We start from the raw sequence: 72,089 nt of genomic DNA on the forward strand, positions 1-72,089 counted from the left end.
GATATAAAATAGGATGTAATAGGGGAAAGTGCACAAGCAGAGACGTAGCAGAACACACACACTCCCACAAGCACTTCTTTCGCTAGAGAGTTGTTGACTCAAGCTGGGCATAGCTGGACAGGGTGCACTATAACCAATGATCCAGTGGAGAAGACTTTGCCCCTGTAATGCTCTCCATATTTATAGGAATTATAAATTTATTTTTATAGGAACTATATATTCATATTTACAGGTACTATATATTTGTAGGAACTTGTTAGACCAGGATTGGCAAAATTTTTTCTGTAAGGGACCAAAGAGTAAGTATTTTCAGCTCTGTGGTACATAGGTTCTGTCACAGCTACTCAACTCTCTACTGTATTGCGAAAGCAGACATAGCCAGTATGTATATTAATGGGCATGGCTGTGTCTCAATAAAACTTTATTTACAAAGGAGGTGGTGGGTCAGATTTGACTCATGGAGCCAGTTTGCTAACCATTTATCTAGATAACAGTGTAAGAGTGAGCACTTTGTATTCAGAAGTGGTCTTGATAGAAAGGGAGAACTTTTGGAACTTAACACCTGGTGTGTCAGCCTGTTCTTCTATTGACCTAACTCTGACTGGCTGAGTCAGCTTTCTGCCAAGCTACCAAAAGGGATCTGGAATGAACCTCCAGAACTAGACGCCAGGAGCACTATTATTCATTTCACATGAGTCTACAGGAGAAGATAGGACTCACAGCAACATTTGTAGAAAGACCTGTCTGAAGTTACAGTCTCCAATTCGTTACCTTCTCAATCAACTCCAGTAGAGCATCTATCCCCACCATGTTTTTGAAAAGGTCATTCATTATCAGTCTCCATGTTATAATCCAAAGATGGCTCTCTGTACTCTCCTTACTCAGTCACTCTGCAGTGTACATGTAGCTGATTGCTTTGTCTTTCTTAATGCACCATCTTCTCTTGGCTTCTATGGCACTGCATTTTCTGCATTTTCCTTCTGCTTCATTAGCTACTCTTTTCCTGTTTGTCTGTATTGGCTCCATCAGCACATCATCTAAATGTCAGAGTGCCACACAGTTAGGTTTTGGGCACACGCTCTTCTCTATTTGTTCTTCCTCCATAACTAATTTCATTTAGTCCTTCGGTTTAAATGACATTTATATTCAATTATTCCAAAATTTACAACTCCACCTCTGGCATTTCCTTTCAGCTTTAGAGCCATATATGCAATTATATTTTTGATGTTTATGTTTGGCTGTTTAATAACCATCTCAAGTTTAATATTTCCAAGGCAGAAGTAAACCTTTTCCCCAGCTTTCAGTATCTCAGTGTATAGCACTATCCTTACAGCTAACCAAGTAAAAGCCCACCTCGTTCTTTATTTCTCTCTCTCACAAGCTCCTCTTCGGAACCATAAGCAGAACAGAGCCCAAACCAAACAGCTTCTCTCCATGTCTACTAATCCAAGTCACCCCCTGCTGGACGACTGTAACAATCCACTGATTCTTCGAAATTCTCCTTTCTGGTTACAACCTCTTCTCCAAGGAACAGCCAGAGTGCTATGTTTAAACGGTAAATCGGATTGTGTCTCTTTCTGCAGAGAACCTCTAATGACTTCTTGGCACATGCAAAGAAAACCTAAAGCTCTTATGTTATTCGGTCCCTCTGAGACTCTCCAATCTCCTCTTCTGTCAGTCTCCCCCTCACTCCCTTTGTTCCAGCTATGTTGGCTTGTTCCCATTGTAGAATTTTTTGTACCAGCTCTTTCTTCTGTCTGAAATGTTCTTCTCCCCAAGATCTTTGCATGACCAGTTCCGTTTCTGAGCCTCAGCTCAAAAGTCATCCTCTCAGGCCTTTCCTTATTAACTATTTATCACTTCACTCACCACCCATGGACATTGTCTATTACATTGTCTATTGTAATAGACAATGTTCTTATTTTCCTCATAGCTCTTACCTTGATTATAAGGGCCTATGTTTATGTGTTTCTTGTGTGTCTCCCACTAGAAAGTAAGCTCCTGAGAGCAGGGACCTTGTCTTCTAGTTACACTCTGTATCACCTACAGCATTGCTTAGTAGAGAGTTGCCTCGCAGTAAATACTTGCTGAAATTAAACAGATAATGTACCTCAGAAAGCTTCTTTGCTTTCTTAAATATCCGAGTCAGGAATATTGTTTACCATCTGCTCAGCTTTGATTTGTAAACAGTCACATCTCTCAGCAGTGAGTCATCAACCCCCACAATGCATCTCTTCTTCCTGTGGCAGTTGATTGGTTTCTGGATCTTTCTAGGCTCTTTACTCCTGGATACAGAAAATACGGGGCTGCCTCTTCCCGAGAGGCTCACTCTGCACTGTCTTTTCTTTTCTTGCTAAGTCACAGTTTCTATCAGTTTCTTGATCTCCTTATACTTTTTAAGAGATTTAAAATTTTAAATCCTTTTGGATTTTCTTTGATTATGATACATACTTATATACGATAAAGAGTCTGTGGACTCCTGAGTTCAGCTGGGGCAGTTCCAACTCACTCCACCCCTGTGGTCTCAGTGTAATTATTATTATTTTTTAAAATAAATTTATTTATTTTATTTATTTATTTTTGGCTGCATTGGGTCTTCGTTGCTGCATGTGGGCTTTCTCTAGTTGTGGCGAGTGGGGGCTACTTTGTTGCAGTACGCGGGCTTCTCATTGTGGTGGCTTCTCTTGTTGCAGAACACAGGCTCTAGGTGCATGGGCTTCAGTAGTTGTGGCACGTGGGCTCAGTAATTGTGGCTCGTGGGCTCTAGGGTGCAGGCTCAGTAGTTGTGGCACACAGGCTTAGTTGCTCTGGGGCATGTGGGATCTTCCTGGACCAGGGCTCGAACCCGTGTCCCCTGCATTGGCAGGCGGATTCTTAACCACTGCACCACCAGGGAAGCCTCAGCGTAATTATTAATGGCACCTCCTTATGTTCCCCAAATTGTCTCAGTTTGGACAATATACTATATGGTCACCCTTACTGGTAAGCCTTCCTGCGGTCATTCCTGCTCATTTGTTATCCAACCTCTGTTCCCCAGTTTTTAATCCCTTCTGGTAAGGGGTCTCAGGTGGCATTATGCTCTTAGTGGATCCCCAGGGAGCTCTCATTACACACTGTCACATCTGGCCATGGAACTCCAACGTGGGCTTTGCAGCCACTGTCTTCTCGTACCACGACAGGCAGACTCATTTATCTCAGTGAGATGAATTAGCAATGAACAATTCGCCTCCTTAGAGCTGCTGAGCTGGGCTTTGCACAGGGAACTGCCTGCCTCAGAAAGCTGAGTCATCAGCCAAAACCCACAGCCTTCAATATTTGAAAACTCCGTCTCTTCCTCTTCTGCCAGATGAATTGCTTGCTGTTTGTTAACGGGACTGCTAGTCTAGGCTGAAACGAAATTTCTTTCTTTCTCTTTTTCTTTCATTCTTTTCCTTTTTTTGTCTTATATTTATTTAGCCTGCTTGTGCCTCATTGGCCTACACTTCAGGAATCAATAGTAAATCATTTTACTTATTGATTATATCTGGTTTGGCCAAGTCTTTTCATAGCCATTGATGCTATGGCTTAAAATGCTATGGTATTCTCCTCCTAAATAGTCTATAATTAGATTTCTACCACTGCACTATATTAGTCTTCACCCAAATTAGTTTTACTTTACCTCATTTCACAAGGGAATCCTACAACATGGGGTGATGTTCCACTGTAGCAGCTGTGATTTGATTCTATCTGCCTTAATGTTGTCTTTTGAGTTATTCTGACATCATTTTGACAACATTCTCTGCCTGTGCCATATGCTAATAGATTTTTGCCATCGTGTAGCTGATTTACTATGGTATCACTTGACTTGGGGAGGCTATTTTAGTCTCTGAAGACAACTGTTTTTGGTGCTTTAACATGCAAATATTAATTCTATTCATTTGTGTTAAAATAAGTTCTAAGGTTCTGAGGTTTTCATTGTATTACTTAGTTTCTGCTGTGTAACAAACTCCCTCAAAACTTAATTGCTTAAAACAATAACCATTACTTTAGTTCATGATTCAGTGGGTTGGTAGTTTGGGCAGAGGTCGGCTGGGAGGTTTGTTGTGCTGATCTGGGCTGGGCTCACTCAGGTAAATGCAGTCATTTCAGCTGGTTCTGCTTCTGTGGTTTGGTGTGCAATTGGCTGGAGTGATGGGGGCCAATGAGCCATATGTTTCTCATCATCCAGCAGGCTCTTCTGGGCTTGTTCACGTGGGGTTTCAAGAACATCAAAAGACATGTCCCAAGGCACAAGTGATTTTCGAGCCTCTGCTTATGTCACATTTACTAATGTTTAATTGGCCAAAGTGGGACATATGGCTAAGAGTAGTTTGAGAGGATACTGCAGAATCACATGGCCTTTTTTTTGCAAACAATTTATCAAAAGATCATAAACAGAAACATTGCCATAATTAGACCTTCTATGTAGAATTCAGTGAAATTCTACACATAAAACACTTTATCAACATGTGAAAAGAACTTTATTGTCAAGTTTCACCTAGTTATTCCATGACATAATCCTAGAGAAAAATATTATAGTGAGAGTCTAGTATATTTTAGTACATTTTATGGACCGAATTGTGTCCCCACCCCCCAAATTCATGTTGAAGTTCTGATTCCTAGTACTTCAAAACAAATTCCCATGACCTGTATTTGGAGATAGGGTCTTTAAAGAGGTAATTAAGGTAAAATGGGTCCTTAACCCAATATGACTGGTGTCCTTACACAGAAGGGGGATCAGGACCCAGATACGTGTGCGCAGAGGAAAGGCCATGTGAGGACACAGAGTGACCACCTACAACCTAGGGGAGAGGCCTCAGAAGAGACCAACATTGCTGACTCCTTAACCTTGGACTTCCCAGCTGCCATCACTCTAAGAAAATAAATCTTTGTTGTTTAAGCCACCTAGTCTGTGGTATTTTGTTATGGTGGCCCTAGCAAACTAATATAGTAAATATATTTAAATTATAAACCAATTAAATTATACATCATTACTGAAGTCATTATTTAAAGAAATGATTATTTTCTACCCAGTATTGTACTAAAATATTAACAATTATGCCAAAGAAAATGGCATTTCATCCACTCTTTCAAAAGTCATTATTGAGTTCTGATTCTGTTCAAGAAAACCATTTTAGCATTTTTGTGATTCCTGCACAAAAATAGATTATAATGCAGTTGAGAAGATAGGGCTGAATCTTTTGGGGGAAAAACATGCTTATATAACGGCATATGTTCTTTGAATTATTCTTATTTTCTTGTATGTTTGAATTCTCGCAATTCTGTGTGTTCCTTTAAGGTGAACACTATCTCCTGTGTCTTTGCCCTTTAGTACCTAAAAATTGATGAATATTTTTGATTAAAAGTTGCACTTGGTGTGAGCTACAACAGAGCGAGAAAGGTGGCAGGTGTAGTCTGTGAAAGGGAGATAACATCAAGGGTGACTGATGGAGTAATAACAGCTGATGTTCAGGGGTAGTGGACCTATTCTGTAGGGCTCTGGAACCAAGAAGTCCAGGTATGAATTCTGTTCAGACATCCCAGGAGGCAGCTGGTTATGTCAGATAGAAGTAGGTTTTATCTCAGGGTCATTTGTTCCCTGTTTCTCAGGTCCAATTTGTTTTGGGGGGCTAACTTTGAGAGCTCTGGTTTTCGAAATCCCCTATCATCCTAAGTGTTATGGATTCCTTAAAAATGCTGAATATAAGCATGGAATGTTGTGGTTCACATAGTATCCAGAAAAGCAAAGGAAATTCCTAGGCAGAGAATAGTCTCTTTAGAACAGATTTATTCAAAGACATTATGGGAAACATGAGCTATAATTGTTATGGCTATAAACATTAAGAGTTTGATTCTTTGTCCAGAAAGGGGGAACTCAGCTCAGCTTTGCAGTTAGAAACAGTTCTCATTCAATATTTGTGAAAGGAAAGGAGACTGCCTGTACATTTTCACAGGAGCAGAAGGCATTTTGTTTATGCTATCCTACTTCTTAGGGGGACTACTCTTAAAAAACCTATCAGTAGTTTCAACATGTCAACTTCTGTCAACATGTCCAGCAATTTTTCAGTAGGAATTAAAGCTGGGTGGAATTCTGGGGAGTCAAGAGCTAGGGAAATGACCTCTTCTAAAGCTGACAGAAGCTCAGGTGCTCAGAGAATGTGAAATGAAAAGTGTGAATAGAAACTAAATAGAAGAATTAAGCAAACAGACTTAAAACTCAAACTATAGGAAACATTGTTTTTTCTGAGTTGCAGTATCACTGAATTTTTTTTTCCTATCTTTGGGTAGATTCCATTTTTTGCCAACTTAAAAGGGTTATACATACCTACCAAGTAATTTCACATAGACGTAGATTGTTAATGTAGTACTTTCATAGGCATTAAATAATTAGCATACCGTCTTGGAAATACGTGAATTTAAGCAATACTATACAAAACTTTAATTTAGAAAATATTTGAGGGGCTTCACTGGTGGTGCAGTGGTTAAGAATCCGCCTGCCAATGCAGGGGACACGGGTTCAAGCCCTGGGCCAGGAAGATCCCACATGCTGTGGAGCAACTAAGCCCATGCGCCACAACTACTGAGCCTGTGCTCTAGAGCCCACGAGCCACAACTACTGAAGCCCAAGTGCCTAGAACCCGTGCTCTACAACCAGAAAAGCCACTGCAATGAGAAGCCTGTGCACTGCAGCAAAGAGTAGCCCCCACTCACGGCAGCTAGAGAAAGCCCATGCACAGCAACAAAGACCCGAAGCAGCCAAAATATAAATAAATAAATAAATAAAATTGATTCTTTAACAAAAAAAAAATGGAAAGCTTCAGAAGGGAAAGATGTCAATAATGATAAGAAAAAGTCAGCGCTTCTGAAAACTATGTTATACCCGTTTCCTTGAAGAACACTCTTGTGTAGGTAGACAATATTGATTTTTTTTTACATCTTTATTGGAGTATAATTGCCTTACACTGGTGTGTTAGTTTCTGCTTTATAACAGAGTGAATCAGTTATACATATGTTCCCATATCTCCTCCCTCTTGTGTCTCCCTCCCTCCCACCCTCCCTATCCCACCCCTCCAGGAGGTCACAAAGCACAGAGCTGATCTCCCTGTGCTATGCGGCTGCTTCCCACTAGCTGTCTGTTTTACGTTTGGTAGTGTATATATGTCCATGCCACTCTCTCGCTTTGTCACAGCTTACCCTTCCCCCTCCCCATATCCTCAAGTCCATTCTCTAGTAGGTCTGTGTCTTTATTCCCGTCTTACCCCTAGATTCTTCATGACATTTTTTTTTCTTATATTCCATATATATGTGTTAGCATATGGTATTTGTCTTTCTCTTTCTGACTTACTTCACTCTGTGTGACAGACTCTAGGTCCATCCACCTCATTACAAATAACTCAATTTCGTATCTTTTTATGGCTGAGTAATATTCCATTGTATATATGTGCCACATCTTCTTTATCCATTCATCCGATGATGGGACACTCAGGTTGTTTCCATCTCCGGGCTATTGTAAATAGAGCTGCAATGAACATTTTGGTACATGACTCTTTTTGAATTATGGTTTCCTGTTTCTTAAGGTAGGATTGTATTGCTATAAACTTCCTTCTTAGAACTGCTTTTGCTGCATCCCATAGGTTTTGGGTCGTCGTGTCTCCATTGTCATTTGTTTCTAGGTATTTTTTGATTTCCTCTTTGATTTCTTCAGTGATCACTTCGTTATTAAGTAGTGTGTTGTTTAGCCTCCATGTGTTTGTATTTCTTACAGATCTTTTCCTGTAATTGATATCTAGTCTCATAGCATTGTGGTTGGAAAAGATACTTGATACGATTTCAATTTTCTTAGATTTACCAAGGCTTGATTTTTGACCCAAGATATGATCTATCCTGGAGAATGTTCCATGAGCACTTGAGAAAAATGTGTATTCTGTTGTTTTTGGATGGAATGTCCTATAAAAACCAATTAAGTCCATCTTGTTTAATGTATCAATTAAAGCTTGTGTTTCCTTATTTATTTTCATTTTGGATGATCTGTCCATGGGTGAAAGTGGGGTGTTAAAGTCCCCTACTATGAATGTGTTACTATTGATTTCCCCTTTTATGGATGTTAGTATTTGCCTTATGTATTGAGGTGCTCTTATATTGGGTGCATAAATATTTACAATTGTTATATCTTCTTCTTGGATAGATCCCTTGATCATTATGTAGTGTCCTTCTTTGTCTCTTCTAATAGTCTTTATTTTAAAGTCTATTTTGTCTGATATGAGAATTGCTACTCCAGCTTTCCTTTGGTTTCCATTTGCATGGAATATGTTTTTCCATCCCCTTACTTTCAGTCTGTATGTGTCTCTAGGTCTGAAGTGGGTCACTTGTAGACAGCATATATATGGGTCTTGTTTTTGTATCCATTCAGCCAGTCTGTGTCTTTTGGTGGGAGCATTTAATCCATTTACATTTAAGCTAATTATCGATATGTATGTTCCTATTCCCATTTTCTTAATTGTTTTGGATTTATTATTGTAGGTCTTTTACTTCTCGTGTTTCTTGCCTAGAGAAGTTCCTTTAGCATTTGTTGTAAAGCGGGTTAGGGGGTGCTGAACTCTCTCAGCTTTTGCTTGTCTGTAAAGGTTTTAATTTCTCCATCAAATCTGAATGAGATCCTTGCTGGGTAGAGTAATCTTGGTTGTAGGTTTTTCTCCTTCATCACTTTAAATATATCCTGCCAGTCTCTTCTGGCTTGCAGAGTTTCTGCTGAAAGATTAGCTGTTAACCTTATGGGGATTCCCTTGTGTGTTATTTGTTGTTTTTCCCTTGCTGCTTTTAATATGTTTTCTTTATATTTAATTTTTGACAGTTTGATTAATATGTGTCTTGGCATGTTTCTCCTTGGATTTATCCTGTATGGGACTCTCTGTGCTTCCTGGACTTGATTAACTATTTTCTTTCCCATATTAGGGAAGTTTTCAACTATAATCTCTTCAAGTATTTTCTCAGTCCCTTTCTTTTTCTCTTCTTCTGGGAACCTACAATTCGCATGTTGGTGCGTTTCACGTTGTCCCAGAGTTCTCTGAGACTGTCCTCAGTTCTTTTCATTCCTTTTTCTTTATTCTGCTCTGCAGTAGTTATTTCCACTATTTTATCTTCCAGGTCACTTATCTGTTTTTCTGCCTCAGTTATTCTGCTATTGATCCCATCTAGAGTATTTTTAATTTTATTTATTGTGTTGTTCATTGTTGCTTGTTTCATCTTTAGTTCTTCTAGGTCCTTGTTAAATGTTTCTTGCATTTTGTCTATTCTATTTCCAAGATTTTGTATCATCTTTACTCTTATTATTCTGAATTCTTTTTCAGGTAGACTGCCTATTTCCTCTTCATGTGTTAGGTCTGGTGGGTTTTTATCTTGCTCCTTCATCTGCTGTGTGTTTTTCTGTCTTCTCATTTTGCTTATCTTACTGTGTTTGGGGTCTCCTTTTTGCAGGCTGCATGTTTGTAGTTCCCTTTGTTTTTGGTGTTTGTCCCCAGTGGCTAAAGTTGGTTCAGTGGGTTGTGTAGGCTTCCTGGTGGAGGGGACTAGTGCCTGTGTTCTGGTGGATGAGGCTGGATCTTGTCTTTCTGGTGGGCAGGTCCACGTCTGGTGTTGTCTTTTGGGGTGTCTGTGGCCTTATTATGATTTTAGGCAGCCTCTCTGCTAATGGGTGGGGTTGTGTTCCTGTCTTGCTAGTTGTTTGGCATAGGGTGTCCAGGACTGTAGCTTGCTGGTCGTTGAGTGAAGCTGGGTGCTGGTGTTGAGATGGAGATCTCTGGGAGATTTTCGCCGTTTGATATTATGTGGAGCTGGGAGGTCTCTTGTGGACCAGTGTCGTGAAGTTGGCTTTCCTACCTCAGAGGCACAGCACTGAGTCCTGGCTGCAGCACCAAGAGCCTTTCATCCACACATCTCAGAATAAAAGGGAGAAAAAGTAGAAAGAAAGAAAGAGGATAAAATAAAATAAAATAAGGTAAAATAAAATAATTAAAATAAAAAATAATTATTAAGAAAAAAATTTTAAAAAAGGAAAGAAAAAAAAACGGATGGATAGAACCCTAGGACAAATGGTGAAAGAAGCGCTATACAGACAAAAATCTCACACAGAAGCATACACATACACACTCACAAAAAGAGGAAAAGGGGAAAAAATAATAAATCTTGCTCTCAAAGTCCACCTCCTCAATTTGGGATGATTCGTTGTCTATTCGTGTATTTTCAGATGCAGGGTACATCAAGGTGATTGTGGATCTTTAATCTGCTGCTTCTGAGGCTGCTAGGAGAGATTTCCCTTTCTCTTCTTTGTTCTCACAGCTCCAGGGGCTCAGCTTTGGATTGGGCCCCGCCTCTGCGTGTAGGTCGCCGGAGGGCGTCTGTTCTTCGCTCAGACAGGACGGGGTTAAAGGAGCAGCTGCTTCAGGGGCTCTGGCTCAGTCATGCCAGGGGGAGGGAGTGGTGCGGATGCGGGGCGAGCCTGCGGCGGCAGAGGGCAGCATGACGTTGTACCAGCCCGAGGCGCACCGTGCGTTCTCCTGGGGAAATTGTCCCTGGATCATGGGACCCTGGCAGTGGTGGGCTGCACAGGCTCCCCGGAAGCGGGGTGTGGATAGTGACCTGTGCTCGCACCCAGGCCTCTTGGTGGCGGCAGCAGCACCCTTAGTGTCTCATGCCCGTCTCTGGGGTCTGTGCTTTTAGCCGCGGCTCGCGCCCATATCTGGAACTCCTTTAAGCAGTGCTCTTAAATCCCCTCTCCTTGCGCACCAGGAAACGAAGAGGGAAGAAAAAGTCTCTTGCCTCTTTGGCAGGTCTAGACTTTTCCCCGGATTCCCTCCCGGCTAGCCGTGGTGCACTAACCCCTTCAGGCTGTGTTCACGCTGGCAACCCCAATCGTCTCGAAAATATTGATTTTAATTGGAAAGAATATGGGTGGAAATCAAAGGAAAAAGAGAGACTAGAAATTGCAAACATAGAAGCTTACATAATCAGGACATTACTTCCAGATGGGAAAGTGAGATTATGAGAGAAAACGGTGTCGAGGCCAACTCTATGGCCTGGAGGACCGTCCTACTTTGTGGGGAGTGTAGTAAAGGGACAGAAGGGCTCATTTTTGAGGCCGAGTGGGATGAAAGGAGCTGGAAGTGGAGAGCTGAAGACCAGGAAGAAACTTTCCACTTTTGAAGAGAATAAAAACTGAGCTACTAGGTGAAGCTATTTCCCTGACAACTTTTATTTTAAATTTATTTGAATAAATAATGCATTCTCATGAAAAAAAAAACATACAAAGTGAAAAGAGAAAAAAAAAGTGTAAAGTGTGAAGTCATTCTCCATTCCCCATTTCTGACTTTTAATTCTCCACTCCCCTTATCCATTTCTTGTTTCATTTAGAGGTTATCTAGGAATTAACATGTAATTTCACCCAGAAAAATAAAAGAAACAAATGGTTACAGACCACATTAGTGATTCATAACCTTCTTCATTTAACATCCTTTGGGACATGTGCCATATCAGTACATATAGAGGATATCTCATTAAACAAAATGCTCCAGAACATTCTATTATATGGACATGTCTTAGATTGCTCTGTAGGTTTAACTGCTGTATTTCAATATTTGAGGGTTTGTTTTATTCTCCAATCTTTTGGAGCTAAATGCTTATCTCTATTAATTTTTAGTTTTTCTTCTTCAACAATAAAGGCATTTATGAGTATGAATTTGCCTCTGATTTCTTTCACAAAAATGTTTCCATATTGTAGCCTCATTGTCAGTAATTTCTAAAATATTCTGAAATTTCAGTTTTGATTATTTCTTCTTTGATTCAAAAAACGGTTTTTCTCCATCAAGGAGATAATGTCTTTTTATGAAGCTTTGGCTATTAAAATATAGTGTGACTTTTTATTTATAGGCTAATTCAAGTTATTATTTTAATAATGGAAGTTTTTTAGGAAAAAAAAGGCACATTTCATGTGGAAGTAGTGCTCTATGCTGAGTCTCAGCTGATGGTGCCTGAAGAAATCTTGCACTACGATACCCTAAACCTGGCCCCGTGATTACCAACTATCAGAATTATACAACCTCACAAGGAAATTACTGAGATCTAGGAAATGTGTACAGCAATGTAAACAATAACAGTAAGGACATCACACAGCTAAATGACAGAGTTTCAAGCTGTCGGCACTGAAGGTAATTCTATTATCACAAACTAGTAATCGGTGTTTCCTGCCATATTTGACAGATTCATAAACCCAATTTTTATCTTAGATAACTCAAAGGAAATTTTTTTCTCCTTGACTTTGGAGGGCAAGTAGAGCTTTCTCTGTACCCTTTCTTAATTGAATATGTACTTTGTTCATGATTTAAGGTGATTTTTCTCCCCCTGTAACTCAAGAATTCTACTTCCTTCCTCCCAAGAATGCCAAGTGCAGTTGTTTTTGTTTAAGGCAAACTACAAAAGCGGCCAGGATGATTTGGCCAAGAGAATAAGCCCGACTTCTCAGAAGGCCATCAGTTCAGTTGTGGTTGCAAGGATCCCCTCCTCCCACACCAAAACTGTTCATTTGCTACATTAACCTCAGATGGAGGTACTACATACATGGATGCAAAACATCCGGTTGTGAGGAAAGTGTTTGGTCCATATTCAGGCACTGGGTGGACCCTGCTCAGAGAAATGGGACTCTGCATTTCTTAAGCATTTATTTATTATTGGTTATACCTAAGAGATGGAAGAAAAACACAAGTACTCTTTCTCTTTATAAAAGGCATAGTAATTTGTGGATCCATAGCGGAAAACAGCACTCTTACGATGCTGAACGACTTTTAATAAATTGGTAATTTTAAAATGATCAAGAAATAGGTCAGTAAGAGAACAACAGGTACAAAAAAATGAAAAACAGTTAGGGTGATGCTCACCTCTTTTATTTTTCACTTTTTTTTCCTCTCCAATGTTGCAATTGATCTTCGGGCAAAACCAGTTTACAGGTTATAAATCATATAGTTTTCTGGTTTTAGGAATAATATTAGCTTATATGGTGCAATAATTCTATTAAAATATCTATTTAAGTGATTAATTCTATTTATGAGTGTCTTCTGAGCACAGCATTACAACTGTGCCTTACCGTCATTTACAGACTGATAGACGAATTGGAATGAGTAATACCCTAATACAATTAATTTGAAATGTTGTAACCTGTGTCCTCTTTCTGGAACAAGAAATTTCTTTCACCAAAGGGACTTTTATTAATGTAAGTCGTACATGAGACTCCTACACAGATTTTCTGAATTATTCATGAGGAAAACTCTGCTTTGGAAGAGCATTACCTGGTAGAGGGGTACTGAGCAGGCCTGGGAAGACCCGGGTTCCTGTTCCACCTCTTGCCCCAGCTCATGGGTGATTCTGTGTGCATCATTCAGCCTCTTTGGTCCTTGGTTTCTTCATCTTCAATGTGAGGAAATTAGAATAGAGATGTAAGTTCCCTGTAGCTCTAACATTTAGAGACTAGGATGAATATGATCTACATGTCCAGAAGCTTGCAGACCAAAGGTATAATTATCTGGATTTTATGATAAACATATGCTATGTCTTTCCTTTTATGTAGCAAAAGTCTTCACAAACAATTGTTTCCAAAGGAAGTTTTTCTCTGATAAAAATATATCTGAATAAATATTGAGCTGTGTTGATCATTGGGAACTGCTGGAGATTCCAGTATAATGAATTGATTATTTTCTTATCCACAGGCAGTAAAAAAGAATGTGCCTCTGAAAATGACAAAAAAAAAAAAAACCCAAAAAACCCCAAACCACACACAGTGAGATGTAGTTTTTTTGTATACAAAATGACCAAAGCTTTTTTTCTTTCATTTTTTTTATTGTGGTAAAATAACATAAATACCATCTTAAACATTTTTAAGTGTACAGCTGAGTGACATTAAGTACATAGATAAGGTTATGCAATCATTGTCACCATCCATCTTCAGAGCTCTTCATCTTGCAAACCTGAAACTCTATGCTCATTGAACAGCTCCACCATTCCCTGCACCTTACAGACACTCTTAACCACTGACCAAAACTTTTAATTCTCAAGTTCAGCTGGCTTCATTCTGTTCTCATTGTCCTTTACCTCTCTGTAGCATTGGACACCATGGACCAACTGAGGCTTTTTGAAAAGTTTTGTGGTTTTTTTGTTTTTGTTCTTGTTTCTTAACCTCTCTGTTCTCTCCAACTGCTCCTTTGCCGCCTGAGGAGAGGAAGCTTGTCTTTTCCCTTTCTTCCTAATTGGATACATGGAAAACTTCAGTCATGAGCCTTAGCTTACCTCTCTCACTGTCACTTTTCCCTAAAACATCAGTTTTTTGTGTGTGTGACTTTAACTATCATGTCTGTTTAGACAATTCAGAAATTTGTGTCTCTGTTCCTATTCTGGCACTCTAACCTCTGGTGTATCCATTGCCACTCAAGAGTGTTGCCATCATCTCATAATTAATGTTTTCAAGGATTTTATCCTGTTATCATCTCTTCCAGGATTGTTCCTCTATTTTCTCTCCCTTTTTTGCCGCTTTCTTAATGATCTCTCACATTCTCCCAGAAACTCAAATGCTTCTTGATCTCCTGCTCCCACTAAGTACAGTAGGTTCCATCTTTGAAAATATTGTATGTCTGTCTTTTACTTTCTCTTTTCAGTGGTGCCATCCAGGTATAACTCTTGGTGGGCTGCCTGGTGTCAGACTGTTTCCTTCTGAGACATTATGCTCACTTCTGCCCCATTTATACCTTCCCCGTGTCTATCACTTCACCGAACCTATTTCCCATGGTTTTCTGCCTGAACTCCTCTGCTTGGTTTCAAGTCTCTCAAACCACATTTCATCTCAGATATGCGTTCTCTACTCTAGTCACACTAGTCTCTCCTGCTACTTGCATATTCTTATTTCTATGCCTTTATCCACATGGTTCCTGTTTTCCGAGCACCCTTTATCTTCCTCTAGCTACAACCTGATATGCGAAGGCGACTCCATTTCTCACTGATCTACTCATCTCCCCTTTCTCTAAACTTCTGTAGTCACAGCTGGTACCACAGGAATCTTAGCATCATGTACAGTCCTAGATTGCTTGCTTTTTTATGTGTATTTATTTTGTGATCTCCCTACTTAATTGCAAATTCCTTGAGGGCATAAGTCTACATAGCTGCTGAATGACTAGAGATTTTTCATCAAACAGAAATGCCCTGGGTTTGGAAGAGCAGTAAAAAGGACAAGTTTAGAAACACATCAAGGGAAATTGGAAAGCTCCTTCTAAATTGTTTTTCAGGTGACTTTATTGCAGTGCAGTTGTTGAGATCATGTTTTGGGAAGCAAAGCTATAGATTTTGGAAGGAGGCCAGAGAGAAAGCTCCAGTGTAGATGCCAACTAGAATTAAGATGTGGCTTATCCACAGATTACTCTTCATATGCATGTGATTAACTTGTGATTCAGCTCTTTGTCTTAAAAAGAAGTGTTACTGAAGACCTTTGTTGCTCATGTGTCATAAGCAGCCATAAAGCTATACTGAAATTTGAACTTTTTGGGGGTGAAATTTCCCCTTTTAAAAGAAGGTTTCTTCATTGTCTATGCTCTGACATTAGATGGAAGTAGAGTTATAAAGTCCAAAGATCTAAAGTCACAAAGTCTAAAGATGTAATGATCCTTCCCACAGTCAGAAAATTGGATGAATTTACATTTGTGTGATTAGCTGGATTAGAGATTTATTGGGTTTATTGATTGATCTGTTCAAATAAACTGTTTTTGGTTTCATTGGTTCATTGTTTTCAGTTTCATTTATTTCCGTTCTTATCTTTAAACTTCTTTTATTCTGGTTGCTTTGGTTTTGTTTTTTCTTATTTTTCTAGTTTCTTAGTGTAGAAGATTCTTTTATTGATTTCAGAAATTTCTTCTTTACTAATATATACATTTAATATTATGAATGCTCTTCCAAACATTGTTTTAGTTACTTGGACAAATTTTGATATGTTATATTTATATTTTCATTCAGTTTTAAATATTTTCTACCTTCCTCTTATGGACTGAATATAGCTCTTCCAAATTCATATATTGAAGGCCTAACCCTTCCAGGGTGATGTTATTTGGAGGTGGGGCCCTAGGGAGGTAATTAGGTTTATTTTTTATTTTTAGAATTTTAAGTATTTATTTATATTTATCTTTGGCTGCATCGGACCTTAGTTGCGGCATGCAGGATCTTTCATTGCAGTGTGTGGGCTTCTTTCTAGTTGCGGCACGCGGACTTCTCTCTAGCTGTGGCATGCGGGTTTTCTCTCTCTAGTTGTGGCATGCAGGCTCCAGAGTGTGTGGGCTCTGTAGTTGTGGCGCTTGGGCTCCAGAGCACCTGGGCTCTGTAGTTTGTGGCACACGGGCTCTCCAGTTGAGGAGCATGGGCTCAGTAGTTGTGGCTCATGGGCTTAGTTGCCCCACGGTATGTGGGATCTTAGTTCCCCAACCAGGGATTGAACCCACGTCCCCTGCATTGGAATGTGGATTCTTTACCATTGGACCACTGGGAAAGTCCCAGTAATTAGGTTTAAATAAGGTCATGAGAATGGGGCCTCCAAGATGGAATTAGTGTTCTTCTAAGGAGAGGAAGAGAGATCAGGACTCTCTCTCTCTCTCTACCATGTGAGGACACAGTGAAAAGGCAGACACCTGCAGGCCAGGAAGAGGGCTCTCACCAGGAACCAAATCTTCAGGCACCTTAATCTTGGGCTTCTCAGCCTCCTGAACTATGAGAATAAGTGTCTGTTGTCTACCCAGTCTATGGTATTTTGTTCTAGCAGTCTGAATAGATTAATACACTTCTTGAGAAATCCTATTTGACCCATAGATTATTTAAAGTGTAATGTTTCATTTCCGGGTATTTGAAGACTTTCCTGATATCTTTTTGTGATTAATTTCTAGTTTAATTCCGTTGTGATCAGAGAATGTACTTTGTACAATTTCAATTCTTTTAAATTTGTTAAAGTTTGTTTTATGACCCGGGACATGGTCTATTTTGGTGAGTACTTTACATGCACTTGAGAAAAATGTGTATTCTCTCTTTGGGAGGAAAGAATTTTCTATACATGTTAATTAGGTCAAGTTTGTGGTTTCTTCATTCTTGATGATTTTATCTCTTACTAGTTGTTGATTACTGAGAGAGGAGTATTGAAGTCTTCATCTATAATCTTGGGTTTATCATTTTTTTCTTTCAGTTCTATCAGTTTTGCTTCATGTATTTGAATGCTCTGTCATTAGGGTCATTCACATTTTAAGTTGTTTTGTACTCTTGGTGAATTGATCCTTTGATAATTTTGTAGTATCCATTTTTGATCCTGGTAATTTTCATGGTTTTTAAGTCTAGTTTTTCTAATATCACTCTAGATACTCCAGCTTTCTTTTGCTTTGTATTTACATGGAATATCTTTTTAAGTCATCTTATTTTTAAACTATCTATATTATTACATTCAAAGTGTATTTCTCCTAGACATGATATATAGGGTCTTGTTTTGTTCCATACAATCTGACAATCTTTGCCTTTTAACTGATGTGATTAGACCAGGGATTGGTAAACTATGGCCTGTGGTCTGTTTTCATACTTCCTGTTAGCTAAGAATGATTGTTATATTTTAAAAGAGTTATACACAGACAAAACAAACTTAAAAAAATAAGCAAAGGAGAAAATATGTGTCCTGAAAAGCCTAAACTACTTATTATCTGACCATTTACAGAAAATATTTGGTGACCTGGTTCCCTCTTGTTTCTACCACATTACATTTTATCCGTATGGTGATGCACTGTCTGACCCAGTGATATATTGTAAAGGAGACTGCAGGTGGAGTGGGGTTTGTCCTATTTGCTTTACAGCATTGCCAAATAGGTGAGAGGACTACAGGCCTTTCAATGATGCATGAAGTCAACGATCTGCTCCAGTTTTTCCAGGCTTCTCAGCTATAATTTGAAGCTAAAAGAGGGTGTCTGGATCAAAGCAAGCTCTCCCACTGCTGAAAGGTTTGGGCTCTGTTCCAATGCCATGACTCAGGATTTCAATCTGTTATTGAATGGGTTCTCAGATGCCCTCTCTGACTCAGAGCATTCCAGTTCTCTATACCTACAGAAACTCTGGGTTAGGGTCTCAGACTTATTCCTCTTTCCCTCCTTGTTAGAATCATTTCAGCACAGGGTTTTTGAACTTGTCCAGGCTACCACCTAATCACTCAAGTGCAGGTGGTACTCCAGAAGTGGGTGATAAGTAGCCCCAGTCATCCTGGTCACTAAGGTAGTATTTCAGAAAAAGGAAGTGATGAGTAAAATGAAGAACAGTTGTCATCTCAAGGAATACTCTGTCTCAAGCAAGGTAGAGATGAAATAAATTCGAAGGTACCTGAGCAGGAGAAATAGGCTTCAATGGGATGCTTAGTGATAGAATTCAGCCAAGAGAGGCAATCGGACACTACTGTACTTAGGTCTAGTTCAGACTTCTTTTTTCTTTTCAGAGTAGGAATTTTTAATATAGCCAGAAAAACTGAACCTAAAAATTGCTGACATGGTTATAGTTAGTGGACAGGGAAGGCTTTTGGCCATTTTATAAGTATGATGAAGTCAGGAGAAGTAATGATGTTTTGATCACCAGGTAGAAGTCTAAGCTAGACTAGTAAACTTTTAGCCTGCCAGTTCCTCCACCAAATAATGTATTCTTCTCTATTTGATGTGTATCTTCTCTATTTTATTTATTTACTCATTAAATTTTCATTTATTTATTCATTAAATTTTGTTATAATTATTTATTATTTTTATTAAAGAATTACATGTCTAAAAAATTGAAGCATACACAGGCTTTAAAATAAAAACCAAAAGCCTTCCACCAACTCCTATTCGACAACATTACTCCCTGTCCCATTTCTGGTTTTGCTTCTTCTGTTTGCTTTTTCTCTTAATTGCATTTATAAATACTTTTATTATTTTTATATACATAATTATAAAATCTTAGTGGTCTAATACAGGCTTCTTCAACAGCAACAAAATTTCAGCTAGAAATCATCCAGCCTAATCTTTTTTTTTTTTCTTTTTTTTTTTTCAGCCTAATCTTAAACAACTTCCTGGATGAGTGATTTAGCATTTTTTAAGTTTGGTAACTTCTTTAGGCTTTTTTGTAAATGATAATGTCTAGTCTTTCTAGGTGTGACTTCAAATGCAAAAATTCATAAAATTAAAAAGGAAAGAAAGAGAGGGGAAGAGGGAGAGGAGAAAGTTTTGTGGTTAAAAAAATGAACAAACAAAATCTTTAAGTGAAAGCATTGCATGTAAAATTAACAAAAAAGATAAATGGTAGAAATTATACATATATTCTTTTTTTAAAAAATCAATTAATTTATTTACTTTTGGTTGTGTTGGGTCTTCATTCCTGCACGCAGGCTTTCTGTAGTTGTGGCGAGCGGGGGCTACTCTTCGTCACAGTGCACAGGCGTCTCATTGCAGTGGCTTCTTTTGTTGCGGAGCATGGGCTCTAGGCTTGTGGGCTTCAGTAGTTGTGATACACAGGCTCAGTAGTTGCAGCTCGTGGACTCTAGAGCGCAGGCTCAGTAGTTGTGGTACATGGGCTTAGTTGCTCTGCAGCATGTGGGATCTTCCTGGACCAGGGCTCTAACCCGTGTCCCCTGCATTGGCAGGCAGATTCTTAACCACTGTTCCACCAGGGAAGCCCCCATACATACATTCTTGTTGATTGATACTCAAAGAGCCACACTTAAAAACAACGAGGTACTATTTTTTTATCTGTCATATTGACAAAGAATAAAGAACGTCAATACCTAGTTTTAATAATGAGGTGGAAAAATGATCACTCCCGTGGTAGAAATATAAGTGATATAATATTTCTGGTTGGCAATTTAGCAATGTGACAAAGTTAAATAACATGCATAAACTGTGATCTAACAGAAATGGAATTGTTAGAAGTTCATCTTACTGATAGATGTAGATAGAAGAACAAAAATATATGTATAAAAGTTTTACAATTGCATACTTGTTTTTAACAGTATAAAATTTGAAAAAATTAAGATTCCAAAAATATTGGAAAGTAAACAGTGGTGGTTGCCTACAAAGAAATACTGTGTATCCATTATGTAAGATGTAATGGATATACCAATATACTTATTTACAAGTAAAGATGTTTCACTATGGTTTTAAGTAAAAACTCTGGTTCCAAAGCAATATGTGCTGTGGGATTCCCGAAAGGAGATGAATCAGGGTTAACAGTGGTTTATCTCTTAGTAGTGGGATTATAGGTGACTTCTAAAAAATTTTGACTAATTCAATATTTCTTTTTTAAATACAGAAAAATACTTTAAATAATTTGTCTCCTTCATAGTAAATGACAGTCGTTTTTAACTTTTCATAGGGCTTAGTTTAACCCCTTCTAATGATCTAAACAATTGTAACATTTCATCCATATGTTGGTTCTTTAGATATTTGAAACTGTCATTATATACTCAAAGACACTAATGTTTGCTATCCCAAATTCCCCTCCTTTTTCATTCTAACAGTGTCTTGTTTGTTTAGCTGTCCAGTTCTCAGGGGAGCTTTTTAGATCATCACATTGATGTCAATAAAACCCTCTAACTCATTTTTAAAATGTGGAATTTAAAATTTTCTCTTCATTCTTTGTTTATTTAGTCTCTTTGGAAAGTGGTAAGTAGCACCCAAACTACAAATATACTTATACATCATTTACTTCTTGGAAAGATAATTTACCTATAGGTCTTTTTCAACTTTGTGATTAGATTAGTTTTAAGGCATTTACAATTTAAGCCATAGGGTTTGTTTGTTTAATGCTAAACTCTCTTTATTCCCAGGAATATCTTCAAATTGGATTTTGTATAATCACTCTGGAAGAGATTTGAAGGTGCAGTTGATTTGAAAAGTAAGATAAATACAGGAATACAGGAAGCTTCCTATTTTTCGTTCTTAAGTTCTAGACCAACTGAGTGTCATAAGGAAAGATCTATATACTATGACAAACTATGACCTTAACATATTCTTGTAATATGTCCTTGCTTCTTCTGCTCCATTTTTTGGTATAATAAATGCAAAATGTTTTTTCAGTCCTTTCTTTTAAATTAATACCATTTAAATAATGGAGAATGCTTAAATCTTATATGTAATCTAACTTACACTAAATAAGTAGGAAATAAATACTGGTCAAATTATTTATTTTTATTTTTTTATAGATGTTGGGGGTAGGAGTTTATTTATTTATTTATTTTTTTGGCTGTGTTGGGTCTTCGTTTCTGTGCAACAGCTTTCTCTAGTTGTGGCAAGCGGGGGCCACTCTTCATCGTGGTGCGCGGGCCTCTCACTATCGCGGCCTCTCTTGTTGCGGAGCACAGGCTCCAGACACGCAGGCTCAGTAGTTGTGGCTCATGGGCCTAGTTGCTCCGTGGCATGTGGGATCCTCCCAGACCAGGGCTCGAACCCGTGTCCCCTGCATTAGCAGGCAGATTCTCAACCACTGCGCCACCAAGGAAGCCCGGGTCAAATTATTAAAACCACAGTTAAACTTCTGCTAGAAACTAAAATAATTTACTAAATTGAAGTCCTCTTAGTTGTTACAACTTTTATTTCTTTCAGTTAGTAATAGATATAAGTACTTGAATTTCATGAGAACCTTTCAAATGTGATATATTTCAGAGAATGAATATTTTTGAAGTAAGGCTTGGAGAGTTACTTACTTTCGTATACATATCACTACGTTTGACAAACAAGACTGTTCTGGAATTGGGTAATAACTATTCATTTCTTATAGCCATGGTATGTATATAGTGCTTTGATGTCCAAAGTCATGTCTTTTTCAGGGACACGCCAACATGGGTTTACCACTCATTTGGCTAAACATCCAGCAATCTGGGAAGGAGCTTGGCTGCCTTCAAAAGCTAAATTATTGACACCGTTAAACATATTCGGTAAAAGTAATTACAGGCAAGGATCATTCTCTAGGCACACCTTCTGTGGACACGAAAGGGGATCCGTGTTCTACACTGGAAAAAATGACTTGCTTCCTCTCTTTAGATCTTGAAATTAAAATGGTGTTTGAGAAAGTCAGAACTACATAAAGAACTGATAATGAGAAAAAGAACAGTTCAAAACGTGATAAAGGGAAGGACTCTATCTCCATGTTTATTATTGATGTAAAGATTTAAAAAATGAAATCACTTTTTAGGATAGGTATCCACATCCTCAGATACAGAAACACATGAGGACATGTGCATTTGTGCATAGCAGAAGTTTAATCTCTTGAGAATGGAGAGGTAGCTATTTTGGTAGGTGTGGGAGACTGAGTGTGTGAGAGAAGATGGAATGAAGGAAAGATAAATGAGAGTTGGAAAAGGACAGACAACATGATTATACAACCCTGTGGGTTATTTTCTGTTGTTGGGATGTGAGAAGGACAGCCAACTGTAAATGATTCATGAGGGACCAGATAGAGCCTATGACGAGGGCAATGGAAAGATATTGCTCTGGGGGGATGGAACACTCCCTTTAGCACCTTGAGCCTTACTCTTAGCCTTGGGGGAAAAAAGCAATAAACCAATAAAAAAAAGTAGATGTTACTCCTTTCGCCCTCATTAGCATCTGGAAGGGCAGCTCTGCTGTTTCCTTGATGTAGGTAGCTAGGGTCTTCACCTCAATGAATACTTCATGGTCCAGTTTGAAATGTAAGCAGTTCTTATCAGGGGGAGAAGAAGAGAAAGTAAGAATATGTATTAAAGGATTGGAGGCACATGGTCACCTATAATTTAACAAAGCCCCTCATTTTATTTTGTGTTCATGTAAATGCACCATCAAGTATTTCTGAAAGACACTCAGGTTTTTAACAGTATTCTCTACCGAGAATATTCTCTAGCTCCAGTTCAAAAGCATGCAGACATCAAAGAAATTGCGAAAAAATGAAATAGGGTAAAAGAACAAATAGCAAGGAAACATATTAGCATAATTTATTAGGTGTCTGGCACTGTGATAACCGTTAGTTATTCACAAGTTATGAGGTTTAGTTATAACTTTTACTTTTTTGACATTTTTCATGAAAAAAATTATAACTTAGTTCAAGAAATTTCTCCAGTACCATGTGTCTTTTAAATGGGGAAATCAGATTTTAAATCAAGCTCTCAAATGCTTATGTTCTTTCTAATAACCCAAAACTCATGACCAAATAATACTGCATTTTTTTTACCTTGAAAACTTGTGTAAGTCTTCATTCTTCTATTTCTTTTAACTACCACATTTAAGAATGAGGTCCTATCTAATCTACGTCCTGGGTCCATCTCAATTGTTTTTTCTCTTCTCCGTTTTCACTAACCTCCTTTAGGCCTCTAATATTTCTTGTACATACTATCTCATTAGTCTTTTAATTGGTTTTCTTTCTTCTGGTTTATCCCTTTTCCAACAGACAAGCAAATCCTCCTTGTTGAAGTGCTTTCTGCTTCCCTTCTCAATTTTTTTTACAATTTAACCCTTTACCTAATGCTGATTCCAATCTGACCTACTACCGTATGACATTTATCAACTAACATTTAGCAAGCATTTATCAGCAAATATCTGTCAACTGCCCCCTACTTGCCACATACAGGGATGGGTTGGCTCATAGAAGGATTGAAAACTCAGCTAAACCACAGTTTCTGGTCTCAAAGACCAGTGGAGTGGGAAAAATAAACAAGAAAATTAATGATTAGAGTGAAAAGTTTCCCATGCTTTGAAAGAAAAGCATGCACAGGGTGCTAATTGAGCCTCTAGGGTGGAAGTGGCAGGGGAGACCACTGACATAAGTCAGACTGGAAATCTAGGGCATTAGGGATGACATCTAAAGAGACGATGGAGTGATTTGAGTAGGAGCAGAGGTAAATTACACCAAAAGATATAATGTGTTGATTCAGGGTTAGGAATTGGAAGAGGGCTGTCGAGTCATGATTGGTGTGAGAGGGCTTGATACAATACAAGCATGTGTGCTTTTGGAAGTATGTCGGGCTCCTGGATCTGCACATGTTCTTGGTCCAGAAAGAGGGAGATGAAAAGAGGAAGGACACATAATCCTCTCCTCGATGCGGGGATGAGGACGGAGGAGTTCAGTCCTAGTAGAAGTGGATGCAGAGGCATCCATCCCTGCTTCCTGTGAGCAGAGTGTATGTGGGCTTTGCACTGAGGGAGGCCTCCAATTCACCATGTCATATCAAATTAAATAAATACATATTTTAATTTTTTCTCAGTTTTAATTTTGAATACAGTAAATATTAGTAGTTGTAATCCACATAGTCCAAAGCCTTTGGAGTCTTACCTAAATTTTTAGGGTGTAAGTGGTCCTGAGACCAAAAAGTCATAACTGATGAGCTGGCAAGACAGAGTCCAAAGCACGAATCGCTGGTGGGTGTGTGAAGCTAAGAAGTTCTAATTTCATCTTAAAAATTATGGGGAGATATTGAAAGATTTTAAATAGGGAGGGACAAATCAAATCTATGTAGCCTGTGTTGTGAAATATCAGTTGGCCTGTTCTTTGAGAGGAGGCATGGTGACCAGGTAGGAGGCTGTCCTTAGTTGTTCAAGCTAGATGTGATAAAGGAGAGCAAAGGAGTGGTCAGAATCACTTTGAGAGGAATCCTGCATCTCTGTAGGACTTAGTGACTGAAGCAATGCACCGAATAAATGAGCGTGAGGACTCAAGAGTGAGTGCCTCAGATTTCTGGGCCAGGTAACTCAGAGGATGCCAACAACACTGACTGTACTCACATCCTCTCAGATCTCTGCTCCCTCCCCAGACTTCTGTGCTCTTTTGCCTCTTTGGGAGATGACTCCATGGCTCCTGGAGCCCTTTACTCACTTGTGCAGAGGCTGAAAGTACCTGAGAATTTATGTTTCCCCAGCCCGACCCTGAGCTGGCTTTTAGCCAGGGACTGACTGCACAGGAATATGAAAGCTCAGCTGCCCAGCCTTGAGGTGGCATGAACTGGAGATGTAACATACATTCCAGAGCTTCCCCGGGGAATCAGGCTGAGGCTAGAATTTTTGGTGAAATCACACTGTTGCTTGAGTTCCACGTTTTCCCATTCTGCTTTCTCTTACTCCCTTAGAGCTTTCTCCTGGGAGCACGCCCCTCTCTCTGTCACTGCATATGAATATTCATTTCAGAGTCTGCTTCCCTGGAGCCTTACCTAAGACAGGACTCATGTCGACCTTGGATTTTGCTCAGATAGAACATACCATGTATGGAGCGGAATTTAGAGGAAGGAGAGTAAGTTCGCTTTGGACACGTTGGTTTTAAGTGCACTTGGATCATTATGTGGAAATATCTAAAAAGTAGTCAGAGCTGAGTTAGAAATACTGCTTTGAGAGCCATCAGGATATAGATGGCGATCAAAGCCATGGGTGTGAATGAGGTGCATTTTGGAGAGTGTATGGAGTCTAGAGGTGAAGACTGGGCCACAGGGAAATTTTGACAGATGCATATTAACCTGTCCTTCATAAAAATCCTTTTCACAAAAGTAGCACTTTACATTTTCATATTCAGAAACATCATATCATTTGACCTTTACAGTAACAAAGGAAGGTGGGAGACTCTATAATTATTGTCCTTATTTTTCAGATGAGGAAATTGAGACATTGAGAATTCATGTGAATTACCTAAAGTCATGAAAGTGGCAAGACCAGCACAAAAATCCAGGTCATTTAGCTCCTAGCACAAAGCTTTTCCTGCCACCCAATTCCTTTTGAAAAAAAATGTCATTTTTCCCCCCCTAAATACTCTTGCAATATGTAGGCAATTGTCTGTATTGCAGACTCGGCATTCTTACCAGCTCCTGTGACATCTGCTCCAGTGTTTCTGATATCCTCATAAATTTATCATGCTCTGCTGCAAGATAACTTTGTTTCCTAGAGCCCAGAAAGTCACTTCCTTCAGGAAGCCACCCTGAACCAACTTCAGCTCTCTGGTTGTTTCTTAACAGTTTTAAATTTATTTGACAGCGTATTCTTTTCACATGTTGATATACCACTTTTGAATTTTTTCCTTGGTACATTCTGCGCATTTTTGTTTTTCTTTCCCCAACTATATTGTATCTTAATCTTTAAGATATTCTCTTTTATACAAAAGTCAATACATTCTCATTATAGAATTTTTTTGGAAAGTAAAAGATAATCTATAGTCCTAGATTATAAAAACTATCAATATCTTATATATCTAATTTCAGTCTGTTCATTTTCCCCACATATTTATGCATTTTCTTCTGCATAGTGGCATTCCTAATGTTTGTAGTTATTCACCCAGGTTGCTATTTGATGTACAGATATGTTTTGTAATGAATTTTGATTCTGTGTTAGTATATATTGCAGTGCATTGAATAGGGATTCGCACCCGATTGGGCATTCCTTAAGTGGGAGATAGATTTGCAAAAGATGCCGCCGATATTAAGTCAGGTTACAGAAGCAAAGATGGTCAGAGAAGAGACTGACTGGGGGGAAATGATTTTTTGCTTACAGAGAGATTTTTACTTTCATAGAATAAAATGCTTAACAGATTTAATTGGTCCAATGTTAGGATATCCCTGTTTGGTGAGCTTGCATTTATACTTTCCTCTCCCTGTTGGGACTATTTAGACACCTGAGGGCATATTAGAGCTGGTAAACAATTTGGTTTTATCTTATTTTTATTCAGCTGTCAAGACATGATTGTGACCTTCTTTCAGAGTTTAGTATAAAACACTTTTCTGGACTTTGATTAATTTTTTAAGAGAGTCCTAATAGGTTATACATTCCATTTTTAAACAAGAAACTCTCCAATCAAGTTTTCTAAGTTATTTTGCAAGTTCATCTGGCTAGCACCCTTTCTTGGCATAAGAACATCATTGTACATAACTATGACTCGCCATTAATCTGGGTGTATTAGATTTTCAAACATTTGTTCCTCCAAACTACACACTGGATTTGCACTTTGCTGGATGACATTTAAGTAGTTAGCCTGGATGCTACCTATTACCAGCACAGCATGAAAATGCATTTACTAAGGGCTTTGTTTCTGTGGTTTTAGATAAAAAAGAAATAACTCTTCCTCTCTCTTGAGATGTTTGGATTACATTTAATTGACTTTTAAAATATACCAGCATGATCAAAACACTTTAAAACAAATGAATTCTTTTCTTAAAAAAAGAAAGCAGGTTACATTAGGGGCTTGACTTTAAAAGCTTTGAAATACTGAAATACCAAGGAGCTAAAGAGCTTTTTTTTTTTTAAACTTAGGGAGAGAGACCAGCACACATGAAAAAAATTTATAGTTTATGCTTATGCTTTTAAAGTTTGAATACACATAAACTTGCTTCTGGAAAGAAGGCTTTTCATTCTGAGGGGCTTGAAGTTACAAGCCTTTTCACAGGATACTGTTGGAAACGTGTTGTTTTTGTCACACTAATGCAGCTCTATTGACTTAAAGCTTAGAAAGAAATCAATATATGTTCAGAGATGCATGGAAGATAGTAGAGCTTCCATTTATGAAAAAGGTGGACACTTGCCACCCAGGCCGTCTATTTCAAGGCATGGTCCCTGGACCAGTTGCAGAGGCATCACCACCCACCAATGTGATATTCAACAGGTGGTTCTCCTGTGACAAACGATGCTGCTCTCATAGACTCTTGCTGAAGTGCTTGATCTCAGACCATCTGCTCACCAACTCCTGCTTAAAACCCTACGGAGATCAGTGCCTTATAAATAAGATTGTCTGAGAAACATGATATCCACTCACTTCTCTGGCTAAATCGACAGCTCTATCCTTGAATCAAGGCAGAGCACTAGAATATTACATAACTTTCACATTATCTTATCCCCTGAACAACCACCTTCACTAAATCAAATTCAAATGTTATATCTTTGGTTTTGTCTGTATTTGGTAGATAATTTTGGTCAAAGACACATTGCCTATTATTTTCTGTATACAGTCTCATCTGGGAAGTCCATTTAAAATTTATAACCAGGGAAGAAATGCACGTGCTCATTTTCTCTATCTCTCTCTCTCTTTCTGTCTCTGTCTCTTTCTCTCTCTTAAAATTGGTTTGCTTTCGTCAAGCAAATAACTAGAAGTATTTAACCTGGGTTTTTTTTGTTGTTCTTCTTCTTGCCCTGAGGAAACTCAGAGCAAAATTGAATAGGCAATCAGAATAATTATATCAAACCTTATGTTTAGCATTTTTGCTTTCTCCTACTCCTCCTTATATCTTTGATACATTATTTTTTCCCCAGACCTTTGTTGTATACATACATTTTATTTTAAGATGCTTTAAATCCCTTTTGAAAAGCAGAAAGTATAAACAAAACTGTTAAGTGTAGGATAAAAAAGGGCTATTCAGAAGGCCGGAAGATAATGATTCTATAAACATCGATAAACTGTAGAAACATAAAAAGAAAATGGTATTTTTGATTGTCATTTTACTGCCAGGGTGACTCCAACCAACAAATGGTCATTTATTCACTAGTGATACTCAGCAAGTGTGGCCACATCATATCGTATACTTTCCTGTAGACTCTATTGATTGAGAGAAATAATGGACATGAACAATTCTATGTGGATTAAAAAATCTCTGTATAGGGTCCTTTTATAAAAGATTATGAAAGAAATAAGTGGGCCACGTATTTGTATCAAAATGGAAACACCATGAGGACTTTAAAAAATTAGCTTCTCTAGTAAATTTTTAGTATTGGTTTTTACATGACTCAAATTTTTTTCAGAGGATATAGAAATTGGGAATCCTTGGTTATCCGAAAAATTTTAGACACGAAGCTAAAGTAATTTCAATGGAAACTGAGGAAATAATTATGATTCAATTAAAATATATTTGCATGCAACCTTTAAAAATTACATTTATTTTTTGTATATAGTCCTATCTATACTCTAGAGATAATGTAGATACCAATAAAAGATAAATTAAAAGATGAGAATCACAACTGTAGGGTTAAAATTGGTTTGAAAAGTCATTTATCCCAACCTCTCATCTGAGTTTTTAAAAATTTTTTTAATTTAATTTTATTTTTTTATACAGCAGGTTCTTATTAGTCATCAATTTTATACATATTAGTGTATACATGTCAATCCCAATCTGGCAATTCATCCCACCCCCACCCCCACCCCCACCACCCCGCCACTTTCCCCCTTGGTGTCCATACGTTTGTTCTCTACATCTGTGTCTCAACTTCTGCCCTGCAAACCGATTCATCTGTACCATTTTTCTAGGTTCCACATACATGAGTTAATATACAATATTTGTTTTTCTCTTTCTGACTTACTTCACTCTTTATGACAGTCTCTAGATCCATCCACGTCTCAACAAATGACCCAATTTCATTCCTTTTTATGGCTGAGTAATATTCCATTGTGTATATGTACCACATCTTCTTTATCCATTTGTCTGTCGATGGGCATTTAGGTTGCTTCCATGACCTGGCTATTGTAAATAGTGCTGCAATGAACATTGGGGTGCATGTGTCTTTTTGAATTGTGTTTTTTTTTGGGGTGTATGCCCAGTAGTGGGATAGCTGGATCATATGGTAATTCTATTTTTAGTTTTCTAAGGAACCTCCGTACTGTTCTCCGTAGTGGCTGTATCAATTTACATTCCCACCAACAGTGCAAGAGGGCTCCCTTTTCTCCACACCCTCTCCAGCATTTGTTGTTTGTAGATCTTCTGATGATGCCCATTCTAACTGGTGTGAGGTGATACCTCATTGTAGTTTTGATTTGCATTTCTCTAATAATTAGGGATGGTGAGCAGCTTTTCATGTGCTTCTTGGCCATCTGTATGTCTTCTTTGGAGAAATGTCTATTTAGGTCTTTGACCATTTTTGGATTAGGTTGTTTGTTTCTTTAATATTGAGCTGCATGAGTTGTTTATACATTTTGGAGATTAATCCTTTTTCCGTTGATTCGTTTGCAAACATTTTCTCCCATTCTGAGGGTTGTCTTTTCGTCTCGTTTGTAGTTTCCTTTGCTGTGAAAAAGCTTTTAAGTTTCATTAGGTCCCATTTGTTTGTTTTTATTTACATTACTCTAGAAGGTGGACCAAAAAAGATCTTGCTGTGATTTATGTCAAAGAGTGTTCTTCCTGTTTTCCTCTAAGAGTTTTATAGTGACTGGTCTTACATTTAGGTCTTTAATCCATTTTGAGTTTATTTATGTGTATGGTGTTAGGGAGCATTCTAATTTCATTCTTTTACATGTAGCTGTCCAGTTTTCCCAGCACCACTTATTGAAGAGACTGTCTTTTCTCCATTGTATATGCTTGCCTCCTTTGTCATAGATTAGTTGACCATAGGTGTATGAGTTTATCTCTGGCCTTTCTATCTTGTTCCATTGATCTATGTTTCTGTTTTTGTGCTAGTACCATATTGTCTCGATTACTGTAGCTTTGTAGTATAGTCTGAAGTCAGGGAGTCTGATTCCTCCAGCTCCCTTTTTTTTTCCCCTCAAGACTGCTTTGGCTATTCGGGGTCTATTGTGTCTCCATACAAATTTTAAGATTTTTTGTTCTAGTTCCGTAAAAAATGCCTTTGGTAATTTGATAGGGATTGCATTGAATCTGTAGATTTCTTTGGGTAGTATAGTCATTTTCACAATATTGATTCTTCCAATCCAAAAACATGGTATATCTCTCCATCTATTTGTATCATCTTTAATTTCTTTCATCAGTGTCTTATAGTTTTCTGCATACAGGTCTTTTGTCTCCCTAGGTAGGTTTATTCCTAGGTATTTTATTCTTTTTGTTGCAATGTAAATGGGAGTGCTTCTTAATCTCTCTTTCAGATTTTTCATTAGTGTATAAGAATGCAAGAGATTTCTGTGCATTAATTTTGTATCCTGCAACTTTACCAAATTCATTGATTAGCTCTAGTAGTTTTCTGGTGGCATTTTTAGGATTCTCTGTTTATAGTATCATGTCATCTGCAAACAGTGACAGTTTTACTTCTTTTCCAATTTGTTTTCCTTTTATTTCTTTTTCTTCTCTGATTGCCATGGCTAGGACTTCCAAAACTATGTTGAATAATAGTGCTGAGAGTTGACAATCCTTGTCTTGTTCCTGATCTTAGAGGAAATGCTTTCAGTTTTTCACTGTTGAGAATGAGTTTGCTGTGGGTTTGTCATATATGGCCTTTATTGTGTTGAGGTAGGTTCCCTCTATGCCCACTTTCTGGAGAATTTTTATCATAAATGGGTGTTGAATTTTGTCAAAAGCTTTTTCTGCATCTATTGATATGATCATATGGTTTTTATTCTTCAGTTTGTTAATATGGTGTATCACATTGATTGATTTGGGCATATTGAAGAATCCTTGCATCCCTGGGATAAATCCCACTTGATCATGGTGTATGATCCTTTTAATGTGTTGTTGGATGCTGTTTGCTAGTATTTCGTTGAGAATTTGTGCATCTATATTCATCAGTGATATTGATCTGTAATTTTCTTTTTTTTTGTAGTATCTTTATCTGGTTTTGGTATCAAGGTATCATTCTAAACTCATTTAAAATGAGTTTGGGTGTGTTCCTTCCTCTGCAGTTTTTTGGAAGAGTGTGAGAAGGATGGGTGTTAACTCTTCTCTAAATGTTTGATAGAATTCACCTGTGAAGCCATCTGGTCCTGGACTTTTGTTTGTTGGAAGATTTTTTTTTTTTTTTTTTTTTGCGGTACGCAGACCTCTCACTGTTGTGGCCTCTCCTGTTGCGGAGCACAGGCTCCGGACGCACAGGCTCAGCAGCCATGGCTCACGGGCCCAGCCACTCCGTGGCATGTGGGATCTTCCCGGACCAGGGCACAAACCCGTGTCCCCTGCATTGGCAGGCGGACTCTCAACCACTGCACCACTAGGGAAGCCCTGTTGGAAGATTTTTAATCACAGTTTCAATTTCATTACTTGTGATTGGTCTGTTCATGTTTTCTGTTTCTTCCTGGTTTACTCTTGGAAGGTTATACCTTTCTAAGAATTTGTCCGTTTCTTCCAGGTTGTCCTTTTTATTGGCATAGAGTTGCTTGTAGTAGTCTCTTAGGATGCTTTGTATTTCTGAGGTGACTGTTGTAACTTCTCCTTTTTCATTTCTAATTTTATTGATTTGAGTCTTCTCCCTCTTTTTCTTGATGAGTCTCACTAATGGTTTATCAATTTTGTTTATCTTCTCAAAGAACCAGCTTTTTGTTTTATTTATTTTTGCTATTGTTTTCTTTGTTTCTATTTCATTTATTTCTGCTCTCATCTGTATGATTTCTTTCCTTCTGCTAACTTTGGGTTTTGTTTGTTCTTCTTTCTCTAGTTCCTTCAGGTGTAAGGTTAGATTGTTTATTTGAGATTTTTCTTGTTTCTTGAGGTAGGCTTGTATAGCTATAAACTTCCCTCTTAGAACTGCTTTTGCTGCATCCCATAGGTGTTGGATCATCGTGTTTTCATTGTCATTAGTCTCCAGGTATTTTTTGATTTCCTCTTTGATTTCTTCAGTGATCTCTTGGTTATTTAGTAACATATTGTTTAGCCTCCATGTGTTTGTGTTTTTTACATTTTTTTCCCTGTAATTGATTTCTAATCTCACAGTGTTGTTGTCAGAAAAGATGCTTGATATGATTTCAATTTTCTTAAATTTACTGAGGCTTCATTTGTGACCCAGGATGTGATCTATCCTGGAGAATGTTCCGTGCGCACTTGAGAGGATAGTGTAATCTGCTGTTTTTGGATGGAATGTCCTATAAATATCAATTAAATCTCTGTGGTCTGTTGTGTCATTTAAAGCTTCTGTTTCCTTATTTATTTTCATTTTGGATGATCCGTCTATTGGTGTAAGTGAGGTGTTAAAGTCCCCCACTGTTATTGTGTTACTGTCAATTTCCTCTTTTATAGCGGTTAGCCGTTGCCTTATGTATTGAGGTGCTCCTATGTTGGGTGCATATATATTTATAATTGTTATATCTTCTTCTTGGATTGATCCCTTGATCATTATGTAGTGTCCTTCCTTGTCTCTTGTAACATTCTTTATGTTAATATCTATTTTATCTGATATGAGTATTGCTACTCCAGCTTTCTTTTGATTCCCATTTGCATGGAATATCTTTTTCCATCACCTCAGTTTCAGTCTGTATGTGTCTCTAGGTCTGAAGTGGGTCTCTTGTAGACAGCGTATATATGGATCTTGCTTTTGTATCCATTCAGCAGCCTGTGTCTTTTGGTTGGAGCATTTAATCCATTCACGTTTAAGGTAATTATCGATATGTATGCTTCTTTGACCATGTTCTTAATTGTTTTGGGTTTGTTTTTGTAGGTCCTTTTCTTCTCTGTGTGTCCCACTTAGAGAAGTTCCTTTAGCATGTGTTGTAGAGCTGGTTTGGTGGTGCTGAATTCTCTTAGCTTTTGCTTGTCTGTAAAGCTTTTGATTTCTCCATGGAATCTGAATGAGATTCTTGCTGGGTAGAGTAATCTTGGTTGTAGGTTGTTTCCTTTCATCACTTTATCAGTCCACTCCCTTCTGGCTTGTAGAGTTTCTGCTGAGAAATCAGCTGTTAACCTTATGCGAGTTCCCTTTTATGTTATTTGTCGTTTTTCCCTTGCTGCTTTCAGTAATTTTTCTTTGTCTTTAATTTTGGCAATTTGATTACTATGTGTCTCGGTGTGTTTCTCCTTGGGTTTATCCTGTATGGGACTGTCTGCGCTTCCTGGACTTGGGTGGCTATTTCCTTTCCCATGTTAGGAAAGTTTTTGACTCTAAACTCTTCAAATATTTTCTCGGGTCCTTCCTCTCCCTCTTCTCCTTCTGGGACCCCTATAATGCGAATGTTGTTGTGTTTAATGTTGTCTCAGAGGTCTCTTAGGCTGTCTTCATTTCTTTTCATTCTTTTTTCTTTATTCTGTTCCGCAGCAGTGAATTCCACCATTCTGTCTTCCAGGTCACTTATCCATTCTTCTGCCTCAGTTATTCTGCTATTGATTCCTTCTAGTGTAGTTTTCATTTCAGTTATTGTATTGTTCATCTCTGTTTGTTTGTTTTTTAATTCTTCTAGGTCTTTGTTAAACAGTTCTTGCATCTTCTCGATCTTTGCCTCCATTCTTTTTCCGAGGTCCTGGATCATATTCACTATCATTATTCTGAATTCTTTTTCTGGATGTTGCCTATCTCTACTTCATTTAGTTGTTTTTACTGGGGTTTTATCTTGTTCCTTCATCTGGTACATAGCCTTCTGCCTTTTCATCTTGTCTGTCTTTCAGTGAATGTGGTTTTTGTTCCACAGGCTGCAGGATTGTAGTTCTTCTTGCTTCTGCTGTCTGCCCTCTGGAGGATGAGGCTATCTAAGAGGATTGTGTAAGTTTCCTGATGGGAGGGACTGGTGATGGGTAGAGCTGACTGTTGCTCTGGTGAGCAGAGCTAAGTAAAACTTTAATCTGCTTGACTGCTGATGGGTGGGGCTGGGCTCCCTCCCTCTTGGTTGTTTAGCCTGAAGCAACCCAACTCTGGAGCCTACCTGGGCTCTTTGGTGGGTCTAATGACAGACTCTGGGAGGGCTCACATGAAGGAGTACTTCCCAGAACTTCTGCTGCCAGTGTCCTTGTCCCCAAGGTGAGCCATAGCCACCCCCTGCCTCTGCAGGAAACCCTCCAACACTAGCATGTAGGTCTGGTTCAGTTTTCCCTGGGGTCACTGCTCCTTCCCCTGGGTCCCGATGCACACACTAGTTTGTGTGTGCCCTCCAAGAGTGGAGTCTCTATTTCCCCCAGTCCTGTCAAAGTCCTGCAATCAAACCACACTAGGCTTCAAAGTCTGATTCTCTAGGAATTCCTCCTCCTGTTTCCGGACCCCCAGGTTAGGAAGCCTGACGTGGGGCTTAGAACCTTCACTCCAGTGTGTGGACTTCTGTGGTATAAGTGTTCTCCAGTTTGTGAGTCACCCACCCAGCAGGTATGGGATTTGACTTTACTGTGATTGTGCCCCTCCTACCGTCTCATTGTGGCTTCTCCTTTTTCTTTGGATGTGGGGTATCTTTTGTGGTGAGTTCCAGTGTCTCCTGTGTATGATTGTCCAGCAGCTACTTGTGATTCTGGTGTTCTCAGAAGAGGGAGTGAGAGCACGTCCTTCTACTTCGCCATCTTGGTTCCTCCTCCTCATCTGAGTTTTAACCTTTAAACAAACAATTGATGCTTTAAATGAGCAGAAAAGTAATGGTAAAATAACTTTTTTCTTTTCTCTTTCCATTGAAATTGGTCTTTAGAGTTAGTTTTTCCCCTTCCTGGATGGAAAGTCTGGCAGGTTGTGGTAACTTTTATGGAATGCTGAAAGTTTTTCTCACTCTAAATTGTAGTCTCAGTATTTTCTTTTTATTTTACCTCTTTTTTTAACGTCTTTATTGGAGTATAATTGCTTTACATTGTTGTGTTTGTTGCTCCTGTATAACAAAGTGAATCAGCTATACATATACATATATCCTCATATACCCTCCCTCTTGAGCCTCCCTCCCACCCTCCCTATTCCACCCCTCTATGTGGTCACAAAGCACCGAGCTGATCTCCCTATGCTATGCAGCTGCTTCCCACTAGCTATCTGTTTTACATTTGGTAGTGTATATATGTCCATGCCACTCTCTCACTTTGTCACAGCTTACCCTTCCCCCTCCCCGTATCCTCAAGTCCATTCTCCACGTCTGCATCTTTATGCCTGTCCTGCCCCTAGGTTCTTCAGAACCTTTTTTTTTTTAATTTTTTTTTTTTAAGATTCTGTATATATGTGTTAGCATACGGTATTTGTTTTTCTCTTTCTGACTCACTTCACTCTGTATGACAGACTCTAGGTCCATCCACCTCACTACAAATAACTCGATTTCGTTTCTTTTTATGGCTGAGTAATATTCCATTGTATATATGTGCCACATCTTCTTTATCCATTCAAGTCTCAGTATTTAAAAGTTCAATCTCATATAATATTCAAAATTTTGTTTTGCTTTAAAGTTAAGGCCTCTTTTATTTCTTCCTGTAATGTAGTTTTTCTCCCTTTTCTTGACTAGTTTCTACCTCTCAAAGATCAGAAAAGTGGAGGGAGGAGAGGAAAAGGGCATGAAACTTTTGGTACCTTTGTGATCAAGCTCCTGTGTTCTCTAGACCTGGCCAGGGATGGAAGCTCACTTTTCCTCCTGAGGGATGCTTTTTAATGGATTTTTCAGAGACGCTCTCCATTGCTGGGATTACCCAGCTGAAGTTCTCTGGAGATTGGCAAATGCATCTCTGTTTCCACTGGTTACTTGGCTCTTCCTTAGGCCCTTTGCGTCAAACAATACCTGGTTCTTTTTCTCTTTTTCTGCAGTCTCTCACTTTCTCTGTTTCTTGTCTACAGGATGTACTTATTCCCCAACAAACTCTGAGCATGCTGACCAATTCCAGCACAGCCAAGTCTCATTTATTTCTCCATCAAAGCAGCCAGCGACCCCATCTCTTCCTCTGTAGGATTTCTAGGTAGAAGTCAGACGCCAGCTCACTAGTCTACCTACATACAGGGCACACTCATTAGCTCTCTGAGTGGTCCTTTTGAGTCCACTTGCCCTAGTGAGAAAGAACTCACTGCCTTATTTTAGCGAGTGAAAGCTTTAGGGGGAAACATTCTTGACTTTTTATCTGGGTAGGAGAAGAATTGTTAGAACAGTCATAGTGAGTATTATGGAATCACAGTATAAAGTTAGTGAAAAATCTATGCAACTGTGGTTGTAGGACAAGAACACAAATTTTATCAAACTAGGCAACCTAAAATAAATGTGTGGATGGAAGAAGTTGGGAAGTAGTGGCAGAAAAGATCGGTGATGAAATAGAGACAATAAACACTTTACTGTGTGAAGTAAGAAATCCAGAGAAAATCTCTAATAGTTTGAATAAATAAATATTAAAATACATGACTTACAGTTCCAAAGGTAACAGAGATGAAGTGTAATAGTGGATTAACTATAGTAGAAAGAATCAGGGAGGGATTTACAGAGCTATGTACTCAAATCCTGTCTTGTTTAGTTGGAAGAAGGTAATGTTTGAAATAGATAAATTTTAAAACACATTAGCGTATTATTTAGAGTCTTGGAGGTAATTACCAGATGAATTTAAAACATAAACTCTTAAAAGAGTGAAATCTAGTTTCTTGTAGGAACAAAGAATAGGGGTAGAAAGGGTGAATTGGGAGATGACTGTGCATATTCCTTGTTTCCATCTTTTAAAAAATATGTGCATGTATTTCTTTAATAAAAATTTTAACTTTTATTATTTAAATAAATAAATAAATAAATATATATATATATATATATTTTTTTTTTTTTTGCGGTACGCAGGCCTCTCACTGTTGTGGCCTCTCCCATTGGGGAGCACAGGCTCCGGACGCACAGGCTCAGTGGCCATGGCTCAGGGGCCCAGCCGCTCCGCGGCATGTGGGATCTTCCCGGACCGGGGCACGAACCCGTGTCCCCTGCATCGGCAGGCAGACTCTCAACCACTGCGCCGCCAGGGAAGCCCTATTTAAATATATTTTTTAAATTATGTGGGAATATATGCAGATAAGAATATATTATTTAATGTGAAAAGATGATTGAGTTAAATTGTTGCTGTAAGATATTAAATCAGTGTAAAGCTGTATCACATTATTCAATGTGATACAATCATAAACATCTTCAGAAGGATCAAAGAAACAGAACAATACTAAAAAAGATGTTTTAGTACATATATGAATTAGACATATGAAAATGCTCTATTAAGAAATCTTTAGGAAAGGGAAGGGTTATTTAATAAGTGGGTTTAGGTCATTTACTTTTAAATAAAAATGTCTTCAACTCTTATCCCATACTAAAATAAATTCCAGTTCATTATTGACTTATAAATATCAAGCCATAAAATTCCTAGAAGGAAACTCTGAGAGTTTATCTGAGCTCTACTTTTGGTAAGACCTTTTATACTTGAAACAAATGGAAGAATTTGCAAAAGAAAATACAGATTCAGCTACTTTCAAAAGTTTAAACTGTGCATATTAAATTAAAAGATGGCAAAGAAAAATCATTGTGACTAATATAAAAATACTTAATAATATTGATTTATAAAGAAGTAATTAATTTTTATTTCATCCCATATAATGCTAGGGTTCCAGCACTAAGCATGATGGACATGGTCTTAAAAGTCAATGAGAAAAAAACCTGAGACTCCTGTAAATAAATGGGCGAAGACCATGTACGCTTACTTCACCAAAGAAACAATACAATAATTAGTAGGCATTAGAAAAGTATTTGGGTTATTTCATAGTCAAAGCTTACAAATAAAAATGAGATATAAATTGCATTAATTAAATATACAAAGTTGTTCTTAAAGGGAATTCCCAATGTTGGCAAGTATCATGCGGTGGGCACTTTAGACACTGCTGAGAGTACAAATTATTTTAGCTGTTCAAGAAGGTAATTTGGGAATATGTGTAGAGTTTGAAAGTTGTTCATATCTTTAAGGCCAGAAATTCTATTGCTGATGTTTTTGTAAGATAATTTATAGCAGTGAAAAATTAAGACTTTCTAAATGCTCAGCCATAAGGAACTGCAAAGTAAGAAATAGTATTTTTTATATACTGTGCAGATATTACATAGGATGTTCATGTGTAGTTTTTAAGAATATGGAAAATGCTTATAATAACATTTTAAAGAGAAACACAGAGTGGTATTAAGTAGGCAAAGCAATATGTAGAAAAATCGAGAAATTAAAACGTTAACAATTTCTCTATGAATTGAAGTTTGATTTTTTAAATAGTTTCAATATTTTTTCTACTTTCTCCAAAATGAACACATATTGTTTTCATATTGAGAATGAAGTACAGGGAAATAAACACTTGGTAGCTAGTCCAAGCTCCACAATTTGTTCATTGTGGGAACTTGGGCAAGTGACCCCTTTTGTAGGTCCAGCATCACAGGCCAAATGGTCTTGTTGGCACTGCATTAAACCATGATGTGCCTGGCAAATATAAATGGTTATGAAAATGTTGATTCTGGTTTTGGTAACTACTGGTTACACAATCCAGTACACCTCCCCTTTTCTTGTCTTCATCTCAGCTATTGAACTCCATCATCAGCATTTTCCTTAATATTTCCCCCATTTTGGGAGAAGTCAAGTGAAAACGTTGATCATGTCCATGTGTATTTGTGTTCACCATCTCCGGACCTGGAGTAATAAGCTGAGTTTACAAATTTGAATACTTGTTTCTTATGGTCTTTAACCTTGGGTTGGTCCACATTCCTCGCTCCTTTTTAAAAGTGGCCTTTTGGGGCTTCCCTGGTGGCACAGTGGTTGAGAGTCTGCCTGCCTATGCAGGGGACACGGGTTCGTGCCCCGGTCCGGGAAGATCCCACATGCCGCGGAGCGGTTAGGCCCATGAGCCATGGCCGCCGAGCCTGCGCACCTGGAGCCTGTGCTTCGAAACGGGAGAGGCCACAACAGTGAGAGGCCCACGTACCGCAATAAATAAATAAATAAAAGTGGCCTTTTGGCTTCTACTGTACACCAATGAATTTGAATTAGACAGAAAGGGGCATAATACCCCTTTATAAGAACACCCAGCCTTTCTGTACGTGAAAAATAAATGCTTTCTCTACCTGATTCCCTCTTTGGATGGCCTTTGGCCTCCCTCTCTTGGAGGAATCAATGATTGTTCCAGCGACCTCTGCTGTCTGTCAATTTTTGATACAACATTCTTCATGAACCTGGGGCCAAGAAGAAAAAATGGAGGAATAAGTTTTGGGCTTGGGGTTGGAGAGTCTGCGAGCAGAAATGCCATTGGCTTTTGAGTGTGAAGACGTTTGCTCTTGAGAGAATGCATTTCAAACAGCTTTTTGACCCTCAGGAGCCCAATCAATTCTTGACTCTTTCTAGTTGGGAACATCACGTAATAGTGCTGTACTGGTCTATTATGTCAGAACTCCATCTTTTGCACGATTCATAGTTTAAACTTTAAAGAGGCTCACAACCGAGCTTTCACAAATTTAGCTGTTTACTTTCTTTCCACTAAAATAATCATCGCAAATACCCCTCTGAGAACGTATATTTTCAGATGCCAGGTAATCAAAGCTTAGTTGTACTCAGAGGCTTTTTTAGAACCAAATGGAAAATAATTGCTTTAAAGTACCCACTTGTGAGGATTTCTGCTCATCAGTATAATTGCCAGCAGTCACTGTCTTTCTACCACAATAAATTCACAATGATTCATTAGCTTCTTTTGGGGGCGATGAAATAGATCATCTTTTTAACATCAACTTTGATTTTTAAATGGCTTCACTTGATTTCATATTGGAATTACAGTTTGCACATAAACTAAAATAATACCCCTGACCCCACTTTAAAAAGTAGTGTAGGTAGTAGAAGAGGATAAAATTAGAACTTAGCCAGCCTTGCAGGATTTAGATATGAGTTCTCCGTGTGTTTACTCTAGGAGGATTTTTTATTTTATCTTAACATCTTTATTGGAGTATAATTGCTTTACAATGGTGTGTTAGTTTCTGCTGTATAACAAAGTGAGTCAGCTATATGTATACATATATCCCCATATTCCCTCCCTCGTGTCTCCCTCCCACCCTCTCTACCCCACCCGTCTAGGGGGACAAAAAGCACCGAGCTGATCTACCTGTGCTATGCGGCTGCTTCCCACTAGTAATCTGTTTTACATTTGGTAGTGTATATATGTCCATGCCACTCTCTCACTTCGTGTGTTAGTTGCTGCTATATAATAAAGTGAATCAGCTATACGAATACGTATATCCCCATATCCGCTCCCTCTTGTGTCTCACTCCCACCCTCCCTAACCCACCCCTCTAGGTGGTCACAAAGCACCGAGCTGCAATAAACATTTTGGTACATGACTCTTTTTGAATTATGGTTTTCTCAGGGTATATGCCCAGTAGTGGGATTGCTGGGACATATGGTAGTTCACTGCAGCTGTATTTACAATAGCCAGGAGATGGAAGCAACCTAAGTGTCCATCATCGGATGAATGGATAAAGAAGATGTGGCACATATATACAATGGAATATTACTCAGCCATAAAAAGAAAACGAAATTGAGTTATTTGTAGTGAGGTGGATGGACCTAGAGTCTGTCATACAGAGTGAAGTAAGTCAGAAAGAGAAAAACAAATACCGTATGCTAACATATATATGGAAGAAAAAAAAAAAGGTCATGAAGAACCTAGGGGTAAGATGGGAATAAAGACACAGACCTACTAGAGAATGGACTTGAGGATATGGGGAGGGGGAAGGGGAAGCTGTGACAAAGTGAGAGAGTGGCATGGACATATATGCACTACCAAACGTAAAATAGATAGTGGGAAGCAGCCGCATAGCACAGGGAGATCAGCCCGGTGTTTTGTGACCACCTAGAGGGGTGGGATAGGGAGGGTGGGAGGGAGGGAGATGCAAGAGGGAAGAGATATGGGAACATATGTATATGCATAACTGATTCACTCTGTTATAAAGCAGAAAGTAACACACCATTGTAAAGCAATTATACTCCAATAAAGATGTTAAATAAAAAAAATGAAAAAATAAAAAAAGAGAAATACTGCATCAGCATTACTCTATGGAAAAACGTGGACATTAATAATTGTGAGTTCAAAGGTCATCACAAAAGAACCAGACTCTGAACGCAAAGAAGTTTTAGGAATATACGTGAACCAGTATATTTCATGTGTGCTTTATTTATATGTATGTACAACAGTAATAAACATCTGTGTTAAATACACCTAAAAGAACTTCCTTAATTTCCATGTGGTAAAATTCAAAGTGATTTTACATGTGTCATCGTTTAATCGGCAGGGATTTTCTTTCTGGTTGGTACATAAAATAATAGGGCTTCTTAAAATCAATCAATTGAATGGTGTCAGGTTCAAGGACATCTGGTATTTCCATGAGAAATCCTGAAATCCTCTTTTATTTTAGGGTTTACAAATTATTCAAAGTAGGAAAATCAATGGCTTCAACAAAGCCTAAGATGTAATCCACTGGATTAAAAAATCACATTAAAACTAAATAATACAATATTAGTAGCTACAGAAAGAAGGACTGACAAGTGTGTTGGTAAAGGGTTGGTATTGGAATTTTAGTTAATAGGCCTTTATTGCCTCCATTCTGCATGTAGCATATGACACTGGGTTGTTACATTTTCCCTGAAACTAATTTGAGATTTCTTCAAGTTCTGACAACCTAACCTGAAGAGGGAAATAGGCCATTCCTCTGGTTGTTCGGTAACCTCACAATCCCTTTTCTTTGTTTTTAGGAAGGACAAAGTTATTTATAGACCCTATTAATTTAGCTTAAATGATTCTAGCTACTGGCTATGTATAATCAGCTTTTTCCTCCTTTCTACTTAGAGTTGGCTGGAAACATATCAGATGAGAGAATTAACAAAAGAGCATCCACAGCTAATATCCTAATACAAGTGGAGTTTCCAGGCCATGGGAAAAATAGACAGTCTCGGTTGTCTGTATAGGAGGCCAGCTTGTTTACTGTGCTTAGAAACGCATGGGCACAGAGAGGTTCTTACCTTGGAAGTGCCCCTAATGTCACATGGAATGGAATTGTTCACACTCTGTATTTTCAAGCTCACAGAGCTAATTCACAGTAGGAATTTAAAGAAAAGATTTTGAGGAAGATTCTTGCTGGGAGATTAGGGAAGGGATTATTTGGTGAGGACCACTGGATGGTTTTGTTTTTCTCTGGGTAGATAGCCTTCTGGTTAATGCAGTGTCCATCACGTAATTTAATGGGAACAGCTTGTGTCGTTATAATAGAAATGGGAGTCTGTTGCCTGCATGGTTCTGAGGAAATAGCCAGACAGGGAGAGAATTTCAGATCCTCTCAGATGGCGGGACCGCCACTGAGCCACCACACCATTAATCTGGTCAACCCACTGGGTGAGATGCTCATGAAGTGCCCATCCTGGCTGAAAGCTTACAGAGGACAGCACCCTTCCCATCCCGCGTGGGAGGAGGTCTCAGAGGACTTTGAAGTAATTTCAAAATTTGAGAAAATTTTCCCAAAGAGTACAAAAAATTTATTGCATTTGGGGAAATGTTAACATCTTCCCACATTTAATTAATTTTTCCCCTCATGCTCTTCAATTTTTTGTCTATAATATAATCTGTATCTATCTGTAATGTAATATTTTTCTCTAAATGATTTGAGGGCTCTGACTTGGAAACCAAGACTGATCATACAACTTCCAGTCCAGAGGCAAGATTCTCATCGGCCTGACCTGGCTACAGGTTTTATCATCTCTGTCTCACAGAGCTAGAGTCCTCTGTGGGCTCAGCCCTGCTCCTGGTTCCCACTGCATGGCCTCACATGGATCCAGGTGGTTCCAGCATCCCAGCCTTCAGCTTAATTATCAGGCGATTCCCGATTACTGTCCCTCCCTGGCATTTCATTCAAAATTGCTACCAGGTCTCCCATTGTTTCCCAGACTCAGTGCCTGCCCACTTGTCCTGTCACCCATCCCTCGGCTCACATCATTAGGTCTGCTTTGGTGAGCAGCCTTCACTGCTGCCTCCGCCTGGTCCAGGACCTTGCATCACTTCTCCCAGACACTCTCTCAGAACCTGTTCTTGAATCACAGAGTGAGGACAGGCTTCCCATCCCTAGATATTCTATCTCCCTGCACTTCAGAGTGAGCACCACCCCCTAGATTGCCTATTGTGGGGTTTGTGGTACATGCTAGGACACTTGACTACAATCATGTTTATCCATCTTTTCATTCCATTCATTTATTTAATGACTACATCATTTATACTTACTTATTCTTGTTTGCTTGGATTTTGACTAAATATTTCTATACCACTTGGACACTCTGCTTGACTATCCCCAGGGCATCCACTGTCAGTCTTCACATATAGGCTTGTTTCCCTTATCCCTGCTCATCTTAGTGGGTGGGTCTACAGACTGGCCGTGAATCTTTCCACCTTCTCTGATTCAAAAGTGCAAAGATGGTTATTCTCCCCCTGATACTTTTTATCTTTGTACTTGAAGGACACATATCACAGTGGGATTGACCTCTAGTTTGGATCTTAGTTCTGCTACTTTCTAGTTATATGACCTATGCTTAATTCATAGTAGCTGTTTTTATATTTCAGTTCAGCTGAAGTGATACATAACTACAATTACAAATAACAGTGCTGTGTGATAAGTTCAGTGCTAGAGATAGGTAAAATGTACTTTGGGAAAAGGAATCCCAGGTGAAGAGGCAGTTAATTCTCTTAAGAGATATGGAGAAGAGTAGTTCAGTTAAGCTCCAGGTAAGAGGAAACAGGTGAGCTGGACTTTGAAGGATGGATAGGAGTTTGCCAGAAAGAGCAGAGGAGTGCATTTGAGTCAAATTGAGTCAATATTTCCCAAACCTGGCACTATTGACATTTTGGGCTTGATACTTATTCGGGGGGTGGGGGGAGGGTTTTCCTGTGCATTGCCGAACACTTAGCAGCGTCCTTGTCCTCTACCCACTAAATGCACCCTACCCCCTATTCCAGTCACAACAATGTCAAATGTCTCCTGGAGCCACATCCCTAGCTGAGAATTCCAAGTTGGGCCAATAGGAGATTCAAAAACACGAGGGGTGCTTTTAGTATTTTCCCATTTTCACTGCTGGTCTGTCAGGTTCCACTTTCAAGAAAAGGAGAACTTATTCTGATTTCTCAACTCTGTAATCTCATGCGTCATGCGAGTGATCACATACTCAGCCTGCTTATGTATGTCACCAAGATTACTGGATACTTAGCATGTGTCAGAGGCTATGCCAAGCACTGAGGACACAAAATCCTTCCTCTGTCATGGTTTATGGCGGAGGCTCAGAGCTTGAAATTTACTCCCTCTTCTGGTTTTTATACATGCCAGTCATTCTTTCAGAATTCTGTTCCAATTTTTGCATAATTTATTTATCACCATAAATCATTGTTTTGCTTGTCACAACTCATCGTCAATTCATAAAGATTATGATTGTTAGTATAATTATTAAACATAAAATATGAATCACCTACACCTCCATTGAGTTAATAATTATCCTTAACCTTATGCCTTTTCCTATTGAGCTTTAGGTTCTGTACCTTCACATTCAGGCTCTTCGGGAGCCTTCTGATCTGTGAGTCTAGGACAGGGTGCATAAACCACAGTGCCAGGATCATATATCAGTTCTTGGTTAACCCAGATCCCTGCTAGTTTCTTTTTCTTCAACACCTACATCCTATCTGTTCTCTATTGATTGATGTGTTTTCTTGTTGATCTGGCTCTTATAGCATTAGCGTTCACAATTCCCCATTCATTAAACACGCACAGGATTATTACTTATAGCAACGACAACAACAAAATTTGAAGGTGTACACACATGCTTAGACTGGGGTGGGGTCAGTCGTGACAAAGTGATCTCTGAAGTGTGGGCTCAGGTACAAAGCACCATATGCACTCAGCCCTAATGATTGTAAATGGTTCAAGAGCATTCCCATTCTCCAAATAATATCACTTGAGAACTATTAAATGCCACCCACTCTGAACATTAGGTACTTTACGAAAGGTAGAGGACACTTAGTCCTCTACAACTGTAAGGCAGAGGAGCCTCGATCACGAAGGTGCAAGTGTGTGTACGCTCGTGTGAGTATACTTTGACCAATTGTGATTCCTTTGTGTGTTGACCATGTAAATCTTCATCTCGCGTCAGCTTAGTCATGGAACCTGTGGCCTCGATGATAACGACCTCATGTGAAAGGACATCTCAGTTGGAGGTGCTCTCCAAGTTGGAAACAGACTCTTGCTTGTGTAAAACAATATCTGCTACAATTATTACCATAAATCCTACTTGAAATTCTTTTCTGTAATTTAGAAATCTGTTTCTGTCTAGATGGCAAAATTTAATTTATTTACAGTGGTTCCCATTTACTTTCCTTTCAGTATAGTTTTACCATTTTTCTATATTGGAAATTGATACGGAACATAAAAATGTTTAGAGTTGTCTGACAGCTCCCTGGAAAACTTTTAAAAGCCATTAATTTAGAAACAATTTTGCTTTTATATTTCATTTCTCAACTGGTTATAATGGAAGTAATTGTCATACCCAAAGGGAGAATCGTGACTTCAGGCAATACATAAACAGCTAACCTCTTTGGAAACAGTCTTGTTTTCATGTAAATGTCCCCAGTTATAAAGAAAAGTAGAATTAAAATCTGGGAAGCATAATACCATGACAGAACTCTTTCTCAATAATAATCAAAGTTGTCAGACCTATGCATCATACAATTAAATAAGAGAAAAATGGCTTATTTTATACAAGTCTTTATTGCCCCAAATGTGTGCTTAGGTGAGGCTGCACCTATATACTATCCACTCAATCATTAAACACTCAGCAAATCAATTCTTGATATTACGAAACACATGGGATATCAGTGCCTCTGAATTTTATTGTATTATTATTATTTTTTAAGCTCTCTGAATTTTAATTTGTTATTTTAAGAATAAGGACAAAGGACCACCTTTGTAGAATTATTGGGAGGCATAGAAAATAACACACAAATCAGCATGGATGTTTAATAAATGATAACTATTTCTGCCTACTGGTAGATATTGTCTGTGTGTATTTATGTGGCAGATCATGAGAAAACAAATAAATTCTGGCCCTTCTGATTTTTAATTTGAATTGCAAAAGTGGCATTAGTAGAGTTAATGGTATTACAACACCTTTTTTCCCCTTCTTATATATCTTGAAAGACTATTCACAATAGTAAATCTGATCGTGTTAAAAATTTAGCTAACTTAACTGGTTGTTTATTCTACATAATGATCAAGAAATAATATGACATATTGGACATATTAAACTAATTGGTGAATTATTTGAAAAGTATGACACTGTTCTGGTCTACACACCCAGTTTCCTGCTATTAATTTTTATATTTAGAAAATGACAATTCAGCAAAGAGTTATTAAACATCCATAATGAGCAAGGCAATGTGAGAGATAAAAAATGAATGTTACATATCTGTATAGAAATTAACTGCAATTAAGTTTCCTTTTGGAAATTAGGTCTTCTTCAAATTGCTTTATAAGAAGAATTCAGTCAAAAACCTAGGAGTTAGGGCTTCCCTGGTGGCGCAGTGGTTGAGAGTTCGCCTGCCGATGCCGGGGACACGGGTTCGTGCCCCAGTCTAGGAAGTCCCCACATGCCGCGGAGCGGCTGGGCCCGTGAGCCATGGCTGCTGAGCCTGCGCATCCGGAGCCTGTGCTCCGCAACGGGAGAGGCCACAGCAGTGAGAGGCCTGCGTACCACAAACAAAACAAAACAAAACAAAACAAAAAACCTAGGAGTTAGCAGAATACATGACCCCCACCCCCCAGCTGGAAACTGTATTTTCTGGCCTTCTTTGTAGGAGAGCTTGACTAAATTTGGGCCAATGGAATGTGAAAAGTGAAATGTGCAACTTCAAGGTAATATTCTTAAATATGAGCTGCGCTTCTTGGAATTTCTTTTTCATATTCTTGTGTGCAAGTCAGAGATCCTGGCCTTTGAGCTGGAGGCCAGAACAAGATGCATCTTTAGGGTGTAAATTTGTGGGAGGAGGGTTGAGAGTGTTTTATGTGCAGGATGATGGGTTCACCTGGATACTTGGGTGGCCAAAAAGATCTCCTATGGATATTTCTACTGTTAGTATACATTTTTCTTTTTATCTTTTAGTAATAAGTGGACACATGAATGACCATATGAAGACTACATTTCTCAGCCTCCCTTGCAGCTATAGGTGGTAATGTGTCAAAATGTAGACCAGTGGATGTCTGAAGGGATGGGTCCTCTCCCTTGCCCAAATTTCTTCTTCCCTTTGCAGTGGGCCTGGAATATGGTCATAGTTGTGAACTGTTTTTACAGGCATAGTGGTGAACTGTTTTTAACCATGTAGATGAAGACAACACTCCCCAAAGATGGTGGAGCAACAAATTGGAAGACAGTTGGATACTTGAAGGACCTCATGGGTCATGATTGCCCCACTTGGCTCACTCTACTTTTGGCTATCTTTGTTTCAGAATAGTCTACTCAATGATTAACATGTGTCCCCATGCATATATACTGATTTACTATTTCTAAACACTTTAAAATATATTACTTCATTTCATTGATTTTTTTTTTTTTTTTTTTAATCGAATGCCTAACATGGGGTCAGCCTAAGGGCTATAGCTCTGAGGAAACAGTGATGATTCACTGGGAAGGGGACAGGGTTTTTTAGAATGATAGAAATTTGAGAAGGCAGGGAAAGATAGGACTTGAAGCACAGATGCTGGGGTTTGTCTTATACAGAAGGTCTATCTCTTTTCCTTTAATTCGGTGGTTCTCAGCCTGTGACCTTCGGACCAGCAGCATCAGTGGCATCTGGAAACTTGTCAGAAATGCAAATTCTTGCCCAACCACCAGCCCAGACCTACTAAATCAGAAACTCTGGGGCCCAGCCCTCTATGTTATAACAAGTTCTTCAAGTGATTCTGATGCATGCTAAAGCTTGAGAATCAGAGCTTTAATCCTTATAACAGCTCTGAAAGCTAGTTAAGAGATCCAGAGTGTACCCATTTTATGTATGAAAGGACTGAAGCTTAGGAGGTTAGGCAGTTTACCTGCGGTAACACAGATGGTAAGTGGCAGACTCTGGGTTAGAATCCGTGTTCTGATCTAATTCCCTTGTACCAGACCACTCATTCTCCCAACTCTCTATTTAAAGGATTGGGATTGGTTCCATACCTAGTACCTTTACAAAGTGGCAACAGGGAAGTGGATTTTAGGCTACAGATGGAAGGTACAATTGCTGTTGGCTTCTGCAGATGGAGAGAAAAGACAGGATTTTGCTGCAACGATCTCCCCTTGAGAATCTGCTGCTCTTTTCTCCATTGCTTAGGTGTGTTTCCTATTGACCCCACAGTTGGCCAAAGTAGGCTCAGGGGCCTTTCTACACAAATCTACTTTCCAGTGCTAAGAGGGTCTTTGCAGTGTAAAATGCCCCAAAAGGACCTTTCTGTGTGTGTTTATCTGGCCATGGTGATTTAGCAATTGCCATTTAGGTACTCCTAATTGGTCACTGACCAGGTGATGTCAATTCAGAAACAATACTGAAACATTACCATGGCCATTCAGAGGGTATGCTAAGCAGAGGTTAAAAAAAATAATTCCCCCATGTCTCCTTGCTGAGATAGGTGTGACAGTGTCCTTCAAGCTGATCTTCCATCATGGACAATATTGACCTGCATATAGTAAAAAAAAATATGACAAACACTATTTCTCATATTTTTAAACTAGATAAAAATTTCCAGGTGTCTTATCATCTATTGTAAAACTTATAATGAATAAATACTCAAATTACCATATTTTGACTTGTAATATTCCCTTTTTAACAAGGGGCTGGGACAGTCAAAATGGTGAATAAGATCTTCAACTGTTATGCTTCTTTATAACTGTTTTTGTTGGTTTGTGTAGATATGAAGCAATGCTGCTAAGTTGTCAGAAGTGAAGCAGATCTAAGCTATGTTAAGGGGGGTGTTGTGGAAATAGAATTTTCTAGCTAAAAAGAGAAATGACAATCCCAGAGGTGTGTACAAACTATTATACAAAAGCTGCTACTTCTGTGAGGCTTATGAGGAAAAAAAAATGTGCATGAAGGATAAAACCAGGACAAGGAAACCTAGGTTATTAGCTGGGGCTTTGGGCCCAAACTGCAATATGAATAGTGATCTTGTCTGGGTTGTAGGCAGGGCAGCTTTAATCCAAGCTAGAAGTAGATCTGTGTTCTCAAAATATGTGAGCATTGCCCCTTTCCTCCTAAGTGCACGCAGGAATATCATCCCTCTGTGAGAAAGCAAACAAGCCAGGGAGGAGCAAGAACAAGAAAGCAATGACCTCAAAATCTAGGGTTCTTCTGGGTTGGGAAGGCTGCTGCAAGAGGAGCCATCTACCAAGTGTGGCATCAACGAAAGCTTGCCAAGAATAAAGGACACACTTAGCCAGGCTCATTGCAGAGAGCGCTCTACACCCAGGCACAGCCTACAAATAGAATGTTCTATCCCTTGACCCTGACCCATTCTTGGTAGAAAGTTGAGGATGAAGTGTCAGGTGAAAACGCCACCCAAGCCAGCTCATTAATGGAATAGCTGGTCTGTTTGGAAAACTCATTGGAAAAAACATCAAACCAGTTAGTGGTCCTTTGCAGACAAGTGACCTAATTGACAGTATTTTTCACTTTTATACCTGTTTTAAGGGCCCAGAAAAGACTCATTTATTCATCCAACAAATCTCTGTATTGGAGCACTCAATACCAGAATAGAATTTGTGGTTGCAAAGATCACTAAGAAGTGGTCTTGACAATGAAAAATCTCCTTACACGTTCGAGAGACACAGCATCCAAGGAAGAAATCAAACCAAGTGACTATTCATTAAAATGATGGGAGAAAGAGAGAATACCAGATCGGCTTTAGCACAAAATGGGTGTTTTCATCTCCTTGGAAAATGAACACTTAAGAACTTCAAGCTTTATACTCTGAAAGACTGCATGAATAAACTCTGTTGACCCTAGTGTTTCTAAGATGCCTGATGTTTTTTTCTTCGTTTTTTGTTTTTCAGAGCTGACCTTTTCTTAATGATGTTTTACTGTAACTCAGGTTCATGTTGCATCAAATGGTATGTTTTTAGAAAAAAATCCCATAGGACTTTCCTTGTAATTTTGCAGTGGTTTATTAGAATTTTAAATACTTTAGAAAATGGACTTTAAAAATCCACTTGAAAGAATTTGAAAGAAAAAAATATTGACCTTTATAATAAATTGATACTGTTATAAAAATATACTCTAGAGAACACTGGATATGGTCATTTAGAGTTGAACACTAGAAAAATAAGCTCTTTAATGTATCTCATAAATATTTTTATATGCCTTTCAAATGGTGAGAGAGTAGTACAGGGTATTTTTTTATCCATAATTATTTTCTTCTCGTCACAGGTCTGTCCAGTATAATTTACACATGACATTTAGGTAGAAGTGGGAACATTCCATTTCCTGTTTCTAAATGCTGGGGTATTAACAGTGTCAATTAGTTCCTATTATAATAATGTTGATTCTAGTGGTGGTTACACAGAGATAAGAATTCTGTGATACTCTATCTGAGGTTCTGTCTCTGGAAAAGTGGTCAAATGTAGCTTGGCAAAGAGTTGGTCATTGTGAATGTAGTTTTTACACAGAAATAATGTGTTTTTTTTTTCAAATATATAATGAAGGTTCTGGTTTGAAATCAGAGTTCTCTCCGGGAATGCTTAGGTGTAGAAGAGGAACCACACTTCCTAAAAAAATGTTCTCTACCTTTGCACACAGTGCCTTGGGGGATCTCTCCTGGTCCTCCTTTTTTTTAACCCCTCTGAGTCCCTTGGTTTCATCAAGGGGAGTCAAGTTCATACTCTGAGTACAGATGGCCCAGGAAATAAAGGAAGATCAAAGGATCAACTAGGAAGTAGGGATGGGATCTTAAGTAAAGAATAGACAAGCCAAGGAAATGGGTTCATTAGCAGAGACTGGCAAGATCTTCTGATGTAAAAGGAGGTTTTGTTAGTGACCCTTTCGAGTCGGGCCTTGACAGGATCCTTCTGCCCAGTGTCGTTCAAGCCAATAGAATAAGACCGAGTTAGTTCATAAGCAAAGAAAATCTGTATTCTTTGATCAAACAATGCAGACGTACGAGCTGCGCTGCTCTAGCGCATATGCTCTCTGTCCCCCGCACCCCCCACACACAGACGGTTGGCGCAGCTGCTTTATAGGGATCTGGTCCGCAGGGAGAGGGCGGAGCTCTCGCGGGGCTGGCGCAGCTGCGCTATTCACACTCCAGACAGCAGTGCCGGGCGCAGCATCTCTGCACATGGCCCGCCGCCCGCCATCTTGCGCTGAGGTACGTGCGCAGTGCTTCTGCGTGTAGCTGACGGAGCTGAGGTGTCGCGCAGCCCTTCACACTGGGAACACCGGTCCGAGGTGCGGGTGCGAGCCCTCTGCACGCAGACCCCCTACAGGCAAGTGAAACGAGGCTAAGCATAAAGGAAGAGGTCAGACCTCATCACCTAGATTCCATCTGATTTTCCCCGGGGACCCCAGTGGGCTTTACCGGTGACACTTTGATTGGATATAATGTGAAAAATGAGTCCTCAAATCTTAATGACTTTACAAAGGTTTGTTCACTCAAAGTCCCACAGTGGTGGGGCTGGGCGCCACATTGTCCCTCTTCTACCCAGACACCAGGAAGCAAGAACATCTCAGTGTGTGTCCTCTGCAGTCACCGCGGCAGAGGTTGAGGAAGCTGGAGGGCTGTTCGTTAGCTCTTACATGCTTTGGCTGAGATGGGACACAAGTCCTTTCCATCACTGTCCATTGGCCAGAATCGGCTAAGTGGTCCCCGTTTGCAAGGCGTGGGGGAAGGTGCATGGACGTTTCGTGAGCAGCCCACGTCTGTGGCGACCAGTTTGAGGGACAGTTCCCCGTTAGAGGGGTTGCATGGCTGAGCCAGGAGTTCAGAGGAACTGCCTAGGGCCTTGAGCTGGTTATCCCACTGGCTGCTTACAAGACTGTGACTCTGGACTTGGTTTAGCTTGTGCTTATACCCTTGGAATTGATGCCTTGGAATGTCCCCTTGATTCCCGATTCTGCCTTTGCGGGGGTGCTGCAGCCTTCTCGTAACACAGCTGCTATGGATCGGATTGATGGGAAGAGACCATACAGCAACGTGCTGTAAGTTCTTGTTTTATTTTGCCTGTAATACTGATGGAAGCAGGAGTCAAGGCAGTATATTTGTGTGCAGTGTTTCCTTTGTCTAGAGTCTCATCTGGGGTACATAGTTGCCTATGACAATTTTAGTACAGGAAATGTACACGAGAATTCATAAAGAAGCCAAATTATTCTACATTCTGCCTGTGCTTCTATTCCAAAACATTTGTGCTAACAATTGTAAGGGAGAGCTTACGCTGATTTGGCTTTGCTGGTTCAGCATCTGCATGGCCACCTCCTGGGGCGGGGGCGGGGGCAGGGGGAGCAGACTCAATGCCAGGGAGCCCTGAATCATACCTCCCTCCAGCTCTCTAGCAGCCCAGAAAGCTTTGCCAGTCCCCGCCCTCAGGCCAAATCAGAAACCTAAGCCCCTGTTTACACTGGTTGGGCAAACCTCCAACTAAGGGGAAATGGAAGGGCACAGACAGGTTTATTGGTTGTACGGGTGATTCTGTGGAAACATGGTTTCCTCCACTTAGACATCTTCTGACTAGCCTCACAGACTTGTGTCAAAAGCTTGCAGGAGAGGGCAGCAATGGAAAACAAAGAAAATATTAACAGGGTTGGACCACTGAGAAGGCAAAGCATCAACAACGTTCATGCCAAAAATTTCACAGCAACAGAAGACAATGCCAGCAGCTTTGGTTAGGTTAGGAAAAGAGACAAGGAATTGAGCACAGATAACAAGACTGAAACATCAGACACAGTTGCCCTCTGCTCAAATGTCAGTCCTTGACATAGGGCACTGGCAGCCTTGTGGAGATGTTGGCAGGCATGGGCACTCTGCAGTGCCTTAGTAGGGCAGGTGTGGAGGCTGTGCTTTTGGAGAGTGCCAGCAACAGACTTCCTTCTTTTGGTCTTGGCAGAGACGGGGGACTGGATCCATAGAGAGCAGGGCCAAGCAGGGCCATGAAATGGCTTATACTGTATGGCAGGCAAGAGGGCCAATTCACAGAACACACTGGAAACTGTTCACAATTTCCAGAATCACCTGGGAGAGAACTGAGGAGGAGTTGAATTTCTCCAGAGGGGTTGAGTATGCAAAAATATTTTTTGGCCTTTGAATGTGACCTAGGATTCCACAGAGACGTATGACCATCCAGGTGGTTCTTCTTTACTTTTGTTTCTTAAATATTTATTTAGCACTTAGTGGGGGAAAATAAAAGTTGGAGTAAACCCTCTTTATTTCAAAATAAGGGATTTTATATCATTTTGTTTAGTTATTTACAATTTTTATTTTATTTATGACGTGCATTTACTATGTGCAATTGTTTTGAGCCTAACAGCTTTTGGGGAAGCATTTGACATCCAATCTGTAGGATAAAATGAATAATTTATTCCTGTTGGCAGCCCTGCACTGTACCCTACTTGGTCTCAGAATTCCAGCTGGCTCAGTGACATCAGATGATAGTCTGAAGTCAGCTATGGTGGAAATATTCACACCATGGAAATCAGCTAATGTAAAAATTTGGGCTTTTTGTTTTTGAGAGCCACTTTACAACTACTGACCCCATTTACACCATTCTTCCCATCAATACAAAAAGTTGAATCCAGTTGAATTTTTCCCGTAGGCAACTGAGAGCTTTTGAAATGAGGAATAATGTTTTCAAAGACAGTTTCAGAGATATTAATCTGGCATTGATACATAGAAAATGCAACAGTTGAGAGACAGCAAATTTATATGACCCGCTTAAAAAAATTCTGGGAAAAGAAATTAAGTTCTTGAACTTAAGTGGTGGGTGGTATAAATGAAAAGGAAGAAATGAGTTAAAGGACCTTTTAGTGAAGACTTGATTTTGGCAAAGATAGTCGAGGTGATTGGTCCTTAGTATATGCTCCTTAAATATTTGTTGAATTAAATCAAATTTAAATGAGACTTTTGTTTACAAATTTAATTCTCTTTTTCTTTTCCCCTGTTCTTTCTTAGATCATTGTCTATTCTGTTTGATTGTTCTTTGCATAAACCTATTTTTATTTTTTATGTTGCTCTTTTTTCCCCATCATTTTATTTTTCTTTACTTCAGTCCTAGAGTAATTAGTAACCAATCTTACTAGCTGCTCAGAAACTAGGATAGCAAATCTCTTGGCCAGTGAGGTGATAGATCTTTTCCTCCCAGAGATTAGGTAGTCAGTATTCCCCAACACAGGTATTACAACATAGTCTATTTCTGGATTGAAAAATAGTTCATACTCTCAGCATGCTTATTTATTTTAGTAACATTTTATAGATGGGAACAAAAAAATGAATGAAATATGAGTCACCTTTAAAACTTGCAACATGCCCGTCAAATTAATTGCACAATCTAACCACCAAATTCATTCCTTTAATTGAATGTCTTATGGGTGTCACCCTTCAGCGTATGCTATAGTTAATGATCAATTGTTGCCATAAATGATTTAACATTTGTATACACGTGAGATGACATGCCATAATTCATGGAAATGCCAATGCTATGCAATAACCACAAACAGTGATAAATGTGCTGTCAGTTTCTGTATAATTACTCCAGATCTATCATCCCACTTTTGTATGTTGATGCATTAGTGCATTAACAAATGTGCATCACCCCCCAGTGATCAATATCCTATTTCAAATTATAGTGTGTTACTATATAATTATCATGTTATTCTTTCCGATGATTTTTCTGTCCAGCTATTTCAATTTAAAAGTAAAACCACAGATTGTCTACCTGGATGGGAATGGTTGATATGTGCAATTTTAATTTAGACATTAATTATGGCTTGTGACTTCACTTACATGTTAGATGATTTAATTTGTCCACTTGAAATAGTCTCTTCTGACTAGCTATACTGTGCCCCCAATAAATCTTACTCTCTGAGCCTTAGATCTGAGAACTTTTTTTTTAGTGTGCTACTTTGGTCTTTGCTTCCTTCTCTTTTACTTTGCTTTCTCTTTCTTGATTCTGTTTATTTCATTTTGCTGAGGTAGTATTCTCTAGATTAAATGTTGTGGTATTTTCTAGATTAAATATTGAGGCAATTAGGTCAGAGCAATAATAGTCAATTTAAAACTACCTCTCTGGCAGGCAAAAAAGACAGTTTCTGTACATTCAATATTTTAAGAATTTGTGGTAATTTCTAGAAAGAATAGAGAGAACATAAATACCTCAGTTTTGCAGGCATCCTTAGCCTAATCACATCCTTTTAAAGGGGCAATAAGGTTCCCATCTTTGGCCTTGCTCAGAACCACTGAAGATGCACAACAAGAAGTCACCAGTAATTTGGCTGAAATGTGAGTCTGGCCTGCCCATGCTCCAGGACTGTCACCCAGCTAGTGGTGGCACTGGATGACCCTCAGCAGCTACCTCTCAGGGCTGCTCTGTTTTCCTCTTGCAAAAGCAATGGTTTTTATTTATTTGTTATTTATTATTTTTTTATTGGATAAATTGGACACATAACATTGTATAAATCTAAGGCTTTGTGTTACTTTGAAACATTTAAAAATTGTAATATGGTTGCCATTGGAACAATATTTATGATATAACATACAGTACAATATTGTCTATGTTCAATAAACTGTACATTAAATTTCTATGGCTATTTTAGTATTTTTTACAACTTCGTATCCCCTAATCTTACCCCCCCATCACCTCGTAACTACCATTTTGCTCTAAATTTTTTTTTCTTTTTTTACATTTTTGCCTTTTTAAGATTCCACATATAATTGTTATCATACAGTATTTGCCTTTCTATGTCTGGCTTATCTCATTCAGCCTAATGCCCTCAAGGTCCATCCATGTTGTTGCAAATGGCAGGATATCCTCCTTTCTCATGTTGAATAATACTCCATGGTGTATATATACCACATCTTTTTTATCCATTCAACCTTTGATGAGCATTTGAGTTGTTTCCATATCTTGGCTATTGTGAATAGTGCTGCCATAAACATAGGGGTGCATATATGGTTGAATTCCAGTTATCATTTCCTTTGAATATATTCGCAGAAGTGGAATTGTGGACCATAAGGTAGGTCTATTCTTGATTTTTTGAGGAACCTCCATATTGTGGTTGGACCAATTTACATTACCCACCAGCAGTGGATAAGGGTTCATTTTCACTACCTCTTCACCAGCTCCTACTGTCTCTTGTCTTCTTGATGACAGCCATTCTAACAGATGTGAGGTGATAGCTCACTGTGGTTTTTATTTGCATTTCCCTGACGATTAGTGATGTTGAACATCTTTTCATGTGCCCAAGGGCCATTTTGGTATCATCTTTGGAAAAATGTCCATTTAGTTCTGCCTATTTTGAAATCAGATTGGTTTTGGTTATTAAGTTGTGTTAGGTCTTTACATATTAACACCTTATCAGATATATGATTTGTAAAAATGTTCTCTCATTCTGTAGGCTGTCTTTTCATTTTGTTGTTTCTTTTGCTATGCCAGAGCTTTTGAGCTTGATGTAGTCCCATTTGTTGATTTTTGCTTTTGTTTTTTGTGAAAAGCAATCATTTTTAGAAGTTATATAATATTAGTTTCTTTTTTTAAAAAAATTGCCATTCACTGAGAGACAATATTCTAGTAAAGTTTAAAAAAAAAAAAGAATTAACTTGTGGTCTGAACACCTAAGCAGGAAAAGTGTGACAATTGAAATAAACATAATTCAAGAGGAAGTGAGACACCTGAGAAACCACAGGACTTTCTCCAAACTTGTGGATTTAGGGATTAGGGACCTTCTCTGGATGTAGTGTGTGCTGGTTCAAGGTCTACGACAAAGCAGTTGTTGCAGTAGCAGGGCTTTTTTGCAGTCCTCTGACCTCTCTATGGCTCTAAAAACTCCTCCAGGCCAAGGGTATCCTATAGTGGTTTGACAACGTAAAGTAGGACAGAAACCCCCAGGCAGCCCCCCAGCTAACTCTCTTTTGCAGTGTTTCTGAGGGCTTCCTGATCTCCAGGACTCTGGCTCACCTTTCCACACCTGCAAGTTCCAGTTCCTTTTCTTTGTCTCCTGGTTTCTCTGGATATAAGCCTGAAATTTTTTTTAACTTCAGTACTTTTCAAACCTACTCAACTGAATTCATTATTAGAATTCTTCCTTCAGTTACGAAAATGAAATTTTAAAAGGCGCTTAATGACCTCTCAACCTGATTTCATCCCCTCATTCAAGCTTTCTTCATTCCAAATCTACTGGCTGAATTTCTCTCTTGTGTACTGTCCATGCTCCATCCTCAGGTTTTTGACTGAGACTAAACAATTCTTCTCTCCAGGTTTTCCTTTGTTAATTTCTATTCATCTGTCAAATAAATCTAGGTTCCATTGTCCCTTTCCAAGAGAAGTTCTTCCTGAATCTCCCTGGCTAGGTGAAATCCTTGTATGTCATCACTGCATTGCAATTTTACATTTGTTCGGCTATTTGGTTAACATCTTCCTTCTCCACTAGATTGTAAGCTGCTCAAGGGTAGGGATCATGTTTATTTTTGTTCATAATACTTGCTAATACTTTCTTTCCCTCTTATTGTGTGTGTGTGAATGTGTGTGTATGTGTATATGTATTTAATGAATTGATGGATTAATGGATGAATAGATGAAAACTTTACAGAGACTTGCAACTGTGTTGGGAAATTATCTAATCTGTATATACAAGGAGAACAACAAATGGTAAATAAGGACATTAGAAACACAAAAACTTTGCAAGATAATTTCAAAACTTCTATAAAATAAAATATCCTTAAAACTTTATAATAATGCATTTTTAAAAACAGAATGTACAAAAGACTTTCCTATACATTGTCTCATTTACTTCTCTGAACAGCCTTATCTCCATTTCAGAGTCAAGGAAGGTGAGATCAGATAAGGCAAGGAACTTTTTCAAGGACAGTATTTTGAACCCAGATTGTCTGATTCCTAGGACAGATCTGTGGAAAGCCACAACACCAAACTGCTACCATTTCTAGTATAAAGTGATGAATATTCTCAGTTTAATATTTGACTTAATGTTGTAAACCGGTGAATTTTGATTTTAATGATGTTTTGTAGTTGAGCTAGTTTTTTTTTTTTTTTTTTTTTTTTTTTTTGCGGTACGCGGGCCTCTCACTGTTGTGGCCTCTCCCATTGCGGAGCACAGGCTCCGGATGCACAGGCTCAGTGGCCATGGCTCACGGGCCCAACTGCTCCACGGCATGTGGGATTTTCCCGGACTGGGGCATGAACCCGTGTCCCCTGCATCAGCAGGCGGACTCTCAACCACTGCGCCACCAGGGAAGCCCTGTCGTTGAGCTTTCTTTTGTGGATAGGTATTGATAGAAATTGTAGGGGTTTACATCAAGCCATGTCAAGATATGCTATTCTAATATATTGATTATTTTGAAAAACAGCAGATGCAAGAGGGGCACTTTGACCTTCATTTTTCTTCTTAAAAGCAGGTACTCAACCTGTACCAGGAGGAAGGAAAACATTCTCATCAGCAGAGACAGGGAGTCAGGTAGAGAAATCTATAGAAACAGACCTTATTAAACTAACCCTAATCTTCCTAGTTACTTTTCCGCAACTAACTGCCCAGCCCGAACCCTTCTTCTTGTCACCTTTTCATTGTTTACCACTCTTTGTCTCACCTAGTATGTAAGTGTTTGGCTCTGTTTCTTTGGGTCTTCATCTTTCTTGTGAAGTCTCCCATGGACATGTAAAAATCACTAAATAAAATTTCTCTGCTATTCTCCTGTTAATCTGTCTTATGTCAGTTTAATTCTTAGGCCCAATCAGAGACCTAAAGAGGGTAGAGGAGAACTTAGAAGGTCAATAAAAAGATGGGAATGTTTACCTGAAATATCAGCTTATGTAACATTTTCCCATAACACTGGTATAAACTAACAAATTACAGCTGTTTCTCCAGGGCATAAAATTGAAACATTTTGCTAGAGATTTTAAAGCATCCATATGTTGAGCATCTTACCCTGGCAAGCAGATTATGCTGTTCACGAAGACAGAAGGTATGAACCAGAGCCAGGCGTTTATAAGGTGAATTTCATCAAATAGACATAATACTTGTCTGAATTCACTCTTTGTAGTCAAAGGAAATCCACAAATCAAGGAGAGCATTGTGATGATTAATTTTATGTGTTAACTTGACTGGGCCATGGGGTGCCCAGACATTTGGCCACCCATTATTCTGAGTATGTCTTTGTAGGGTGTATCTGGATGATACTAGTATCTGAATTGGTAGACTGAGTAAAGCCTATTGCTCTCTCTAATGTGTGTGGGCCTCATCTAATCAGTTGACTACCTGAGTAGAACAAAAAGCCAGAATAAAAGTCTGCCTGACAGTGTAAGCTGGGACATTGGTCTTTTCCTGCTTTTGGACTTGAACTGAAAAATTGCCTCTTCTTGGATTTTGAGCCTGACAACTTTGAGACCGGGCACTATTGACTTTCCCAGTTCTCAGGCGTTTGGACTTGGACTAGGACTTGAACTATAACTATACCATGAACTCGCCTGGGTCTCCATCTGGCTGACTTATACATATATAGATATAGATATAGATATAGATATCCTACAGGTTTTCTTTCTCTGGGAACCTTCACTAATACAGATTTTTGGTACTGGATCCGTGGGGGTGACGCTGCCACCCCAGTGGGGCCAGAAGGCAAGACATGGAGCCAAAGAGGATTATATTCAAACCTTAAGATCTAATGGAATTTGCCTTGCTATGTTTGAACTTGCTTGGGGCCCATCACCTCTTTCTTCCTTCTGATTGCTCCCCCTTTAAAAAAAAAAATTATTTAGTTATTTTTGGCTGCATTTGGTCTTTGTTGCTGCATGCAGGCTTTCTTTAGTTGGGGCGAGCAGGGCCTACTCTTCATTGCGGTGCGCGGGCTTCTCATTGCGGTGGCTTCCCTTGTTGCAGAACACAGGCTCTAGGTGTGCGAGCTTCAGTAATTGTGGCACGGGGACTCAGTAGTTGTGGCTCACGGGCTCTAGAGCGCAGGCTTAGTAGTTGTGGCACACGGGCTTAGTTGCTCTGCGGCATGTGGGATCTTCCCGGACCGGGGATCAAATCCGTGTCCCCTGCATTGGCAGGCAGATTCTTAACCACTGCACCACCAGGGAAGTCCCTGATTGCTCCCTTTTTGAGTGGAAATATCTATCATATGTTCGTCCCATCATTGTATTTTTTTTTACATCTTTATTGGAGTATAATTGCTTTACAATGGTGTGTTAGTTTCTGCTTTATAACAAAGTGAATCAGTTATACATATACATATGTTCCCATATCTCTTCCCTCTTGCGTCTCCCTCCCTCCCTATCCCACCCCTCTAGGTGGTCACAAAGCACGGAGGTGATCTCCCTGTACTATGTGGCTGCTTCCCACTAGCTATCTACCTTACGTTTGGTAGTGTATATATGTCCATGCTTCTCTCTCACTTTGTCACAGCTTACCCTTCCCCCTCCCCATATCCTCAAGTCCATTCTCTAGTAGGTCTGTGTCTTTATTCCTGTCTTACCCCTAGGTTCTTCATGACATTTTTTTTTCTTAAATTCCATATATATGTGTTAGCATACGGTATTTGTCTTTCTCTTTCTGACTTATTTCACTCTGTATGACACACTCTAGGTCTATCCACCTCATTACAAATAGCTCAATTTCGTTTCTTTTTATGGCTGAGTAATATTCCATTGTATATATGTGCCACATCTTCTTTATCCATTCATCCGATGATGGACACTTAGGTTGTTTCCATCTCCGGGCTATTGTAAATAGAGCTGCAATGAACATTTTGGTACATGAGTCTTTTTGAATTATGGTTTTCTCAGGGTATATGCCCAGTAGTGGGATTGCTGGGTCATATGGTAGTTCTATTTGTAGTTTTTTAAGGAACCTCCATACTGTTCTCCATAGTGGCTGTACCAATTCACATTCCCACCAGCAGTGCAAGAGTGTTCCCTTTTCTCCACACCCTCTCTAGCAGTATCGAGTATCTTTTCCGACCACAACGCTATGAGACTAGATATCGATTATAGGAAAAGATCTGTAAAAAATACACACGGAGGCTAAACAATACACTACTTAATAACGAAGTGATCACTGAAGAAATCAAAGAGAAAATCAAAAAATACCTAGAAACAAATGACAATGGAGACACGACGACTCAAAACCTATGGGATGTAGCAAAAGCCGTTCTAAGAGGAAGTTTATAGCAATACAATCCTACCTTAAAAAACAGGAAACATCTCGAATAAACAACCTAACCTTGCACCTAAAGCAATTAGAGAAAGAAGAACAAAAAAACCCCAAAGTTAGCAGAAGGAAAGAAATCATAAAAATCAGGTCAGAAATAAGTGAAAAAGAAATGAAGGAAACAATAGCAAAGATCAATAAAACTAAAAGCTGGTTCTTTGAGAAGATAAACAAAATTGATAAACCATTAGCCAGACTCATCAAGAAAAAAAGGGAGAAGACTCAAATCAATAGAGTTAGAAATGAAAAAGAAGTAACAACTGACACTGCAGAAATACAAAAGACCATGAGAGATTACTACAAGCAACTCTATGCCAATAAAGTGGACAACATTGAAGAAATGGACAAATTCTTAGAAATGTACAACCTGCCATCATTGTATTTTGGAAGCACATAACTTGTCTGCTTTTAGTAGTTCACAGCTAGAGATATATTTTGCCTCAGGATCAATTGTACCTTTAATCTCCACATGTTTGACTTAGATGATATTTAGGTAAGATTTTAGACATTAGACTTGAGAGTTGATGTTGGAACAAATTAAGACTTTTGGGCTGTTGGGTTGGAGTAAATGTGTTTTGCATGTGAGAAGGACATGAATTTTGGGAGGTCAGGGTCCAGAATGCTATAGACTGAATTGTGTCCTCCCCTCTTCCCCAATTTGCTTGATAGATTTTGGAGAGAGAGGCTTTGGGAGATAATTAGGTTTGGATGAGGTCATGGGGTAGGGTCCTCATGATGGGATTGGTGCCCTTATAAGAGGAGATACCTGAGAATTTTCTTTCTCTCTCCTCACCATGTGAGGACAAAAAAGAGAAGTTGGCTGTTTACAAGTCAGGAAGAAAATCCTCACCAGAAACTGGCACCTTGGCATTTGGCACGCTGGCACCTTGATCTTGGACTTCTAGCCTCCTAGAACTGTGAGAAAATAAATTTTTGTTGTTTAAGCCAACTGGTCTGTGGTATTTTGTTATGGTAGCTTAAACAAAGACAAAATTTAATCATTATTTCATAAACATCGAAACCACCTAAGACACCCTTTTGAGATGATATAATTGAACTCAAACGAGCCATGTTCTTCCTTTTTCTCCGTAGAAATTGAAGTAATAAAAATACTGCATGGGAAAACAAGTCACGAGTTTGCTGTGTTTCGCTGAAGGCAGTCACCCTCCCTGTTACGGCCCACCTCTCCTTGGCCACTGGGTGTTGGATGCATTTGTTGTCTGAGGCTGGCCATAACTTTTAACCTTTTATGGATGCATTCGTTGTCTGAGGCTGGCCATAACTTTTAACCTTTTAGTAAGGAGCCCTTCATTTGTTCATCAGCTTCCTTACAATGACTGAAAGCCAGGACCAAGTATTTTAACACTGAGAGAAAACCCCAGCAGATTTGTACATCTTTCGAAGAGTTTGTATTCATATCTTCTGGCTTCTTACCATCCACTCTTTTTAAAAAAGAAAAAGATAAGGACAACTTGAGAACTCTTGTCCATGATGTATGAAGTTAATGATTTACTCTAAAAATATTTTATTAAAACTTTTTCAAAAGGGTGATAAAAGTACAAAGTTAAATTGTTCATAAATACCTTTTACTAATTTTTAATATTATATATTGGTGTCACAAAAACATTAAAATATGAAATAGCTTATAGGGACCATGGCCAGTTTCTTAAAGTAATAATTTAAAGTAAATTTAGATTGATAAATAAGAGAACCACACAATCTAAAAATACTCTTGTGCTAGAACTGAGAAAGCATTGCATAGCAAGTGCGTATTTTCAAAATGATATATGTATAATTTTTAATGTACTCTTGGGGAAATACAAATACTCTTGTTAAGAAATGCAAACTTAAATAATTAGATATAATATTTGTAATACACATTATTGTAGAGAATATGGGACTAGAGTATTTTTCCTACACTATTTTCTGGGGTACAGAACTGGCATATCTATCCTCTTTGAAAGGTAGATTGGTAAAGTATTTCAAAATGTAAAAAATATAACACCTGTCCTTTCACCCAACTAGTCCGTATTTAAAATTTATGAATTTCTCACATATGTGCACAAAAATGAAAAAGAACTCAATATCAACTAATAGAAATGTTTAATGAATTATAAAAATATTGCCAAGGCATAATACAACATGAGAAAATCAAAATGAAAACACTGTATGCAATATTTCCAAAATGTGTATATACATATATATGTATGTATATACACATACATACATACATATGTATGTATATCTGTGTGCGTGTGGGTTTGTGTGTATATAGACATCAGGCATTATGTAGAAAATTTGTGGTAAGATACCTAAAAATGCTTAATAGTAGTCACATTTGTAGGTGAGACTGAGAAAAAAATGTTTTTTGTAGTTTTTATTTTTCAAATAAATTTGTGTATTACTTTCATGGTAAAAGACTTTAAATTTAAAAATAAAATATACTGAAGAGTCCCAGAGCAAGTATGTCTATTTTTCCCCATATTTTTGAGAAAAAAGTCACAGATATTAGCAATATCTAATGAAGAATCCTACAAAACTTCCTAAGAAATATAAGAGGTTTCCCAAACAGAGAAGAATATGTAATTCACAAACTGATTTATTTTTATGGATTTTCTTAGATCTTGAAAACGTAAATAAGTGTGGAATGAACATTTTTCCATAAGGTTGAACAGATAAGAACATGTGGAAATAAAAGTATTAAACAGGGAATAGAGTCTTCAGATACTAAATTCTTTGTATGCTGTAATAATTTAAACTATAGAAATGGCATTATGCTAAACAAAAATGACAAAATAAATGGACCAAAAGAGACTCTTTTATGTAAGAGACAATTATATGGTGATTAAACATCACAAATCAATGAGAGACATGTGGATCACTCAATAAATCATACTAAGACTGTTGATTAATCAATATCAATTATTAAATAATTAACCAAGGCAAATTGTTTTCAATAGCACTAGAATATATTCAATGAAAGTTTTAAAGTAATAGGTTTAATAAAACTCCAAACCATGAAAGACCAGAAAAATATAAATAAATATTTATCAACCCTCTGCGTGGACATCTTCCATTTTGAAAAGCAATGAAAGAAATTACCTTGGCAATGGTAGTAGATTTCACTACAATTAAATGTTTTTAAAAAAATCTGTTGCTCAAAATTAAAAGACAGATTTGTTAAGCAGACTACACTTGGAGAACATTTATAATACATATTACAGAGCCAGAGTTAAAATGTTTGATAAGCAAACATACAAGGCACACGTAATAAATTGTGCACTTAAATTAAGACACACTAAGATTCCCAAAAATAAGTAGTCACCAAACAACTTAAATAGTGAAAATACAAATGGCAAAATGCTATATACATATGAGAAAATATTAAGTAACAAGTCATAAAATGTCAATTGAAACAACAAAATAACATGTTTGGACTATGAACTTATCTGAATTTTTAAAAATGTGGATAACGATACTTGCAAGAGTATGTTTTCATAAACTGCTGTGGGAATGTAAATCACACAGCCCTTTGGAAAGCAATTTTCTGAAGTGTATTGAAAACCTAAAAAGTAGTAGTACTTTTCCACTCACTGATAGAAATTTATCTAAGGAAATAAGGTGAAATGCCTCATGCATAGAAATGATCCTGGAAACACACACATGCATTTATATGATTAACAGTAAGGCTTAAATGATTAAGGAGATGGTTAAAAAATTGAGATGAGCAACTATGGAGACTTTTAAAATGATGTTTGCATAGAGCATGCTATAATTTAAATGGAAAAGAAATATATAATAACGTATGCATATAGCTTGGTTTCAATTATACAAAGACAGCACATATACAAGATACAAGAATGAATAAAATATATTAACGGTAGACCAGTCAGTAGCCTTGCTTCAACATAAACACAGTAGCAGGATCATATTGTTGCTATTAAAATTTAATAGGTTTACTTTGCAGGAGCAGGTGTTACTGCCCATCCATGATGATAAGAATTTGATTGAAAAATAATGTCTTTTCTGCCATTTGTTAATTGACTGGCTTTGGAAAGCAGCTACTCAACCTCTTTTCTTCTCAGGCTCTTTGGCTCTCATATGCTATTAGCAACAATGATACCTCAGTCTCAAGGTCATTTGAAAGATAGAATAAGGTATGAATGTGAAAGTGTGCTGTAAATGGCATTTAAATGTTACATGTTTTCATTAAATAATTATCAAGTATCCTAGTCCTGCCTGGGTCTGTGGCTGAATTCTACCGACACAGAGTCAATCGCATGGGGAACTTCATGGCTACCTTTGAGTGATATTCCTGTTATGAAGTACATTGGGAAACTCACCAATGGTACAGATTTGTCCTTCAACATCAAATCAAAGTTATATTCATGTCAGCGAGATAGTACACAAAGAAAGAGCTGTCAGGTTGTTAATATGTAAAGCTCTGACTAATTTATAAAAGTATTCAGTTGAAAAACAATGGAAAGGCAAGCTGCCAATGTGAAAAGCAATGTGCAAATGAGAACTGGAGCATAAGACCTAGAAATTTTATCAGAGAAAAACTTGAAAGATGTTAGTATAAAAGACAAAAATGACAGACACAAAACTGAAAGGTGATAGACACTTGAGCAGGCTATTTTGACTGAATAATTATTTTTAGTCATCTTTATTTTATTTTTTAAACTTTTTTATTGGAGTATAATTGTTTTACAATGTTTTGTTAGTTTCTGCTGTACAATGAAGTGAATCAGCTATACGTACACCTATATCCCCTCCCTCTTGGACCTCCCTCCCAGTCCCCACCCCATTCCATCCATCTAGGTCGTCACAGAGCAGAGCTGAGCTCCCTGTGCTACACAGCAGGTTCCCACTAGCTATCTATTTTTCACACGGTGGTGTATATATGTTAAACCTAATCTCCCAATTAGTCCCACCCTCCCCTTCCCCCACTTTGTCCACATGTCTGTTCTGTATGTCTACGTCTCTATTCCTGCCCTGCAAATAGGTTCATCTGTACCATTTTTCTAGATTCCACATATATGAATTAATATACAATATTTGTTTTTTTCTTTCTGGCTTACTTCACTCTGTATGACAGACTCTAGGTCCATCCACATCTCTACAAATGACCCAATTTTGTTCCTTTTGATGGCTAATATTCCATTGTATATATGTACCACATCTTCTTTATCCATTCTTCTGCCATTGGACGCCATCTTTAAATGGAATGATTTTCATTGCATAGGTGCAACCTGCTATAAAGGCAATAAAACCCAGAGAGGACAAAAGAAAAAGGAGTGGACTCAAATGAATTGTGAGAAACTCCCTCTGTCTGGTAAGTCTTCCCTGCATCACCATTTCCCTTGCCATGATTAATTGCCCCTCAAAGATAAATATGACTGCAAAACAGAACAGAAATATGAAGCTTACATTAGATAATTATAAAGTGTAAGGGTGAGAAAGGAAGAAGAAGAGTAAGAGTATGTTTACGTATTTGGGGAAGAAAATGTAAATGTGAAGACTTGACATCACTCTTCCGCCTACAATCAAATGGACACAACCAGGCACCCACTGTAACTGTTGCTCTGGTTTCTAGAGTAAAAGAATCACCTTCTATAGCCTTGCTCTGCAGCTGAGCATATGAATGCCCAAAATATCTGGTTAGTATGACTAATTCTGTTGCAGCTCTTGCCAAGTAATTTTGAAAAAAATAAGCCCAACTAATTAACTGACAATTAACTGCATATATCATTTGTCAACAATTGGTTGCACTTCTTTTGCTTAAATCTAAAATTAAAGTAACTTCAGAGCGTTGGAGTAGTTTATGCTTGGCCTCCTCATTGATACCAAATTCCCTGCATTCAACAAATTTTACTGTTTACTTTCTAGTATAAAAGCAATATAATCTCATTAAAGAAAAGTTTTAAAACACAGAGAAGTACAAAAAAAGATTAAACATTATAGTTCTATTAGTTAAAGCTACATGATTTTTCATATGTTGTTTTTCTATATGTACTTTTACATATTTATGCTTAACAATATAATTTATATTTTTTATTTAATAATGTCACTACATATTTCTTAAATGTATGTCTTAATGACTGTCATATTCCCTCTAGTTGGTGGCACAATTAACACTGGTTCACTGAATCATACCTCTAGTTCATGGCACTAGATTGTCCTACTATGATATACACAGGGCTAAAAATCTTTATATACAACTCTTTTATACAGCTGACTTTATTTTCTTAGAGTTCATTTCAAGAAGCAGATTATTTTCCAATTGTTTCTGCTAATAGTTGCTATCTATGAATTATTCTAAACCACATTACAGGCCTATACCTTAGGAACTACTAGATTACTGGGTGTGAAAGGTTTTTAAAGCCTTTAAGATAAAATATATCCTTATCTTAAAGCCAGCAAGTTTTTTTTTTTTTTTTTTTTTCGGTACGCAGGCCTCTCACTGTTGTGGCCTCTCCCGTTGCGGAGCACAGTCTCCAGACGCGCAGGCTCAGCGGCCATGGCTCACGGGCCCAGCCGCTCCGCAGCATGTGGGTTCTTCCCGGATCGGGGCACGAACCCGTGTCCCCTGCATCGGCAGGCAGACTCTCAACCACTGCGCCACCAGGGAAGCGCAGCAAGTTTTTAATTAAGAAATATTAGAAGCATTTTCATTAAAGTAAGCAATAAAGCAAATGTGTCCACTAACATCACTATTATTTATGTTTTGGGGATAGTTTACACAGTTAAACTACAGGATATGATATTGGACTTGAGGTAAAAAGTTGGCAAGGAGATGTAAAATTGTTCTCTGATCATATGAGCATATGCTTGGAAAAATCCATGCTGAAAAATCACTCAAACAATAAGAAAATTTAGTAGTATAGATAGGCACGAATTAATATTCAGAAATCAGTGAAAGGATAAAATTCTTAGAAATATACCTTACAATAAAAGTGCAAAAGAGAAGTAAGCGAAGATTAGGAATACAAGCCTAAAAAAAAAAACAAACAATCTCCAAAGAAAACAAAACAGCCTGTGTGGTGAAATAAATTCTGAAACATCGTTTTTTGGGTTTTTTTTAATTAATTAAATCAATTAATTAATTTTTGGCTGTGTTGGGTCTTTCTTGCTGCATGCGGGCTTTCTTTTCTCTAGTTGCGGAGAGCAGGGGCTACTCTTCATTGTGGTGTGCAGGATTCTCATTGCAGTGGTTTCTGTTGTTGCGGAGCATGGTCTCTAGGGCATGTGGGCTTCAGTAGTTGTGGCATGCAGGCTCTGTAGTTGTGGTTCGTGGGCTCTAGAGCGCAGGCTCAGTAGTTGTGTCTCGCGGGCTTAGTTGCTCCGCAGCATGTAGGACCTTCCTGGACCAGGGCTCGAACTCGTGTCTTTTGCATTGGCAGGCGGATTCTTAACCGCTGCGCCATCAGGGAAGTCCCAATTCTGATACATTGTTGAGGTAAAGGTAAATTGTTTCCAGTCTTTTGGAAAGCAGTTTGGGGAATGAGTAACATGGCTGATTGAAGGGGCAGTGGTCCTGGCCCACTCCAGTGGTCAGAGCGGTTCCCTTCTGACTCTGGCCACATGATTCACCATGGGACCTGCAGTTCTTGTCAGTAAAGTCACTCCCCCATCCCTGAATCTGGGCTGGCCTTGTAATTGTCACAGACGAACAGAAGGCTTTGTAATTCAGAATAAACATCTCTTTATGCTGTCAAGTTTAATACATTCTCATATCACAAATACTTTTGATCTTAGTTTTGTCTTATTAAGTTATTCTTTGTTTTTTTAAAAAAATTATTTATTTTTGGCTGTGTTGGGTCTTCGTTGCTGTGCCTGGGCTTTGTCTAGTTGCAGCCAGTGGGGGCTACTCTTCATTGCAGTGCACAGGCTTCTCATTGCGGTGGCTTCTCTTGTTGCGGAGCACAAGCTCTAGGTGTGTGGGCTTCAGTAGTTGTGGCTCGTGGGCTCTAGAGCACAGGCTCAGTAATTGTGGTGCACGGGCTTAGTTGCTCCGCGGCACGTGGGATCTTTCCGGACCAGGGATCGAATCCGTGTCCCCTGCATTGGCAGGCGGATTCGTAACCACTGCACTACCAGGGAGGTCCCTATTCTTTCTGTTTTAAAAACTTCACTGAATTGCCTGTTTGACCAGCCTTGTTTTGTGTATCGTTTTTTGTTGTTAAAGAAATGATCGTTACAACTATAACTTTATAAAAGAGCTGTAATGCTTGGTTTTAGATGGTCTCCATTGACTCCTTACTGGAAGCAATGATAAGATTAGGGTATTTCTTCATTTCCTATCCTTCCTCTCTATCTTCTCTACCCATCTTTTAGTTAAATGTATCATTTTTCTTAGTGTTTACCTTTGTGCTGTTGAATAAAGCCTGTGCTTCTTTAACTTGGTTAATGAGAAGAGTTTAATGAAGGGGCTCTTAATTAATGAAGATGAACAGGCAGGGTTGAGAAATTGAACAAGGAATGAGGAAGCATCTAGGACTAGCAAAATTAGAAGCTCTTTTACTTCCCTTAGGCTTGAGGGGGCAACTGGAAGAAATGGTTACCACAACATGTGGAGAGCTATAGCCATGGAGAGGGGCTGCCGTGGCCATAGGTAGAGGAATATGGCACAGCCAAGTCATCACTAAGATAGGGAAAAAATAGCTATCTAATAGTGTGGTTGCAAATACATGAAATGAGATTTATAACTATATTAGCTTAGTAACAGTCAAATCACAATTACCACTGGTTGATTGGACATGCAGATTATGGATGAGGGGCACTGTACACATGTAGATGTACAGAGTGAGGAAAGAGAGAGAGAAAGAAAATAGGAATGTCCATGAAGGCACTACGGGATGATGATATTCTTTACAGTGATGAAGTTTCGTTTGGTTCTAAGGTGAGTTCCCATGCTTTATGTTGATTTAGTCAACTGGAATCAATAATTCCTTTCTGTAGTCATTCAACTCACTCTAATCTCCCACTTCTACAGACTTATCACAAGTCTGTGTGTGTGTGTTTCTGTGTATGTGCGCACATGAGCAAGTTCCTTTTTATATTTTACATAGAAATGTGCAGGCTGTAGTTCCACATGCATAACCACACAGTGATGTTTCATTGCTGCGGAGAGAAAATAAAGAAATCAGTACAGGAAATCTGATTCATGTATTATTGTACATGTCACTTTTAGGTAGACATGTTTAAATATGCTTGAGGATTCAAATAGCAGTCAGTGCACTGGAGCATGCTATGCCATGCCACAATGTGAAGACCGAAAAAATACCTAATTTGTGTTAGTAAAGAACTTTTACATTCGGAACTTCACATTCACTAAACTATGACAGTCCAGATGGAGTGATTGTTATTCAGCAAGAGTAAAACAATAGAAAGAATGTAAATGATCTGGAAAAATTAGAATTGATTGAATGAGTACAGAGTAGAGCAATTCTGGAGATGCAGCCTATGGTGTTAAAACAAGTATCATATTCTTAAATCAGACTTATGATAGAACTCACAAATGACATCCATCTTTGTTTGTATATGTAGGGTGGGGGGGTGAAGAGAGCTACAGATAGAGACAAACACTGCAAAAGAGATTAAGATGTTGAGAACAGAGAGTCAGTGAGAAGAATACATACATGGGTATTGAGAGAAACAGGAAAGGGGAAGAATGAGATAAATCAAGTGTCTAAATATCTAATGTCTAAAATGAAATTTAAGAAAAAAGTGGTGGGGTTGGTTCCTTAAGGAAGAGACTAGATTATGGCCTGTTACTGATTTCGTCACACAGCTGGAGCTATTGCTTCTTAGATTTGGGATTCAAAATTCTAAAGTTGGGGATTTACGGGCCTCAAGGAAGTTTGCGAACACTCTGAATCGGATATCACATTGCGTGTGTGTGTGTGTGTGTGTGCGCGCGCGTGTGTGCATAACTACATATACGAGGACAGGATCTACAGCTTTCATCAGATTCTCTAAGGATCCATGATCTCTAATGGGTTAAACTATGAGGAA

Source organism: Monodon monoceros, unplaced genomic scaffold, assembly GCF_005190385.1.
Source record: "Monodon monoceros isolate NGI ecotype Baffin Bay Population unplaced genomic scaffold, NGI_Narwhal_1 Super_Scaffold_2, whole genome shotgun sequence".
NCBI classification, from domain to species: domain Eukaryota; kingdom Metazoa; phylum Chordata; class Mammalia; order Artiodactyla; family Monodontidae; genus Monodon; species Monodon monoceros.